This window comes from Girardinichthys multiradiatus, chromosome 7, assembly GCF_021462225.1.
Source record: "Girardinichthys multiradiatus isolate DD_20200921_A chromosome 7, DD_fGirMul_XY1, whole genome shotgun sequence".
NCBI classification, from domain to species: domain Eukaryota; kingdom Metazoa; phylum Chordata; class Actinopteri; order Cyprinodontiformes; family Goodeidae; genus Girardinichthys; species Girardinichthys multiradiatus.
In genome coordinates, this window is record NC_061800.1 from 9,313,040 (window position 1) to 9,385,128 (window position 72,089).

Below are 72,089 nucleotides of genomic sequence, written 5' to 3' on the forward strand. Positions count from 1 at the left end.
TAATCATCTGAATCAACGAGTTAACTCTTAACACCTGCAAAAGATTCCCGGGGCCTTTAAAACTCCCAGCCTGGTTCATCACTCAAAACCCCAATCATGGGTAAGACTGCCGACCTGACTGCTGTCCAGAAGGCCACTATTGACACCCTCAAGCAAGAGGGTAAGACACAGAAAGAAATTTCTGAACGAATAGGCTGTTCCCAGAGTGCTGTATCGAGGCACCTCAGTGGGAAGTCTGTGGGAAGGAAAAAGTGTGGCAGAAAACGCTGCACAACGAGAAGAGGTGACCGGACCCTGAGGAAGATTGTGGAGAAGGGCCGATTCCAGACCTTGGGAGACCTGCGGAAGCAGTGGACTGAGTCTGGAGTAGAAACATCCAGAGCCACCGTGCACAGGCGTGTGCAGGAAATGGGCTACAGATGCCGCATTCCCCAGGTCAAGCCACTTTTGAACCAGAAACAGCGGCAGAAGCGCCTGACCTGGCCTACAGAGAAGCAGCACTGGACTGTTGCTCAGTGGTCCAAAGTACTTTTTTCGGATGAAAGCAAATTCTGCATGTCATTCGGAAATCAAGGTGCCAGAGTCTGGAGGAAGACTGGGGAGGAGGAAATGCCAAAATTCCAGAAGTTCAGTGTCAAGTACCCACAGTCAGTGATGGTCTGGGGTGCCGTGTCAGCTGCTGGTGTTGGTCCACTGTGTTTTATCAAGGGCAGGGTCAATGCAGCTAGCTATCAGGAGATTTTGGAGCACTTCATGCTTCCTCTGCTGAAAAGCTTTATGGAGATGAAGATTTCATTTTTCAGCACGACCTGGCACCTGCTCACAGTGCCAAAACCACTGGTAAATGGTTTACTGACCATGGTATCACTGTGCTCAATTGGCCTGCCAACTCTCCTGACCTGAACCCCATAGAGAATCTGTGGGATATTGTGAAGAGAACGTTGAGAGACTCAAGACCCAACACTCTGGATGAGCTAAAGGCCGCTATCGAAGCATCCTGGGCCTCCATAAGACCTCAGCAGGGCCACAGGCTGATTGCCTCCATGCCGCATTGAAGCAGTCATTTCTGCAAAAGGATTCCCGACCAAGTATTGAGTGCATAACTGTACATGATTATTTGAAGGTTGACGTTTTTTGTATTAAAAACACTTTTCTTTTATTGGTCGGATGAAATATGCTAATTTTGTGAGATAGGAATTTCTGGTTTTCATGAACTGTATGCCAAAATCATCCGTATTAAGACAATAAAAGACCTGAAATATTTCAGTTAGTGTGCAATGAATCTAAAATATATGAATGTTAAATTTTCATCATGACATTATGGAAAATAATGAACTTTATCACAATATGCTAATATTTTGAGAAGGACCTATAGTAGGCCTCCTACTGTGCCAGGACTTTTTGGTTGCTCTGGCAACAAGCTGACTGCGCTACAGCTCTAAGCCAGCAGGGGTTGCTTTCACAAGCTGGCAATTTACATTGAATTTCACCATAAACTACACAAAACGTCCACCGTGCATCCACAAAAGCACCTTAGAAAAACTATTATTACTATTAGGAGTATATTACTACTTCTCTGCAGTAGAATTGAGCCAATATTAGTCAAGATACATCCTCCAGCTTACAACTGCAAAATTTTACAAAATCTCATAACAGAGTTTCCAGGATATCACAAATGTGTTACTTCGTGCAACAGTGGTATCTGTCATTTTGAGGCTCGTCAAGGAACGCCAATAATGTAAAGATTATTATTATTGATTAATTAATATTTATCAAGAATTATAATTTAAAATCATAATTAAAAAATAATAATAAATTATTTTTAACCAAAATCCTTACTTACGAATAGAAATCAGAGATGTCCTCTGGTGTTGTGATTATGTGCTCAAAGCTCTTTAATAATTACAAATTATTAACCAAACCACAAACTGTCACTGTTTATCCAACCGCTTCACCAAAGGTGGGGGAACTTCGACCTTGTTTTGACAGATAAATCACTCTTGCACAAAATAAACACAAATTATATATATATATATATATATATATATATGAAGATTTATTGAAGCCAAATAATCCTGATATACCATTATTCTGGTCCAAAATCCTTCACCTAACTAACAAGCACTATTCTACACAAAGAGGATAAGAATGACTACCTAACAATAATGATAAAAAAAAACATATATGCGCATTTAGTGTCTATGAAGATCAAACCAGTAGTTTTATGGACAAAATGTGTAATTTGGGTTAAATGGAAAGAAGTCCTCCTGTTGTGCTGATGTCTCGATTGCAGTGATGAGCTGATAAAACGGTGGAGCCACGCCCCTTTAGCCACAACAGGCTTGAAAGCCCCAAATCTTGACAAAGAGTAATAAACTCTGAGGCAGGAACTCAGTGGAAAATCTCCAGCAATAAAACTATAACAAAGAGTGGTCGGGGAAGGCCCAGACCGTAGTTGCTTTGAATGAAAAACGTTTAAAAGTCCAATCTCTAACTACTGGCTGATTTGAGATCAGCCAGACAAAACATTAACCACCCACAATTCAGCAGCGCTTGCGCACCAAATAAAAAAGATGACGAACCGTTAGTGGACTGCATACACAAGGAAGAAAACTCATCTCCTTGGACATAGAACCTCTGTGGGTATCCACCTGCGCCGGGTTTCGGCGTGGTCTTTGATCGGCAAATAAATCTCCTGATCTTCTCGTATCAGGCAGATTTCCAGCTTTCAACCTCTTCTGGGAATGGCCTTGTGGAGCAAAAGTTCACCTGCAAACTTCTGTCTCTCCAGATATGTGCCTCTGTTGCGCTGTCTTGTGAGACAGGCGGGAAATGGCAACGAAACTCTGCATCTCAGCCAGTTTAATGGTCCCAGTGACGTCAGAGCTGCGAAGTCCGTTGAGCTGCGCATGTCAAAATGTGCGACCAAAATGGATGGCCCCAACATGTGAGAATATAGTGAAGAGGGTGAAAGTGGTCATTATGTTCTCCAGCAGCCTAAGCCTATTGCAGCATAACTACAGAGATAGCTCAGGAAAACCTAAGCCACTAACTATAAGCTTTATCAAAAAGGAAAGTTTTAAGCCTAGCCTTAAAAGTAGATAGTTTTCTTCATAAAGGCACAGAAGAGAAAAATTACCACTATGGAAGTTGTGGACGATATTTAGCGGACCATTGACATGGAAATGAAATATTCTTCAGACAGCAGCGTTGATTAGGATGATGAAGACAATGGTGAAGATTAACTTCAGAGGTGGGGGGGCTATTTCTTGAGTATGTTAATGTTTCTCCTTATATGAAGCAGATTTGCATTTCATGTTTGCTATTTCAACAATTTTTACTTATTTTACATTTGTAATCAATGTTGTGTAGGACATATGTCTTATAGTAAATCTGTAAACAAAAATCACCCATCCCTCCTTCAGTACAAAGAGGCTACATGGCTGTTTGAGTGAGACTGATTCAAGGCTTACCAACCACAATATGTAGAAACATTTAGAGACTAATCTTCAAAAGGTTTGCATGTACAAAACCAACCACAAACTAGGTTGTGTAAGCAAAGCTGATCTACAAACTAAGTGCAAATCAAATTACGTGTAAAATGAGTCGAACATCAGGTGCAACCTTTTTAGTGTGTATGCCTGTGTGAATATGCAGAACATATGATCATGACCCAAACGTGCAAATTTTAGAAGGAAGATTCACACATTAATTCCATTACCACCCGCAACCCAATTTATCAAACATGAAACGGATTGCAGGTGCTATTTTTGAGTCTATATTTAGCACGTTTGAAATGCACTTACTAACTGGCACACAAAAATGTCTGCTCTCACTTTGGCCGAAGGAGGCATAGATAGAATGACAGGTGATGGAGAGACAGAATGTTCTGTACATGTGTCCACAGATTGGGGCTGGGTCTGATTTGGAGCCAGTCACAAACAAAAGCCATGTTATATCTCTCATGATAAAACGTCTTGCAACAATATTGTTCTTGCATCTGGATCATTGCAGCGCACCATTGCTGTCAGTAAGATCCTCTGCTGCTGAACCGTGCAAAAACCTGATCATGCAGAAGTGCGCACAAAAGTGATCATCCGCCAGAGAAGCACCAGAGAAACTGGATGCTAAAATCACCTTTTAGCAGCGTAAAAAAAAAATCACACTTTTTAAGGAAGCGTATTCCATGTGGTGAGAAAGACAGTGTATGCTTTAACCTTGTCACTAAACAGATCATATTGCATTAGTGACAGTAACATTGTGTCATTGCAGAGTAATTAGAGATGGATCAGTTTAAATACGTTTTTACAATGTGAATATATGCCTGGGGAGGATTTATACAGTAAAATGTATTTTGTCACCAGAAAACAATTTAAACAAACATGTTGTGTATTGTTAAAATATTGGCAAAACAAATAAAATTAATTCAGTAAAATAATTTAAACATTTATTTTTATGCACATGAATGTTAAATTTAAATTTGCAAGACTGTTATGTGACGTTCATTCGTTCGTCGTCTTCCGCTTATCCAGGACCGGGTCGCGGGGGCAGCAGACTCAGCAGAGACGCCCAGACGTCCCTCTCTCCAGACAGTTCCTCCAGGGGGAGCCCAAGGCGTTCCCAGGCCAGCCGAGAGACATAGTCCCTCCAGCGTGTCCTGGGCCGTCCCCTGGGCCTCCTCCCGGTGGGACGTGCCTGGAACACCTCCCGAGGAAGGCGTCCAGGAGACATCCGGTATAGATGCCCGAGCCACCTCAACTGGCTCCTCTCGATGTGGAGGAGCAGCGGCTCTACTCCGAGCCCCTCCCGGATGGCCGAGCTCCTCACCCTATCTCTAAGGGAGTGCCCGGCCACCCTACGGAGGAAGCTCATTTCAGCCGCTTGTATCCGTGATCTCGTTCTTTCGGTCATGACCCAAAGTTCATGGCCATAGGTGAGGGTAGGAACGTAGACCGACCAGTAAATTGAGAGCTTTGCTTTTCGGCTCAGCTCTCTCTTCACCACAATGGACCGGCACAGCGCCCCCATTACTGTGGCAGCCGCACCGATCCGTCTGTCGATCTCCCGCTCCATTCTTCCCTCCCTCGTAAACAAGACCCCGAGATACTTAAACTCCTCTACTTGAGGCAGGAACTCCCCTCCAACCTGAAGAGGACAAGCCACCCTTTTCCGGTCGAGTACCATGGCCTCGGACTTGGAGGAGCTGATCCTCATCCCAGCCCTCGGCTGCGAACCGCCACAGCGCATGCTGTAGGTCTTGGCTAGAGGGGGCCAGCAGGACCACGTCCTCCGCAAAAAGAAGAGACAAAATCCACTGGTCCCCAAGCCACGCAATGTTGAAGAGGCGTGTCAACCATGACAGCCCTACAACATCCAGAGACTTGAGGTACTCAGGGCGGATCTCATCCACCCCCGAAGCCTTGCCACCACGGAGCTTTTTAACCACCTCGGTGACTTCAGCCTGGGTGATGAAAGAGTCCAACCCCGAGTCCCCAGCCTCTGTTTCCACCACGGAATGCGTGATGGCAGGATTGAGGAGATCCTCAAAGTACTCCTTCCACCGCCCGATAATGTCCTCAGTCGAGGTCAGCAGTCTCCCGCCCCCACTATAAACAGTGTTGGCAAAGCACTGCTTCCCCCTCCTGAGGAGCCAGACGGTTTGCCAGAATCGCTTCGAGGCCAACCGGTAGTCCTTCTCCATGGCCTCACCGAACTCTTCCCAGGCCCGAGTTTTTGCCTCTGCCACAGCCCGGGCTGCAGCACGCTTGGCCTCACGGTACCCGTCAGCCGCCTCAGGAGTCCCACAAGCCAACCACAGCCGATAGGACTCCTTCAGCTTAACAGCATCCCTTACTGCCAGTGTCCACCACCGGGTTCTGGGATTGCCGCCACGACAGGCACCGCAGACCTTACGGCCGCAGCTATGGGCAGCAGCATCGACAATAGATGCGGAGAACATGGTCCACTCGGACTCTATGTCTCCAACATCCCCCGGGATCTGGTCGAAGCTCTCCCGGAGGTGAGAGTTGAATACATCCCTGGCCGAGGGCTCCGCCAGGCGTTCCCAGCAGACCCACACTATGCGCTTGGGCCTGCCAAGTCTGTCTGGCTTTCTCCTCCTCCAGCGGATCCAACTCACCACCAGGTGATGATCAGTGGACAGCTCAGCCCCTCTCTTCACCCGAGTGTCCAAAACATGCGGCCGAAGGTCTGATGATACGACAACAAAGTCGATCATCGACCTCCTGCCTAGGGTGTCCTGGTGCCAAGTGCACTGATGGACACCCTTATGTTTGAACATGGTGTTCGTTATGGACAATCCGTGACTAGCACAGAAGTCCAATAACAAAACACAACTCGGATTCAGATCGGGGAGGCCATTCCTCCCGATCACGCCTCTCCAGGTGTCACTGTCGTTCCCCACGTGGGCGTTGAAGTCCCCCAGCAGAATAATGGTGACGTTATGTTTTAAAATTAGCAAAGCTATAACATACATACATATAGCCAACTCCTACAACAAACTTAAAGGCTTCGACATTAAAGGGTTGAATATTGTGGCTGTTTATGATAAACTCAGAACTTGTCAAATACACTCAAAAACAAAAGAGCACGGTGAGTCTCCAAAAATAATTAAATTGTCATATTCTATCAGAACCAGGGGAGTCTACTGCAGGCACAATCACAGTTTGAACACTTGAAAGGCATTTTCTGAGGTCACTTCCATAGGGCTCATTTTAATGCTGGTGTGGTAGCTGTGGTTGTAGCTTCTAGCTAAATTTTGCAGGACATCAATGTACCACTGGGTGTTGTTGGCAGTAAAATATCACCACATCCTTGTTTTTAACGCACGGTTAAACCTCTCAACCACGGAGGCTTTTGCTTCACTTGCTGTGGCAAAATGTTCAATACCGTGTTTCTCCATTAGAAGCTTAAATTTCTTGTTAAAAAATTCTTTACCTGCATCAGTCTGAAGTTTTTTAGGGACCTGATTTTCTTTAAAAACTTATTCAAAACCCTTTAGCACCTCTGCAGCAGTTTTCCTCTTCAAAAAACGTACATACGCCCTCTTTCAAAAGATTGTCATTTTCTTTGGCCAGAGCTTGCATGTCACAGAGATCAGCTTGGAACTGTCTCAATGGTCTGGTGACAAAAACTCTGTTTCTCGGGAACTTTATTCTTGCAGGTTTATGTAAAGTATAGGTAAAAAAATCTTAAACTTTTTCAACCGCTACCTTCTTCTCCATTTTATATTGCAGAATCCTCATTTGGCTCATTAGGAAGAGTAGTCGTCTTGCAATCAGAAGGTTGTGGGTTTGATTCCAGCTTCCTCCTGCCATATGTCGATGTGCCCCTGGGCAAGGCACTTAACCTCAATATTGGTGTATGAATGTGTGAGCGTTAGTGAGTGCGATTGGGTGAATGTGCCAAAAAGTGTAAAGCGCTTTGAAGCACTGCGCTGATCAGCTGTCTCCCATCTTCACAGACATTTTTAACACCTCACTGGAGACATGTCATGTGCCAGCCTGCTTCAAGTCTTCCACCATCGTCCCTGTTCCCAAGAAGACAAGGACCACAGGGCTTAATGACTTCAGACCCGTCGCCCTGACCTCCGTGGTGATGAAGTCATTTGAGCGCCTTGTGCTCTCACATCTAAAAGCCATCACCGACCCCCTCCTGGACCCCCTGCAGTTTGCCTACAGAGCCAACAGGTCTGTAGATGATGCAGTCAACCTAGCCCTTCACTTCATCCTCCGGCACCTGGACTCCACAGGGACCTATGCCAGGATCATGTTTGTGGATTTCAGCTCTGCCTTCAACACCATCATCCCAGCTCTGCTGCAGGAGAAGCTCTCCCAGCTGAGTGTGCCCGACTCCACCTGTAGGTGGATCACTGACTTCCTGTCTGACAGGAAGCAGCGCGTGAGGCTGGGGAAGCACGTCTCTGACTCCCTGACCATCAGCACTGGTTCCCCCCAAGGCTGTGTTCTCTCTCCTCTGCTCTTCTCCCTGTAAACCAACAGCTGCACCTCCAGTCACCAGTCTGTCAAGCTTCTGAAGTTTGCGGACGACACCCCCCTGATCAGACTCATCTCTGATGGTGACGAGTCCGCGTACAGGTGGAAGGTGGACCATCTGTTGGACTGGTGCAGCCAGAACAACCTTGAACTCAACGCTCTAAAGACAGTGGAGATGGTTGTGGACTTCAGGCAGAACCCAGCCCCACCTGCCCCCATCACCCTCTGTGACTCCACAATTGACACTGTGTAATCTTTCCGCTTCCTGGGAACCATCATCTCCCAGGATCTCAAGTGGGAGCCAAACATCAGCTCCCTCATCAAGAAAGCCCAGCAGAGGATGTTCTTCCTGCGGCAGCTGAAGAAATTCAACCTGCCAAAGACTATGATGGTGCACTTCTACACAGCCATTATTGAGTCCATCCTCACCTCCTCCATCACCATCTAGTACGCCGCTGCTACAGCCAAGAATAAGGGCAGGCTGCAGCGTGTCATTCGGTCTGCTGAGAAGGTGACTGGCTGCAGTCTACTGTCGCTCGAGGAACTGTACACCTCCAGGACCCTGAAGCGGGCAGGGAAGATTCTGGCTGATCCCTCCCACCCCGGTCACAGACTCTTTGAAACTCTCCCCTCTGGCAGGAGGCTGCGGTCCATCCGGACCAAAACCTCACGCCACAAGAACAGTTTTTTCCCATCTGCCATCAGCCTTGTTAACAAAGCCCGGAAACCACCCTGACACTCTCCCTTTCCCCCATACCCCCCTTTTTTGCTGACAGGACATCTGTAACCTGCAACTCTATGCGTTACATTAAGGCTCAGCTTGGACTCCTGCTTTACTTGCACTGCCATACTTGCACACTGATCATCTGCACTGTTGTACTGCTCTCGCACCCAATACTGCTCTATATTTACTCTCATTCACTTAAAACTGTGCACATATATTTATATTATATTGTAGATATGTTTATACTGTTTAATTTGTACTATATTGCACCGACTACGTCAAAACAAATTCCTTGAATGTCCAAAAACGTACTTGGCAATAAAGCTTTTCTGATTCTGATTCTGATTTGAGCGGTCTGAATGACTGGAAAAGCACGGTATAAGTTCAGTCCATTTACCATTTCTATACCCCCTAAACTTCCCGGATTTGATGAGTTGTAATATACATTCTTCATCATCCTTCCTTAAGACATCCCAGTCTTATGCTCACTGTGATGACTACTTGTTAAATAATGAAAAAAAAAAAAAAAACACCTGAGGGTATATTTATACTTCTTTTTATTTTTACCCGTGTTTAATAGAGAAACAGAAAAAACACATTCAGATAATAAAGATCAATTCAAACATTGCAATCTTTAAAAAAAAAAACAAAAAAAAACTGTTATATATGTATACCAGTAAAAAGCCGAGAGAGAATACAGAAAAGACAAAACAAGTCATCAAACAACTGAGATCAGATTGTAGCATTCTGAAGCAGAGTTAAGCTGCTTGAGACAGCAATTACCGCTCATCTTATTGTACATATCCGTGATTGCTATGGAAGCCTTGTACCGATTTCAGTTCATATAAAACCGTCTCTGCAATTGTTTTCACTCTGAAGTCATCTGCTTGTATGCGTCGAAGTGTCAGAAGTTTCTGAATAGCAGGAAGGAGCTTGGGGTTTATGAGTCGTTGCACGATGCGTTGAAAGTTGATTTGGTAATACTCCTCCTCTAATATCTCCAGGCACTGATGCTGTCGTTGGCTCGGGTGGTTCGTTATGCACCCGTAACAGGTTTCTTTGAGATAGATCAAACAGGTTATGTTGAATAAATGAAGAATAGCTGTTTTCACCGTATTGATGAGAGTGGTTGAGATCCAGCCGTCAATTTCATCGCCCTGATTACTCTCCTCCTCCTCTGGTGAATGCTGAGTGGCAGGTATCGGGTCTGGAGTGTGTGGGGAGGTTGAGTAGCTGATGGTTGCCTCGTCCTCCACGATCACCCTCTTGTCTTCAGGTTGGATGTCTGTGTGTACAGATTCAGCCACGCATAGCGGTGAATAGAGGTCGGGAGAAGGCGGATGATACGATCTGAGGTTGTATCCTGTAGGTGTGCCTGGACTGAAGAGGGATTAAGAGAGCTGCGACGATGAGGTAGCTGGTGAGTAGAGGTCTGGAGAAGGTGGATGATATGGCCTGGTGTTGAAGCTTTTATCAAGCTCAGGAGAGAGGAGGGTATATTCTTGCAGGTTGTAGAGGTCCCAGTATGGTGTTTTCCCGTATGCTCCATACATTCTCAAGGTCTGCTACCCGCCGTTGTGAAGAAGAGTCTGTGAGCTCGCAGTTAGACCCTGATATATAGCGCAGGAAGGGGGGAGGGTCCTCAAAAAGGGGGGTGAGTCCTCAAAAGCGGGTGGGCTTTAGATCCACAACAGGGAATGTCAGCATTCTTTTCACTGATATAACATCAGTCCAGCAGCGTGAGTTTCGGAAGAGGTTGGAAAGACGCTGTCTAATTTCATTCATCTTCTCAGCCCAAGCATCATACGGTAGAGCCAGCACTGCCTTGAATACACCGCAGTTCGGATGGAATGCCTCCAACACAAACAGATCTGAGGAGATCGTCTGGTTGTTCTTAAGTTTGCTTGCCTGAAAAGGCCAGCGGCCATTTGCTGTGGTTTTTGACCCCCACACTACACTAAAGAGAGGTTCTCTCGCAGCTATTTCAACATCGTACATGAAAATATACCCCCAGCTACTAGTCAGGCCATATGGTTCCAAATACCACTCTTCCTGCAGAATGTCGAACGGAGGCCTTTGTATCTTGTATAGCTAATATGTTGATTTCTTCGGGGCATCCAATTCACAGCGTGTATGCCTGTAGACAGTTACTGGGGTTTCACACAGAAGAGACGTACGTCTTAGCTGACCTGAGGCCTCTTTTTCATCCATTGTTGTTGGTGAAGATGGATCATCATCTGCAGAGTATGTTACGATAGGAATTCCGATAGGTATCTCAGATGAGGAAGTACAGGGGTAGGACAATGAAACTGAAACACCTGGTTTTAGACCACAATACTTTATTAGTATGGTGTAGGACCTCCTTTTGTGGCCAGTACAGAATCAATTTGTCTTGGGAATGACATATACAAGTCCTGCACAGTGGTCAGAGGGATTTTAAGCCATTCTTCTTGCAGGATAGTGGCCAGGTCACTATGTGATACTGGTGGAGGAAAACATTTCCTGACTCGCTCCTCCAAAACACCCCAAAGTGGCTCAATAATATTTAGATCTGGTGACTGCGCAGGCCATGGGAGATGTTCAACTTCACTTTCATGTTCATCAAACCAATCTTTCACCAGTCTTGCTATGTGTATTGGTGCATTATCATCCTGATGCACGGCACCGCCTTCAGGATACAATGTTTGAACCATTGGATGCACATAGTCCTCAAGAATGGTTCGGTAGTCCTTGGCAGTGACGCGCCCATCTAGCACAAGTATTGGGCCAAGGGAATGCCATGATATGGCAGCCCAAACCATCACTGATCCATCCCCATGCTTCACTCTGGGCATGCAACAGTCTGGGTGGTATGCTTCTTTGGGGATTCTCCACACCGTAACTCTCCCGGATGTGGGGAAAACAGTAAAGGTGGACCCATCAGAGAACAATACATGTTTCACATTGTCCACAGCCCAAGATTTGCGCTCCTTGCACCATTGAAACCGACGTTTGGCATTGGCATTAGTGACCAAAGTTTCGGCTATAGCAGCTCGGCCGTGTATATTGACCCTGTGGAGCTCCTGACGGACAGTTCTGGTGAAAACAGGAGAGTTGAGGTGCACATTTAATTCTGCCGTAATTTGGGCAGTCGTGGTTTTATGTTTTTTGGATACAATCCGGGTCAGCACCCGAACATCCATTTCAGACAGCTTCCTTTTGCGTATGCTGACATTACCCTGGATACCGTGGCTCTTGATACATCAGAAAGACTTGCTGTATTGGTCACAGATGCGCCAGCAAGACCTGCACCAACAATTTGTCCTCTTTTGAACTCTGGTATGTCACCCATAATGTTGTGTGCATTTCAATATTTTGAGCAAAACTGTGCTCTTACCCTACTAATTGAACCTTCACACTCTGCTCTTACTGGTGCAATGTGCAATCAATGAAGACTGGCTACCAGGCTGATCCAATTTAGCCATGAAACCTCCCACACTAAAATGACAGGTGTTTCAGTTTCATTGTCCAACCTCTGTACATAGACACATATACATATTTTTGGCACTAATGGAACCCCATATCACCATGCATTTGAGATAAGTGTGAGCTTTTTGATAGGCAGAAATGAAGGTTAAAGTTTTAAACATGACAACCATATATTTTAAGCCTTTATGGTCAAAGGGAGCTGCAGCTCTCCCATTTGCATATCTTTTTTTAATTCCTTTAGAATTGCAACCAAATAAGAGAACAATACTGTTTTTGCAAATGAAACCAGAGACTTAAGTTTAAATATTCTACTCACACTGTGTCCCAGAGCACGGTTTTTATTTTCCAGAGACTTTTGCAGAAATCCAGTAGAAAGTGCAAAAAAGCGCACATTATAGTCCAGACCGCTCTATCGAGATATGTGTGATGACATTGGGGGATGAACTATCACATGATTTTCTTGCACATCAATGCCCACAAGTGGAAGTTGTGTCATTTCCCCTTTTTTTTGTTTTTTTTTTCCTGGAAGTTGTTTTTCCACGGTAAACTTTGCTCGCACTTCTGTTTTTGTTTCGGCTTGTGTTTTAGTATTTATTGCCCTTTTACAAACACACAAACACAAAAAACAAAAAGCAGGAGGCACCAAACTGTACCTCGCTCGAAGCTTTGGAGCTTTTTACAGCTCCGAATGAAGGCAGGATTCCATTCACTCATCTAGTCTGGATTCAGCCGGAAGTGGAGATGAAACTGACTTTGACAGGATTGATCCTTCCGATGACATTTATGTATGTGTTCATGAAAATATACAATTGAAAGAATTTCTGTCGGGGTCTGGGAAATTGCTGCCTGCTGCTTACTCACCAGACGGCGCCGGAGCTCTTTGTGGGGGTGTGCAGCAGGTGTCGCTCATCATCAATCAGGCCCTGAGGTTTAAAAGGAGCTAGTCAGCACTTTGTTGCCTGAGTGTTTGCCTATAGTGATAACTTACTGGCCAAGTTAAGCTTGCTTAAACTCTGTGTTTTTTCTCCCAAGAACCTTTTGTGTGCTCCTTCTCAGGACTTCCTGACCACCTGGCTCCAGTCTCGGTGTTGTTTCTCTGGCAATATTCTAAGTACTTCTGACTTCAAGCTCCCTCGCTTATTAAGCTCCAGCTGGCTGACTCCAAGCTCCAAACCTCTAAGCAACCTGCAAGCGAACCTAGCCCACCCTCCAACCTGAGTCCTGAATCCAACACCAAGTATACTCACCTCACACTTTCATCCTGGAAAGGCAATCCAAACTTGTGTTCATCCAAACCATTCATCTGAGGATTTCAAGTTCTACCTGTACAAACAGACATTCACCAACCTCCCAGGCTCCGCTTTGTCTTCCCCCCTTTGGGCAACTTCCTTCAGCTCCACTCTGTAAGCAAACAAGATCTTCAAAATTCATCACTAACCCCATCATCCACTTACCTTCCTTTTCCATACAGTTGGTGTGTTTCCAGTCCAGGGTATGTTTCCTGAGTTGTTCTGTACAAGGGAAAAAAACTGTTAAATCTTTTTTCTGTCTCCTGAGTGTTATCCTAACGTGAGTCAAAGCAGTTAAAGTTACCATGACAATTTAACCATATTATGCATCATTATTTTAATATAAATGTTATGGATACGTCGAATACACAGTGTAAGTTTTTCTGTTTGCAGTGTTGATGATGAGGAGGAGGAGAGAGAATAGACCTGAGGCATCCAGTGCTCTGAAGAGAGGCAGAGGGAGAGGAAAGAGTCAGTCTTCAGAAAACAGGAGCTGCATCAGTCGTTCCATTGGCAAGGAAGTAACTGTGAACAGGAACTGTCACAAGGCCTATAACAGCTCCACTGGTCAAATTGAAAGCTAATGTTTGGCTGTGATTGCATTATTGTAAATTGTTTTTTGATGCTCATATTGTCTTTTTGCATTCTGATTTTTTTTTTTTTTTTGTATCTTGATAAAAAATATAATTTGAATTTGTGTTCATCTGTGCTAAAGTTTCAACACAGTAACAAACAATTACAGTTTTTGTTTTTGTTTTGCACTTTTATTCTTTAAAGATGGTCTTATGAACATATGTGTGCTCATAGGTATCTGGCACACTTAGAGATTTGTTTCCAATACTGTAATAATTTTTTTTTTATGTGCATATTGTCCTTTCTGAAGTTTTTCACAATGTTTATTGGGCTAATTATGGATTCTTTAAGACAGTGATTTGTGAAACTCTTACTTCTTGAATAAAATATTGGTAAAGCCTTGTTTTATTCTTGTAAACCAAACATCATTTGCCTTTTCATCACATAAGCTGAATATATTATACCTCTAGTAACTAGCATAACATTCGTATAATGTATGTATGCCATAAAGGGAGATGTAGACTATGAGTAACATTTTTTTTCCATTACAGTAGTTCAAAACATTTGCGTTGTTCTTCTTTAACACATTTTTATTTTTTTTTTCCAGTACCACAGAGGTCGGTCAAACAACAGGAATTCCTGTGATTTTGGAATGCTGGGCATCAAGGAAGGCTAGAGAAGACCTATATATAAGATTGTAAGTTATCGTTCAAGCAGACATCTCTTGCCCATCATTCAAAGTACATTCAAAGAGGAAGCTTATGGTCTTCTCCAGGGCGAAGGTTACAATCACATAACTGTGAACCATCAATCATTTTTTGTTAACCCCATTACAGGTCCTCAAAATAGAATCTTAAGAGATTTTGTGGTATCTGCAAGTCAACAATCTGGAGATTAAGAGGGAACCGCACAGAAAAGGAATCATAGAGATGGGCATCTTGGAATGCCTCTAAATAACATAAGAAAATAATATCCCGGGTAAACTGCGTGTGGAAATGTGTTAAAGTATCTGTCGGCAGCAGCCTGAAACCCCTGTACCTAAAATTGTGGTTTTATTTGGCTAAATTGTCTTTTTTTTTCTTCTGTTAGGAGTAGATCCTTACTTCTCTCTCTCCAATGGAACAATGTAGATACTTAAGAAACTTGAAGATGTTTTGTTTTTAAAGATGTGTTTTGTGTAGATTTTGTTTGCTGTAGTAATTATTGTGTAGTCTTAAGCTGTTTACAGTTTCAAAATTTATTTTAAAATTGAAATAAATCAATGAAGGTATACCATTTATTTAAACAAGGATACATTAAATGCCTGCCAAATCAAACTATGGTCTTAATAGTTTTTGAAAAAGGCAAGAAGAGGTTGTGATAAATACTTTATTAATAAAAACATAATGCATTTCAGGGTGTACTGTACTGCTTGCCATGCTCTAGTTAAAATGTAACATTTCAACAGTTCTTTCTTCATACCCTTCCTATGGTATAAATATCTTTTAATGAAAAAAAGTACCAACCAGATATAAATAATAGATATAACTCATAAAGTAACACGTCTGCCCTTACCCCACCTGTTAATGGACCCAGACAGCTCCTTTTTTACTCAAAAAACAAGTTAAGTGCAAAATGACCAAAACTGCAAAAGTAAAAAATCAAGGAGTAAAATGACCATCATCCACCAAATTCCTGCTCTCTGTTTTAGTAGCCATACTGAATATACCTCTGAAGAAAATAGCTTCCTGTCACATAACTACCTACACATGTTGTACTTCCTCTGACTTTATTTGAAACACTTCAGTAATGTTGACAAAAGCTAACTTACTTTTTTATTTAGTGACAAAATCTGCTAGTTTCCAACTAGTAAGTCCGACTTAAAATCTCCCATTACTTGTGGTGCTTTATCCTTATTGCACAGTAACATATTAAGATGTAATTTGTTAAAACTCCTATCGATAGTCAAGATTTCAACATTTAATAAAATGTGGATGAGTGTAAACCTTAATCTGTACAGACCAGAGGAGGAGATATGGGAAGTAAAAAAATATATAAACCAAGCCAACACAGAAAAATCTGCTTAGAGAGCTGCAGATGTCTGATGATGGCAACACAGGAAGAGGCTGAACTCTGTTTTCCAAAACTTAACAGCTCCTGCTGGAAGCCAACACTTCATTGGTCTAAAGCTGTGCTCCTGAACACAGTGCTGTCCTTTATCTGTCTGACCACTGTATTTCTCAACCTGCTCATCATCATTTCAATCTCCCAGTTCAGGCAAATATTAAAACAGCTTAACTTAAATGTTTAGAAATGTGAAGTTATTTTGACATCAATGTGTTTTCACAGAATATTTGCCTTTTTTTCTGTCTTATTCTAGGAAGCTTCACACCACCACTAACATCCTCCTTCTTTCATTGGCTGTGTCAGATTTCCTTGTGGGTCTCCTGTTGATGCCTGGGGAAATCTTAAGAAGCACAACTTGCTGGTTTCTTGGAGATGTCATATGTTCTCTCTATTATTACCTGGTCTGCCAAATTGTTTCTGGTTCTATTGGAAGCATTGTTCTCATATCAGTTGACCGTTATGTGGCTATTTGTCACCCTTTACATTATGCCACTAGGATCACTTTAGGAAGAGTGAAGTGCTGTATTTGTCTATGTTGGCTTGGTGTAGGTTTTTGCAGCATTTTTTATGTGAAGGATGATCTTATTCAACCAGGCAGAGGCAAATCCTGCTTTGGAGAGTGTACGTTTATATTAAGCTATCTGACTGGAACTATTGACCTAATTTTGACTTTTATAATTCCAGTTTCAATTATCATACTTTTGTACATGAGAGTATTTGTGGTGGCTGTGTCTCAGGCTCGTGCCATGCGCTCTCACATTACAGCTGTCACACTTCATTGTTCAGCAAACCCAGCAACAAAAAGATCAGAGTTAAAAGCAGCCAGGACTCTGGGTGTTCTCATTGTTGTATATCTAACATGTTACTGCCCATATTATACTTACTCCCTTGTTGAGACAAACGTGACCAGCACTGCATATGCGTCATTTTTGATATTTCTCTTTTATTTTAACTCCTGTCTAAACCCTGTCATATATGCCCTGTTCTACCCCTGGTTCAGAAAAGCTATTAAGGTCATTGTCACGCTGCAGATACTGCAGCCTGGCTCCTGTGATGCAAATATACTGTAGAGACACTTCAATCACTCTTCTTAGATCTCTTGAAGTAAACTTGATGTACGCAAATGACGCAAAATAGGACATTCATTTCTAAATGAAAATTGTCTTTGATTGATTGTCTTTAATCAAAAGCAATGAAGATTAAAAATAGATTTACAGAATATTTATATTTTTTATAGCTTAATTCATATTTAATATGTGGACATGTTTATACTACATTTTGATATTTGATCACTTATTAGTAACCAAAATGTAAGAGAAACAGGATATTTAGCATGAAAAATATTATGTAAAACAGAAATACTTTAACACTTTCATCATTGCTGCCTCTGGTACCTTAGTCATGTCTCAGTGTTTTCTGATTAAACTCTAAATCTTTAAAATCACTGAAAAGAAGAAAACAAATTTATTCCACTTTATTAATTTGGCACTCTGACTTGCATGTATGGTATTTTGTTGCAAAACGTTTATTGTTTCTAAATTGAACTGCTACATGAGCGTGATGTTAGGAATGGCAAGTCATCTTGATGTGGAGAGAAGTATGAGGCAGTTTTAGTGATGTGTCATTAGCAAAGAAAGTCACAACACAAATGACTTACCACAAAAAACCAATTAGGCACCAACATGGGCCCTGATTTTAGGGAAACAACAAACTAAACAGTGGTGATTCTCCTGTTTTTTCCTGTGTTAAATATTTACTGTACTTTGAATATCACATGGGTTTACATAAATTACTAATTTTAAATAAATGTGTGGTATTTTTTGTTTGTTGAAACTACAGAAGCAAGAAATATCAGGCATTGCCATAGATACAGAAACACAACTGTGTTGTGGTGATCATATAAAGTTACTTTGTTTGTGCAAAACTATCCTTTGGAATTTTTAAACCTAATATGTCCATCCAGTATAAGGCGTCTTGGAAAGTTACCCATTACCATGTAGGTAATTAGTTTTGCTGGTATCACTTTTTTTTTTTTTTTTGTGGTAAAATATAAAATTGCTGAGGTGACTTTTAATATGAAAATGGTTTTTTTTGTCTCAGTAGAAAGAAACTGACAAGTACAGTTCTAGTATGATTCTGGAAAATAAGTTTATTGTCTTTAAGTTCTGACAATCATCTTCTTATTGTTGTTGAGACAGAAATGCCAGCCAAGTCAAACCATAGTCTTAAAAGTTTTTTAAACAAGTCAGTAGGAGGTGGTAATAAAGTTATTTTCCAAGAGTCTTATTTTACACAGTTTCTTGCTGCACATGTATCTTTGTTTTTCTTAACCAGTTTGCTGTCAAATTTTCCACATTAACTAGTTGATCAGGCTGTGATCACAAGTCTTGTTGTTTGTAATTTTTCTCCTCTATCTCTCACAAAGTTATGTCAGACATTTTTAATGGTCTTAAAGACCAAAATCTATGTTTGGTGGACCTGAATCAGTAAAAAATAAGTATTACTGTGTTGAACGGTACACCATCTGCAGAAAAAGATTTATAGATTTTATGAATATGAATGTGTTCACATTTAAAAAGATGGCACTGTAGATAGCAGGCTTGGACCTTTGCTCTCTTGTAATTTGTGTGTTTTTGTTTGCATATTCTGCTCTAACCACAATTCTGTGGTCTCACACTAAAGAGGAACTCTTAAACACCAGACTGTTCTCTCATGACATTTTTTACTCCATTTTTATTTGACCCCAACTTTACTGAGACCTTGGTTGCCAGCACAGTGGCTCTCTATGGATCTACCAGAGACAAAAATAAACGGGCAAGTGCGCTCATGAAACTTCAACAGCGGGCCTTTGCGCTCCATTGCTCTCATTCCACCTGGCTAATGTCGGCAGTCTGGTTAGCAAATGGACAAACTGCTGCTTCTAAACTCTAAAGCCACCATCTGTTTCACCGAAACCTGCACACCCAAGACAAGGCACTTCTGATGCCAGGCTTGGAATGGACTGCAGGGCAGAGCTCCTGGGGAAAAAGAGAGAGGGACGAATTTGCTTTTATATATATATATATTACCGTAAAATAACTAACATCTTTTGTCTTTGGGGTCCATTTGACAACAGCAGTTAAAACTTCCTATAATTATGAAAATTTCAATTGTTCCCCAAATTTATGTGTTAGGTACTTCATGTTTCTTTGTTGGCTACTCAAATGGACCTTTAAACCCATTTTGATATGTAACTTCAACCTGATGGTGGAGTGGAGGCCTGAGGAGATAAGAAAGTCAGAAGGAGCTTGGAAGCCAGATGGTGGAGATGGAGTGGAGGAGGGTTGAAGCTCAGCTGAAGAGCAGGAGATTCTGCTTATGAAGGTATTTTAAAGCGAAGCCTGGAGGGATGATTGGCTGAAGAGTATTGCGGACCAGAAGCTGATTGGTTGGAGCAGAGAATGTGATGGAGTGGATTTGAGTCTTCCAAGTCGAATTTTCATCTAAACTCCATTTTTGGAATCAAAATAAATTTCTTTTATGAATGATAGTAACATGTTTTATATTTGGGATCAATTTGACCCCAGAAAAAACAAACTCAATTGTTGTTATATTGTCACGCCTTATTTATCTGTCATCAAAGTGTCTGACAAACAAGAAAACATGGAATGTATTTAGAAACATGGTTGCTGGAAGTATTGTCCTTCCAGTGTCCTTATGACTTGTACACTCCTGCCAAAATGAGGAACCCATTGAAAGCTTGTAAGCACATTTCACCCAATTCTTTCCAACTATCTCCATACACCCGTCTAACCTCTTAATTTGTCATCTCAAGTAAATCCTTTTTAAATGATGATGTTATGAACAGCTCAAATGCTCATTTTATGTCTTGGACATGGTTGACAGCGTATCTGGTGGAGCCTATAACCATTTTAATGAAGTTAACAGCACAGTGTCTGCCATGTTGCGGAAGTGGGGAGACAGACAACAATAACTTTTCATTTTTGGAAAGTAGAGTGCTTGCTGAAGGTTTTGAGTGTACTGGAGGGTCAATACGAAGTGATTCTCATCAGAGGAGGGTGCCTGATCAGGTTTATTGCCCTTTTGTAGTAATGGTATGTATGATTTCATTGGGTTGTATAAGGGTTAGGGCCCTAAAGCTTTTTTGAAGATTAAAAGATTTCATGTTATTGCTGGTTAGGGTTAAGATTGTTTGTAAAATATTGATACCTCTATGTTTTATACTGACCACAAAGAACACTGATACGTACCAAATGGTTACAGATCATGGAGCTCTGGAGAGTGATGTGAAAGCTAGAAGAACCCTCAACAAAGCCTGGGATCAGGGATATGAGGCAGGACCCACAAAGGAACTCTGAAGACTGTGACCCCGGAAGCAGCTCTGAAGGCTAGGACCCATGAAGGAGGCTGTGGTTAACCCAGCACCTCGGCTGTACGTCTGCAAAATCCCGGTTAGGGATATGCACATTTGCATTGCCTTTCCCTGAGTCTAGTGCTAGTCCGGACAGCACTTACTTCATCAGGCTCGTGAGAGCACTGCACATGCTTCACTTTAGAGAGCCTCCGCTGTAGACTAATGCACCAAGCTAGCCTCTCGCTGCATGACCCCATGATTTCGGCAGTTATGTGCGCCTGAAGCTTTGCTGACATGGCCACTCCAGTCATCATTATACACCAAACGTATCGGCAGGAGCTGTAACAATATTAAGAAAAACAATAGTAACAACAATTATTTTGATACTTTAAGGTCCAAAGAGGCCCAAATCCTGAAAAAATACCATTTAAATATTTGTGTTTCTTCAACTTCAATTTCTGTAAGTGAATTCAAGCAATCACGGCAAGTCAATCTGACCAATCATGATTTTCACAAACTACGCCCACACCCAAGAACCTCCCCCTATTTACTGCTGAGGCCCCTACATGTCAGGTAGCCTGCAGGTGGTCTGGCACATAGACCACGCTAATGCAAACGGTTTTGAATGACATGACAATTGGGTGCCTCTCACCTCCCTTTAATGTGTCTGGACTTGAGTGGCATTCATCATCTGGTCAGGGCACTATTCACAATGAAGCAATCATTAGTGTGGGATATAGCCAAAGGACATCCACTTATGTACCTTTTTGTGAGTCCTCCAGTATCTTTGTATCTCTGTTGTTGTCAACATTCATGTCAAAAACATTCATATTGACAACCCTCAAGACAGAGGTGCGAAGGAACTACATAATGCACTTAAAAAGATTTTCCCGAGCATACGTCTCCCAGTATGAAAAGAGCAATGACCATTTTTCAGCATCTCTACAAGTAGATCAAATGCCACCAGGTTTTATTCTGAAATCCCTCAAGAGGGGTCTTTAATGTTCAAAAAACAATTCCCCAAAAATGTTTTGCACTTTTAGTTTTACAGCACTTTAAACACGTCATGACATTTAAAAGGTCCTTAAGACTGGCTCTGTGAACAAAACGGCACAAAAAACACCTTTCTTTTTGCAGCAACTAATTAGCCTGCTGTCTGGCCAGTTAGCTAGCAGTGCTGTGTTATTTCTGGATAACCAGTCATTCATTCAGTTCAATTCAGTTCAGTTCATTTATATAGCGCCAATTCGCAACACATGTCATCTCAAGGCACTTCACAGAAGTCAGGTACATACATTCCAATTAGTCCTAACCATTGAACAGTGCAGTCAGATTCAGTTATTTATTCAAATTGGACAAAAAGTTTTTCTATCTAAGGAAACGCAGCAGATTGCATCGAGTCAGAGATTTGCAGCATTCCCTCCTCCCGGATGAGCATTTAGAGACAGTGGGCAGTCACTGGCGTTGACTTTGCAGCAATCCCTCATACTGAGCATGCATGTAGCGACAGTGGAGAGGAGAAACTCCCTCCAGCAGAACCAGGCTCAGTGTGAGCGGCCATCTGCCATAACCGACTGGGCGTTTGAGAGAACAGAAACACTGATCCAGGAGTACTTTCTATGGGAAGGAAAAGTAAATGTTAATGGATGTAGCTCCTTAAGTCGTTTCACCTAGAAAGAAAGAACAGATAAACTCTGAGCCAGTTTTCAAGGTTAGAGTCTGAAAGAGAGCACATAGAGTTAGTCACAGTAAAAGCTCAGTCAATTGCCATGTCTAGGAGAGAGGAAGGGTTAAACACTGAAAGACAGGGACATGTGGGTCATCGGTAGAGATTGAGCATTAAGTTGTTGCCGGCAGAAGCTTGGACGATGCCCCTTTCCAGAAAGATGTCACAGGTAGACACAGAGTCAGGCCAGGTGTAGCCTTTAGGAAGAGAAAAGAGGGAGAACATAAAGTTAAAAACTGAAATAACAGGAAATAATGCAGAATTAGAGAGTAGTGTGTGTAAGGATTATGATTATTGATTATTTAATATTTATCAAGAATTATAATTTAAAATCATAATAAATAAATAAAAAAATTTCTTAACCAAAATCATTACTTACAAATAGAAATCAGAGATGTTCTCTGGTGTTGTTATTATGGGCTCAAAGCTCTTTAATAATTACAAATTATTAACCAAACCACAAACTGTCACTGTTTATTCAGCCACTTCACTGAAGGTGGGGGAACTTCGACCTTCTTTTGACAGATAAATCATTCTTGCACAAAATAAACACAAACGCTTCTCTTAATTATATATATATATGAAGCCAAATAATCCTGATATACCATTATTCTGGTCCAAAAACCTTCACCTAACTAACAATCCTACACAAAGGGAATAAAAATGACTACCGTATTTTCCGCACTATAAGGCGCACTTAAAAACCATTAATTTTCTCAAAAAATGACAGTGTGCCTTGTAATCTGGAGCGCCTTATATATGGATCAATTGGTTAATTGGTTGATCCATACTGGTTGTACACGGCGCTCTGTCAAAATGTTTCAGTACGACTGGTAAACTACAAAGCCGCACCGCTTGCAGCATTACGGCTACCATAGTCAGGGGTGTCGCCGAAGTAATAGCGGTAAACACCTGTACTGTGCTTACTCCTAGTCCAACACCACTTGTGTGTATATAACGACCCCAAAATTGCACCTTTCAAGAGACACGCTTACGATGCTGAGTTCAAACTCAAGGCTGTCAGCTATGCAGTCGAACATGGGAATAGAGCAGCAGCGAGAGAATTCAACAGTTAACGTTACTATATTGTGAATGTACTAACGTTTGATTTAGTGCATCAAACTGTTTCTTTTACGTTTTTACTAAATCAGGGAAAAGTTCCCTTTTACGTTTTAACTAACGTTTGATTTCAACTTCAACTTCATAGACTCCAATGCATTCCTAACGTGCCGTTGGCTCTATTCAATAGAATTCTATGTAGAGGAGACCTTACCATGAGAGTGAATGGAGTTATCAGAACGCTGGTTTGTAGTGTATTACTAAAGTTTGACTGACTGACTTATCTGACTGTTTTGTTGACATTCTCTTTAGCACAGCTCCATCTAGTGGATGCATAACGCAACCCCAGTCAAACGTTTGACTGCAGTAGCTTCTATTCTATGCGCCTTATAATCCGGTGCGCCCTATATATGAAAGAAGTTCTAAAATAGGCCATTCATGGAAGGTGCGCCTTTTAATCCGGTGCGCCTTATAGTGCGGAAAATACGGTACTTAACAATAATAATGAAGGGAAAATATATGCGCATTTAGTGTCTATGAAGATCAAACCAGCGGTCTTATGGACAAAATGTGCAATTTGGGTTAAATGGAAAGAAATCCTCCTGTCATGTTGATGTCTCGATCGCAGAGATCAGCTGATGAAACGGTGGGGCCACGCCCCTTTAGCCACAACCAGCTGAACGCCCCAAATCTTGACAAAGAGTCATAAACTCTGAGGCAGGAACTCAGTGGAAAATCTCCATCAATAAAACTGGAACAAAGAGTGGTTGGGCGAGGCCCAGACTGCAATTGCTTTGAATGAAAAACTTTTAAAAGTCCAATTTCTAACTACTGGCTGATTTGAGATCAGCCGGACAAAACATTAACCACGCACAATTCAGCAGCGCTTGCGCACCAAATCAAAAAGATGACGAACCATTAGTGGACTGCATACACAAGGAGGGAAACTCATCTCCTTGGACATACAGGTCCTTCTCAAAATATTAGCATATTGTGATAAAGTTCATTATTTTCCATAATGTCATGATGAAAATTTAACATTCATATATTTTAGATTCATTGCACACTAACTGAAATATTTCAGGTCTTTTATTGTCTTAATATAGATGATTGTGGCATACAGCTCATGAAAACCCAAAATTCCTATCTCACAAAATTAGCATATTTCATCCGACCAATAAAAGAAAAGTGTTTTTAATACAAAAAACGTCAACCTTCAAATAATCATGTACAGTTATGCACTCAATACGTGGTCGGGAATCCTTTTGCAGAAATGACTGCTTCAATGCGGCGTGGCATGGAGGCAATCAGCCTGTGGCACTGCTGAGGTCTTATGGAGGCCCAGGATGCTTCGATAGCGGCCTTTAGCTCATCCAGAGTGTTGGGTCTTGAGTCTCTCAACGTTCTCTTCACAATATCCCACAGATTCTCTATGGGGTTCAGGTCAGGAGAGTTGGCAGGCCAATTGAGCACAGTGATACCATGGTCAGTAAACCATTTACTAGTGGTTTTGGCACTGTGAGCAGGTGCCAGGTCGTGCTGAAAAATTAAATCTTCATCTCCATAAAGCTTTTCAGCAGATGGAAGCATGAAGTGCTCCAAAATCTCCTGATAGCTAGCTGCATTGACCCTGCCCTTGATAAAACACAGTGGACCAACACCAGCAGCTGACACGGCACCCCAGACCATCACTGACTGTGGGTACTTGACACTGGACTTCTGGCATTTTGGCATTTCCTTCTCCCCAGTCTTCCTCCAGACTCTGGCACCTTGATTCCCGAATGACATGCAGAATTTGCTTTCATCCGAAAAAAGTACTTTGGACCACTGAGCAACAGTCCAGTGCTGCTTCTCTGTAGCCCAGGTCAGGCGCTTCTGCCGCTGTTTCTGGTTCAAAAGTGGCTTGACCTGGGGAATGCGGCACCTGTAGCCCATTTCCTGCACACGCCTGTGCACGGTGGCTATGGATGTTTCTACTCCAGACTCAGTCCACTGCTTCCGCAGGTCCCCCAAGGTCTGGAATCGGCCCTTCTCCACAATCTTCCTCAGGGTCCGGTCACCTCTTCCCGTTGTGCAGCGTTTTCTGCCACACTTTTTCCTTCCCACAGACTTCCCACTGAGGTGCCTTGATACAGCACTCTGGGAACAGCCTATTTGTTCAGAAATTTCTTTCTGTGTCTTACCCTCTTGCTTGAGGGTGTCAATAGTGGCCTTCTGGACAGCAGTCAGGTCGGCAGTCTTACCCATGATTGGGGTTTTGAGTGATGAACCAGCCTGGGAGTTTTAAAGGCCTCAGGAATCTTTTGCAGGTGTTTAGAGTTAACTCGTTGATTCAGATGATTAGGTTCATAGCTCGTTTAGAGACCCTTTTAATGATATGCTAATTTTGTGAGATAGGAATTTTGGGTTTTTATGAGCTGTATGCCAAAATCATCCGTATTAAGACAATAAAAGACCTGAAATATTTCAGTTAGTGTGCAATGAATCTAAAATATATGAATGTTAAATTTGCATCATGACATTATGGAAAATAATGAACTTTATCACAATATGCTAATATTTTGAGAAGGACCTGTAGAAGCTCCGTGGGTTTCCACCTGCGCCGGGTGTCGGCGTGGTCTTCGATTGGCAAATAAATCTCCTGATCTTCTCATATCAGACAGATTTCCAGCTTTAAAGCTTTTCCGGGATTGGCCTTGTGGAGCAAAAGTTCACCTGCAAGCTTTTGTCTCTACAGATATAGGCCTCTGTTGCGCTGTCCTGTGAGACAGGTGGGAAATGGCAACAAAACTGCATCTCAGCCGGTTTATGCTCCCTGTGATGTCAGAGCTGCAATGTCTGTTGAGCTGCGCATGTCAAAATGTGCGACCAAAATAGATGGCCCCAACATGTGACAATGTAGCGAAGAGGGTGAAATTGGTCATTATGTTCTCCAGCAGCCTAACTCTATTGCAGCATAACTACAGAGATAGCTCAGGAAAACCTAAGCCACTAACTATAAGCTTTATCAAAAAGGAAAGTTTTAAGCCTAGCCTTAAAAGTAGATAGTTTTCTTCATAAAGGCACAGAAGAGAAAAATTACCACTATGGAAGTTGTGGACGATATTTAGCGGACCAGTGACATGGAAATGAAATATTCTTCAGACAGCTGCGTTGATTAGGATGATAAAGACGATGGTGAAGATTAACTTCAGAGGTGGGGGGGCTTTTTTTTGAGTATGTTAGTGTTTCTCCTTATATGCAGCAGATTTGCATTTCATGTTTGCTGTTTCAACAATTATTACTTATTTTACATTTGTAATCAATGTTGTGTAGGACATATGTCTTATAGTAAATCTGTAAACAAAAATCACCCATCCCTCCTTCAGTACAAAGAGGCTACATGGCTGTTTGAGTGAGACTGATTCAAGGCTTACCAACCACAATATGTAGAAACATTTAGAGACTAATCTTCAAAAGGTTTGCATGTACAAAACCAACCACAAACTAGGTTGCGTAAGCAAAGCTGATCTACAAACTAAGTGCAAATTAAATTACGTGTGTAAAATGAGTTGAACATCAGGCGCAAACCTTTTAGTGTGTTTGCCTTTATGAATATGCAGAACATATGATCATGACCCAAACGTGCAAATTTTTGGAAGGAGGATTTGCACATCAATTCCATTACCACCCACAACCCAATTTATCAAACATGAAATGGATTGCAGGTGCTGTTTTTGAGTCTATATTTAGCACGTTTGAAATGCAGTTACTAACTGGCACACAAAAATGTCTGCTCTCACTGTGTCAGAAGGAGGCATAGATAGAATGACAGGTGATGGAGAGACAGAATCTTCTGTATCTGTGTCCACAGATTGGGGCTGGGTCTGATTTGGAGCCAGTCACAAACAAAAGCCATGTTATATCTCTCATGATAAAACGTCTTGCAACAATATTGTTCTTGCATCTGGATCATTCCAGCGCACCATTGCTGTCAGTAAGATCCTCTGCTGCTGAACCGTGCAAAAACCTGATCATGCAGAAGTGCGCAAAAAAAACTGATCATCTGCCAGAGAAGCACCAAAGCTTTTTAGCAGGGTAAAGAAAAATCTAAATTTTTAAGGCAGCCTATTCCATGTGGTGAAAAAGACAGTGTATGCTTTAACCTTGTCACTAAACAGATCATATTGCATTAGTGACAGTAACATTGTGTCATTGCAGAGTAATTAGAGATGGATCAGTTTAAATATGTTTTTTCAATGTGAACATATACCAGGGGAGGATTTATACAGTAAAATGTATTTTGTCCCCAGAAAACAATTTAAACAAACATGTTGTGTATTGTTAAAATATTGGCAAAACAAATAAAATAAATTCAGTAAAATAATTTAAACGTTTATTTTTATGCACATAAATGTTAAATTTAAATTTGCAGGAATATTATGTGATGTTATGTTTTAAAATTAGCAAAGCTATAACATACATATAGCCAATTCCTACAACAAACTTAAAGGCTTCGATATTAAAGGGTTGAATATTGTGGCTGTTTATGATAAACTCAGAACTTGTCAAATACACTCAAAAACAAAAGAGCACGGTGAGTCTCCAAAAATAATTTAATTGTCATATTCTATCAGAACCAGGGGAGTCTAGTGCAGGCACAATCACAGTTTGAACATAAAGTTTGAACAAGTTTATTGAAAGTACAGGCTGATTTAGGATCCAGCAGCTGTCTGGTCTCAGTGGGTCGGCACACTGGGATGGAGATGACGGTAAGTAATAGAGAGGATCATAGATTGTTGCTGAGATAATAGAACTCTTACTTGGAGGTGAAGAAGAGAGTTCCGAGAGGAGATGAGCAAGCCACAGAGACTGAGGTTGACAGGTCATTGTACTGTGTGAGTGGGCTTCTCCACGTGGTCAATGGTATTGGAGGGTGGACAGGCAGGCAGTGAAAGCAAACAGCAACACTAGTAGTAGATCCAGGAAAGTCACATGACTGAGGTAAATTTATCTAACCATTTACCAACCTGGCAGGAGGCAGAACCACAACGGGTAATCAAGAACTAGACTCATCTGACAGCAACCTTGAAACATAAAAGTAAGGACAATGAGCAGTATATACACACACACAAGGTTGTATGGAAGCAGGGTATGGGGGGGGGGGGTGTCCTTACCGTGTCCTGTCCAGCAGAATAGCGCTCAGAATTGTTGTCTGAGTGCCTAGAAAAAGCCCAACAGATTTACTTTCACAAGTGGAGCATTACAGCTAACGCTTTAAAGCTTTAAAGAAACTTTATTAGAAACTGCTTTTGGATTATTATAATTGTTAAGGACTCAGAAACAGAAATGAAAAGGAAAAAATAAAAACACAAAAGAGAGAGAGAGGTGGGGCAAAAAGGAAAAGGGGAGAGAATGAGAAAAGAATGGAGGAAAGAAAGAACGATGAAGAGAATACAAGATAACCTGCTTGCTTTGCTCTCATTAGCAAAAATAATTTACTACTAAGTACGCAGGGAATCATAATCGCTGAAGTCAAGCGGTTGGAGAATTTCTGTTTTGATGACCAACTTATTTTTTAATGAACATGTGCACATATGTTTTTTATTTTAACAATTGTGTCATGGCATGTAGTAACGTCTTTACTACAACATTGTGTGATGTGTAACTGTCTAAGTGACTCTGCAGTAAGTTTATCTTTGAGTCCAGGTGGTACAAACAGATGAGTGATTAGTGGACAGCAAAAAAAATTGTTTTTGTTTGTGCTTAGATTCGCTGGCTGAGATGAAACACAGCATACAGGAAGTGGAGGAAGTGGTCGGAATTTGGAATCACTTCTATTTCAGCTTCGCACAGCTTCACATACACTACATTGTTGTATTTCCAAAGTCCAGTAGGTTCATTTCAGAAAATAAAGAGCATTTTGTCATAAACAAACCTTTTATGTAAAGATCGAATGTTTTGCTATAGGTAGGCAATTGGGAATAAAGACAACTCTTATTCCAAGTCTTATTCAAAAGCCTGTTTCAGAATCGTTCAAGAATGCAACTCTTAACAGTTTGTGTGTGTTAGGGTTAATGCTAACGATTGTCTGATGAAAACAGAAGTTTGTGCTGCCGCTCTCATTCCTCCACAAAAGGCTGGCACCCCATCTCCAGCCTCAGCTCCCAGTATGAGACTTTCTCCATTTTATCATTCAGCATTGTTTTTTCTTGAATAATGTGCCTTCTTTGTGGTCTTTTTCAGCTTTAATGAATTCAAAAGTGTTTAAATGACTGTTAACTTTTTTCAAATAGCTAAAAGAGGTGTCCCGATGTCTTCAACCAACCGTAAACTGGTGGACTTCAATGACAATGTTTCCACACACTAAGGTTAGTGCAGGTTTGCTATAAAACCTGTCATACTCATTGTCTTACTGTTCATTTATTTTCTTTAGTGTCTTTGCATCACACAAGGATAACACCCTTATGATCAACTGTCTCTCTTTGATGTTTATTGTCACTTGGCTTTCCTTCATTCGGGCCAACTACTATTCCAGCCGGAGTGGCACAGAGAGGTGGAGGATCTAGGTGGATAACGACAACACCAGGAGAAGCTTCTAAATTAAAGATATCTTGATAGTATAGGTTTAAATTTTGCAAGTGTTTTTAAATTCTCCAAGTCTTTAATTTTGCAGAGGTTGAAATTTTAACTTAAAAAAAAAAAAGTGGTCAAAGAGATTTTATATATTGCAATATGGGTCTTTTATTTTTTGTTTTTTAAATTATGTCAGAGACTAAATGTACATCCTTCAATCAAACGAGGTGTGAACATTTTGACAGGTGGAGGGGACTTCCGGTGGCGGGACATCCTAGGGTGGGACTTCCGGTGGTGTAACTGGATATCGTCATTAACCGGATGTTGTCATCACAAGGAAGCGAATCTTTCTAATTGTATGTTTTTTTACATAAAAAAAAAAAAAAGACGTAGTTATTCCACTTTAAAGGTCACTCAGGTTAATGCAGGCACGTCACACAAAATTCTGATAAAAAGAGAGAACCTGACAGAATTGTAAATTCATTTTGTTTTAACGCCGGGGTTATTTAGATGGATGTTTTTACATAAAAAAAAACAAGAAAGACAAAAAGTAAAGATAGAACCTTTCTTCCTCTGCTCAAATGTTTGAGTAATCTAATCTGCACCAGCAACTTGTAGAGATGATCTAAAACAGAGAAACAAATAAACTGAAAAAAATAGTTAAAAAGTAAGCCAAACATGGAATTATCTAAAATTTTATGAGTGCTCAGTATGCTGTTTCCAAATTAGAAATGGATTCTACAGCTAAAAGACTTTGTTTGGAATCATGAGAGACTCTATTTGATAAAAATGGATGATAATTTTAATTACTTTAAACTTTTCTTTTTTCATCTTAGAGTGATAGTTATTGAGGATTTAGAGAAAACAGTTTTCTCCTCATCCCACGTGGGAGCCAGAGGTTGTATCCTGGAGGTGTGGTCTATGTTAAACGTCACAAGAAACTGAAATAATAAAAGTAATAAAGTCCTCAGACACAGCTGTTTCTTGTGTATTGTCTCAGACAAAGTCTTCACACTGACTGTAGTCAAAGTAATTAAGAGGACTGTGGTCCTTTCTGGCCCAAAGTCTCGAGCATTGTCTCCGACAATTCACATCCCCTGTTTATTGAATTAAAGCGTCTGCGGCTTTGCTGAGGTGTCTCGGGGGGGTGTGGCCAAGGGGCGTAACTATGCACATTGATCGGATTTCGTCATTGGAAAAAGAGAAGGTTGCGTAGTCAGTCATCCTGGTTCTATCGACAGATACAACGCAATCTTTACGGGGAGATCGGCTTCAAATCTGGTAGTTAAAAGTTTACTTTTAACCAGTTACACTGAAATATTTTTAGAACACTTGTAAAGGGAAACAAAAAATGTCGGAACATATTTCAGGAAACGAAGAAGGTGGTGAACATTCTGCTTCTATCGAGAAATACAACGCAATCTTCAGTAGTAAGTATTCATCTGTAAGAATTCCTTAAGTGCTTGTGAATGCTCCTTGATAATAATAATGTTTAACTTATATTCTTTAGAACCCACAAGTGACGAGCTGGATGGTATCGTTTTAACACAGTCCGACTACGGTAATTATTAACTGCAACAACATCTGATTTAGTCAACTGGTGAATGCAGCTTTGTGATTTAAAAAATAAATGAAATAAATTCTACTTACAGATTTAACGAGAGGCGTAATCCTGAACATTGGAGAGGTCATCGTTTGTAACTGTCTGCCTCCAAAAAAAAAAAAGTTGAGACAGAAACCTGTCTTTAAAAAAGACAATCTGATCCCTGCTAAACATATCCATGAAGGAGAGGGTGAAGCCATTCATGTGCCACAGTCTACCATCCTTGCATAAGGCTAAATATTCCATATCAAAATGATTAAAGTCAAACAGATTGAAATCGCGTGTTCCTGTAAAAGCGTTATGATCCAATAAAGCAATCACCACATACTTGGGAAAGATCCCTAAGAAAAGATTATCTTGGTTGCACACCCTTGAATTTTCAGGGATGGAATTTGTTTTACATTCACACGTGAAAGTGGATAGAGAGCTTTTGCTTGGATTAAAGCTGTAGTGTGACCTAGTCGTACAGCTGGAGAGATGGTAACTTTTTTGATGAAAAGAGATGCTCCTGATATCCTGAGACAAAACAATCTTTGGCTCTTGTAAGTTTAATTTTGAGGTCAACAGAGTTTAAAAGAAGTCTCTCGCAGAAAAATATGTCTGCATGCAAAGGTCCTAGAAGATGTACCTCCCTGAAATTTGCCGTAAAGCCTGCTCTGCTGTTAAGACCGTGGTTAGGGCCGTTAGTTGTAACAATAGAGTTCAGAGCCCCTGCAGTGTCTTTGAAAAAAAGACCAGAGCTAAACTGGCTTTTTAAAGAATCCTCAGAAAAGTTTAACAATGTCTCAATCATGGCTCTATATGGATGCGTGGTGCTGGATTGTGAAATCAATTGATCTCCGAGAGTGACGTCACACTGACTGATGATGGTATTTAACGGGTAGTTGATGAGCCCTACAGGTGCATCATTCGGCAGGTTTGTTCCATCCTCGTTAGTAATTTTCACTCTGAGATGCAACAGCATATCGTTGAGATCTAGATACTTTTCTCCATCTCCCGGAATGAAAAACTCGATTGGGCCTCCATCGGTGATTGCTGATCTCGGCTGGATCTCGGTATAAATTTTATCTTCAATCGATAACTGCGTTATTGGGCAGAAAATAAGTCCAACTCTGCCAGCGTGCACTCTGATGATTTGTTATGTAAAAGAGCCATTATTTAAATATATCAAAACTTGCAGAAGACTTCCGTCCTCTTAGTTTGTCAGCTCCGACTGATCTCCTTTTTCGTGCTTGTCATTGTTTTTTAACCGTCCTTAAACGATTACCAGGGGGTCTTGCTCTGGGTTTTTGGATAAAACCATAATTCATGAACCTTCCTGACCATCGGTGTGTGTAGAACCATTCATTTTACTCACGGCTCTACCTATGATGTCCAAAGCGATATTTGATGCAGTCGTTTTAAGATGGGGTTTTGCAATAGCAAATCCTTTTTTAACCAGAGGGGATACAAAGCGGAATAATTTTGAAAATAATGATCCAATTCTGCGTCCGTACATGACCGGGGCCCCATAAAAACCTGGCAGATTACCACCTGATTGACTTACATAGTAATTTACAAAGCGATTTGGATCACGTCTCAGACTTAGATGTGGCATGTTCTCTCTTGCCTTCTTGGTGCACAGTGTTGAAGGATCAGGGGGAATATGAATGATAACCAATTGGTCTTACATGTTATATATATCTCTGGAATAGTTTATAGAAATAAAATTTAACTCATGCTATTTTGTGATATCACCGGCCTGAAGTGTAGTCTTATGATGGTCTTTCCGTAGGCGAAATTTACAGGAACGTTTTGGTCCAATTTAATTTCTATATGGATATTTTCAATATGTCTTCTGGAAACTGGAAGTTAGTGGGCGGGGTTAAATGTCAGAGTAACCATATCACTGAATTTGTCTTGTATTTTGAGGGTCCGCAGTAAAGGTGCAAAAGCGTTCACTACTATTTGCGGGCTGACCACGTCGCTGTAGCAGTATAGGTGATAGAAACCAGCCTTTATATCTGCCGGAAATGGAGCCAGTGTTGGTTCACCTACATGAATCCATTCCCCTGGTTTCACACCCAGCATATAAGCAAGAGTGTTGAAGAAGCGTATTTCATACCAATCGCTTGCTTGAAACGCAAATCTCTTTTGAACTCTGCTGAATTTCATGTGGATATCCGAGTTTATTTTTTTGAAAAACATTTCCATCTCTGTCTCGAGTTGAATAACGCTGTTATAGTAGCCTCTTCTAATCTTCTGCGTATGGATCTCCACATCACCAAAATTCCTCCATTCAAAGTAGGCTACATAATCTAGTAAATTATGCCATGAATGGGGATGTGAAATCTCTACTAATGCAACCAGCCATTGGCCTTCTAAATCAATATGTTGAGCTAAATTTACACGGGAACTTGAGCAGGTATTATTTTTAAACACTTCCATGCTAGCATTAGAGGGAAGGGTAATGGAAAAACCGCCATCCTCTGCCTTGCTGTCCATGATGCTGTATGAATCGTAAGGTCTTAGCACATACCTATTTTATACATTTCGTAGCTCATCAAACTTGATCCAACTGTTGAATTTCTCAGGCCAATTTTTCCAGTGTACAAAAGCCTGTTTGACACCCTTGACGGTGCGTCAATTTAATATTTTCTTCACTTGATACATCTTGTCTTTAAATATTTTTACTTTTTGAAGATCCTCAGCATAAAAAGAACCCTCGATACGTTCTCCAACAAAATCTTTGAGTTTCTATACAGGAGGAGATCGGGGTATCAGCTCATAAACTGTAAACACCTCATCCGTAAAACTCTGTATTTTTTGTCAAACACTCCACGTACCTTGGATATTCTGACAAGATCCCCCTGTTTAAACATTGTCACTGAGGCCCTGCAATATCTGTTGGAAGTAACACCATACAGATTCTGAAACACTTGAAAGGCATTTTCTGAGGTCACTTCCATAGGGCTCATTTTAATGCTGGTGTGGTAGCTGTGGTTGTAGCTTCTAGCTAAATTTTGCAGGACATCAATGTACCGCCGAGTGTTGTTAGCAGTAAAATATCTCCACATCCTTGTTTTTAACGTACAGCTAAACCTCTCAACCACGGAGGCTTTGGCTTCACTTGCTGTGGCAAAATGTTCAATACCGTGTTTCTCCATTAGAAGCTTAAATTTCTTGTTAAAAAATTCTTTACCTGCATCAGTCTGAAGTTTTTTAGGGACCTGACTCTCTTTAAAAACTTATTCAAAAGCCTTTAGCACCTCTGCAGCAGTTTTCCTCTTCAAAACACGTACATACGCCCTCTTTCAAAAGATTGTAACCGACATTTTCCTTGGCCAGAGCTTGCATGTCACAGAGATCAGCTTGGAACTGTCTCAATGGTCTGGTGACAAAAACTCTGTTTCTCGGGAACTTTATTCTTGCAGGTTTATGTAACATATAGGTAAGAAATCTTTATCTTTTTCCACCGCTACCTTCTTCTCCGTTTCATCTTGCAAAACCCTCCTGTGGCTCAGTAGGAAGAGTAGTTGTCTTGCAATCAGAAGGTTGTGGGGTTGATTCCAGCTTCCTCCTGCCTTATGTCGATGTGCCCCTGGGCAAGGCACTTGACCTCAATATCGGTGTGTGAGCGTTAGTGAGTGTGATTGGGTTAATGTGCCTCTAGTGTAAAGCACTTTGAGCGGTCTGTATGACTGGAAAAGCACTATATACAAGTTCAGTCCATTTACCATTTCTATACCCCCTAAACTTCCCGGATTTGATGGGTTGTAATATACATTCTTCATCATCCTTCTTTCAGACATCCCAGTCTTATGCTCACTCTGATGACTACTTGTTAATGAAAACAATAAAACAACACCTGAGGGTATATTTATACTTCTTTTTTATTTTTACCCGTATTTAATAGAGAAACAGAAAAAACACATTCAGATAATAAAGATCAATTCAAACATTGCAATCTTTTTAAAAAAACAAAACAAAACACTGGTATATATGTATACCAGTAGAAAGCCGAGAGAGAATACAGAAAAGAAAAAACAAGTCATCAAACAACTGAGATCAGATTGTAGCATTCTGAAGCAGAGTTAAGCTGCTTGAGACAGCAATTACCGCTCATCTTATTGTACATATCCGTGATTGCTATGGAAGCCTTTTACCGATTTCAGTTCATATAAAACCGTCTCTGCAATTGTTTTCACTCTGAAGTCATCTGCTTGTATGCGTCGAAAAGACCAGCGGCCATTTGCTGTGGTTTTTGACCCCCACACAGCACTAAAGAGATGTTCTCTCACAGCTATTTCAACATCTCATCCTTTTCGCTGGTTGAGGAGAGCTTTCATCCATCATGCACCAGGGTGAGTTACAACAACGACAAACCCTGGTTCACAGCCAAACTCAGAAGGTTAAGACTGGATAAGGAAGAGGCCTTCAGGAGTGGGGACAAAGACATATACAGAGAGGCCAAGTACAAGTTTGGCAAAGCAGTGAAAGAGGCCAAACGACTGTACTCTGAGAAGCTCCAAAACCAGTTCTCAGCCAACAACTCTGCGTCTGTCTGGAAAGGGCTCAGGCAGATCACCAACGACAAGCCGAAAGCCCCCCACTCCATAAACGACCGACGCCTCGCCAACGGCCTGAACGAGTTCTACTGCCGCTTTGAAAGACAAAGGACAGTCCTGCAACCATCACCCATGACACCCCCCAACACCTGCAGCCACAATCCACCACCCCCACCACCCCAACCTCAAGAGGGGCCTTGACACCTCCAACCCCCACCCTGAAGTTCCCCCCCACCAGCCCCCTACCCTCGCCGGGGTTGGCTCTTTCGATCCAGGAGAGGGACGTCAACAAACTCTTCAGGAGACAGAACCCCCGGAAAGCTGCTGCACCGGATTCTGTCTCACCAGCCAGCCTGAAGCACTGCGCTGATCAGCTGTCTCCAGTCTTCACAGACATTTTTAACACCTCACTGGAGACATGTCATGTGCCAGCCTGCTTCAAGTCCTCCACCATCGTCCCTGTTCCCAAGAAGCCAAGGACCACAGGGCTTAATGACTTCAGACCCGTTGCCCTGACCTCCATGGTGATTAAGTCATTTGAGCGCCTTGTGCTCTCACATCTAAAAGACATCACCAACCCCCTCCTGGACACCCTGCAGTTTGCCTACAGAGCCAACAGGTCTGTAGACGATGCAGTCAACATAGCCCTTCACTTCATCCTCCGGCACCTGGACTCCACAGGAACCTACGCCAGGATGCTGTTTGTGGATTTCAGCTCTGCCTTCAACACCATCGTCCCAGCTCTGCTCCAGGAGAAGCTCTCCCAGCTGAGTGTGCCCGACTCCACCTGTAGGTGGATCACTGACTTCCTGTCTGACAGGAAGCAGCGCGAGATGCTGGGGAAGCACGTCTCTGACTCCCTGACCATCAGCACCGGTTCCCCCCAAGGCTGTGTTCTCTCTCCTCTGCTCTTCTACCTGTACACCAACAGCTGCACCTCCAGTCACCAGTCTGTCAAGCTTCTGAAGTTTGCGGAAGACACCACTCTGAACGGACTCATCTCTGATGGTGACGAGTCCGCGTACAGGTGGGAGGTGGACCATCTGTTGGACTGGTGCAGCCAGAACAACCTTGAGCTCAACGCTCTAAAGACAGTGGAGATGGTTGTGGACTTCAGGCAGAACCCAGCCCCACCTGCCCCCATCACCCTCTGTGACTCCACAATTGACACTGTGGAATCTTTACGCTTCCTGGGAACCATCATCTCCCAGGATCTCAAGTGGGAGCCAAACATCAGCTCCCTCATCAAGAAAGCTCAGCAGAGGATGTTCTTCCTGTGGCAGCTGAAGAAATTCAACCTGCCAAAGACTATGATGGTGCACTTCTGCACAGCCATCATTGAGTCCATCCTCACCTCCTCCATCACCATCTGGTACGCCGCTGCTACAGCCAAGGATAAGGGCAGGCTGCAGCGTGTCATTCGCTGCTGAGAAGGTGATTGGCTGTAGTCTACTGTCGCTCCAGGAACTGTACACCTCCAGGACCCTGAAGCGGGCAGGGAAGATTCTGGCTGATTCCTCCCACCCCGGTCACACACTCTTTGAAACTCTCCTCTCTGGCAGGAGGCTGCGGTCCATCAGGACCAAAACCTCACGCCGCAAGAACAGTTTTTTCCCATCTGCCACCAGCCTTGTTAACAAAGCCTGGAAACCACCCTGACACTCTCCCTTTCCCCCACACCCCCCCCCCCCTTTTTTTTACTGACAAGACACTTGTAACTTGCAACTCTATGCGTTACATTAACGCTCAGCTTGGACTCCTGCTTTACTTGCACTGACATACTTGCACAATGATCACCTGCACTGTTGTACCGCTCTGGCATCCTATACTGCTCTACATTTACTCTCACTCACTTAAAACTGTGCACATATATTTATATTATATTGTAGATATGTTTATACTGAGGCTGCACGGTGGCACAGTTGGTAGCACTGTTGCCTTGCAGCAAGAAGGTCCTGGGTTTGATTCCCGACCGGGGGTCTTTCTGCATGGAGTTTGCATGTTCTCCCCATGCATGCGTGGGTTCTCACCGGGTACTCCGGCTTCCTCCCACAGTCCAAAGACATGCCTGTTAGGTTAATTGGTCACTCTAAATTGACCATGACCAAAATAGGTGTATGAATGAGTGTGTGCATGGTTGTTTGTGTGTTGCCCTGCGATGGACTGGCGACCTGTCTAGGGTGTACCCTGCCTCTCGCCCATAGACTGCTGGAGATAGGCACCAGCTCCCCCGCGACCCACTATGGAATAAGCGGTAGAAAATGACTGACTGACTGACTGTTTATACTGTTTAATTTGTATTGTATTGCACCGACTACGCCAAAACAAATTCCTTGTATGTCCAAAAACGTACTTGGCAGTAAAGCTTTTCTGATTATGATTCTGATTGATCCAATTGATACAGGCAGAGCTCTCCTATTTCGTACATGAAAATATATCCCCAGCTACCACTCAGGCCATATGGTTCCAAATACCACTCTTCCTGCAGAATGTCGAACGGAGGCCTTTGTATCTTGCATAGGTAATATGTTGATTTCTTCGGGGCATCCAATTCACGGCGTGTATGCCTGTAGACAGTTAATGGCGTTTCACACAGAAGAGACGTACGTCTTAGCTGACCTGAAGCCTCTTTTTCATCCATTGTTGTTGGTGAAGATGGATCATCATCTGCAGGGTATGTTACGATAGGAATTCCGATAGGTATCTCAGATGAGGAAGTACAGGGGTAGGACAATGAAACTGAAACACCTGGTTGTAGAACACAATAATTTATTAGTATGGTGTAGGGCCTCCTTTTGTGGCCAGTACAGCATCAATTCGTCTTGGGAATGACATATACAAGTCCTGCACAGTGGTCAGAAGGATTTTAAGCCATTCTTCTTGCAGGATAGTGGCCAGGTCACTACTTGATACTGGTAGAGGAAAACGTTTCCTGACTCGCTCCTCCAAAACACCCCAAATTGGCTCAATAATATTTAGATCTGGTGACTGTGCAGGCCATGGGAGATGTTCAACTTCACTTTCATGTTCATCAAACCAATCTTTCACCAGTCTTGCTGTGTGTATTGGTGCATTGTTATCCTGATACACGGCACCGCCTTCAGGATACAATGTTTGAACCATTGGATGCACATGGTCCTCAAGAATGGTTCGGTAGTCCTTGGCAGTGACGTCTATCTAGCACAAATATTGGGCCAAGGGAATGCCATGATATGGCACCCCAAACAATCACTGATCCACCCCCATGCTTCACTCTGGGCATGCAACAGTCTGGGTGGTACGCTTCTTTGGGGCTTTTCCACACCGTAACTCTCCTGGATGTGGGGAAAACAGTAAAGTTGGACTCATCAAAGAACGATACATGTTTCACATTGTACACAGCCCAAGATTTGTGCTCCTTGCACCATTGAAACCAACGTTTGGCATTGGCATTGGTGACCAAAGGTTTGGCTATAGCAGCCTGGCCGTGGATATTGACCCTGTGGAGCTCCCGACGGACAGTTCTGGTGAAAACCGGAGAGTTGAGGTGCACATTTAATTCTGCTGTGATTTGGGCAGCCGTGGTTTTATGTTTTTTGGATACAATCCGGGTTAGCACCCAAACATCCCTTTCAGACAGCTTCCTCTTGCATGCACAGTTAATCCTGTTGGATGTGGTTCGTCCTTCTTGGTGGTATGCTGACATTACCCTGGACACCGTGGCTCTTGATACATCAAAAAAACTTGCTGTCTTGGTCACAGATGTGCCAGCAAGATGTGCACCAATAATTTGTCCTCTTTTGAACTCTGGTGTGTCACCCATAATGTTGTGTGCATTTCAATATTTTGAGCAAAACTGTGCTCTTACCCTGCTAATTGAACCTTCACACTCTGCTCTTACTGGTGCAATGTGCAATCAATGAAGACTGGCTACCAGGCTCGTCCAATTTAGCCATGAAACCTCCCACACTAAAATGACAGGTGTTTCAGTTTCATTGTCCAACCCTGGTACATAGACACATATACATATTTTTGGCACTAATGGAACCCCATATCACCTTGCATTTGAGATAAGTGTAAGCTATTTTGATAGGCAGAAATGAAGGTTAAAGTTTTAAACATGACAACCAAAGTGCAAAAAAGCGCACATTATAGTCCAGACCGCTCTATCGAGATATGTGTGATGACATTGGGGGATGAACTATCACATGATTTTCTTGCACACCAATGCCCACAAGTGGAAGTCGTGTCATTTCCCCTTTTTTTTGTTTTTTTTTCCTGGAAGTTTTTTTCCACGGTAAATTTCGCTCACATTCTGTTTTTGTTGCGGCTTGTGTTTTAGTATTTATTGCCCTTTTACAAACACAAAAAGCAAAAAGCAGAAGGCACCAAACTGTACCTCGCTCGAAGCTTTGGAGCTTTTTACAGCTCCGAATCACATAAGCTGGATATATTATACCTCTTGTAACTAGCATAACATTCTTATAATGTATGTATGCCATAAAGGGAGATGTAGACTGTGAGTAACATTTCTTTTCCCTTACAGTAGTTCAAAACATTTCCATTGTTCTTCTTTAACAAATGTTTTTTTTTTTTTTCTAGTACCACAGAGGTCGGTCAAACAACAGGAATTCGTTTGATTTTGGAATGCTGGGCATCAAGGAAGGCTAGAGAAGACCCATATATAAGATTGTACGTTATCGTTCAAGCAGACATCTCATGCCCATCATTCAAAGTACATTCAAAGAGGAAGCTTATGGTCTTCTCCAGGGCGAAGGTTACAATCACATAACTGTGAACCATCAATAATTTTTTGTTAACCCCATTACAGGTCCTCAAAATAGAATCTTAAGAGATTTTGTGGTATCTGCAAGTCAACAATCTGGAGATTAAGAGGGAACCGCACAGAAAAGGTATCATAGAGATGGGCTACTTGGAATGCTTCTAAATAACATAAGAAAATAATATCCCGGGTAAACTGTGTGTGGAAATGTGTTAAAGTATCTGTCGGCAGCAGCCTGAAACCCCTGTACCTAAAATTGTGGTTTTATTTGGCTAAATTGTCTTTTTTCTTCTTCTGTTAGGAGTAGATCCTTACTTCTCTCTCTCCAATGGAACAATGTAGATACTTAAGAAACTTGAAGATGTTTTGTTTTTAAAGATGTGTTTTGTGTAGATTTTGTTTGCTGTAGTAATTATTGTGTAGTCTTAAGCTGTTTACAGTTTCAAAATTTATTTTAAAATTTAAATAAATCAATGAAGGTATACCATTTATTTAAACAAGGATACATTAAATGTCTGCCAAATCAAACTATGGTCTTAATAGTTTTTGAAAAAGGCAAGACGAGGTTGTGATAAATACTTTATTAATTAAAAACATAATGCATTTCAGGGTGTACTGTACTGCTTGCCATGCTCTAGTTAAAATGTAAAATTTCAACAGTTCTTTCTTCATACCCTTCCTATGGTATAAATATATTTTAATGAAAAAACCAGAGAAAATACCAAAATGACCAGATGTAAATAAAATATATAAATCATAGAGTAACACATCTGCCCTTACCCAACCTGTTAATGGACCCAGACAGCTCCTTTTTTACTTAAAAAACAAATTAAGTGCAGAATGACCAAAACTGCAAAAGTAAAAAAACAAAAACAAATCAAGGAGTAAAATGACCATCATCCACCAAATTCCTGCTCTCTATTTTAGTAGCCATACTGAATATAACTCTGCAGAACATAGCTTCCTGTCACATACCTACACATGTTGTACTTACTCCGACTTTATTTGAAACACTTCAGTAATGTTGACAAAAGCTAACTTACTTTTTTATTTAGTGACAAAATCTGCTAGTTTCCAACTAGTAAGTAACACCTTAAAATCTCCCATTACTTGTGGTGCTTTATCCTTATTGCACAGTAACATATTAAGATGTAATTTGTTAAAACTCCTATCGATAGTCAAGAAAAATCCTCAGTTCAAAATGTTATATACTGTGGATGAGTGTAAACATTAATTTGTAGAAACCAGAGGAGGAGATATTGTCAGGGTGTGGACATTTTGGACTTTGTGTTGGTTTTGTGTTTTTTCCTTCAATTATTTTGGTGATAGTTTGTTTTTGTCTACCGCCTCCTAGTGTTTGTTGGTTTCCTCTCGCCCTTGTTCCTTTAGTGTTCCTTTACTTAGAATAGTTTCATGATTATTGCTATTTTCATACTTCTGTATCTTCCTTGGATTCTCTGTGTTTATTTATGTTAGGTCAGCTTTAGGTTTTGTTTACATCTTTGTTTGTCCTCACGTTCCCTGCTTTGTTCTAGTTTATTTAGTCAGTGTGGTTTTAGGCTTGTTCACTTTTGTATCTGGTTTCTCCGATCACATTTTCTGATTATGTTCAGTGTTTGCTACGATCCCGCAGTAAGTTTTCGATTGTACTCATGCCTTGCACCTGCGGTGAGTTCTGCTTTGTTTTGTTTGCTCATGACTTGTGAATAAAGCTGAAGATCATGATGAAAATGCTGCAACCCCGCTCTTGCCTGCGCTTCGGTCCACCCCAAAACCCCACTGTGACAGATATGGGAAGTAAAAAAATATATAAACCAAGACAACACAGGAAAATCTGCTTAGAGAGCTGCAGATGTCTGATGATGGCAACACAGGAAGAGGCTGAACTCTGTTTTCCAAAACTTAACAGCTCCTGCAGGAAGCCAACACTTCATTGGTCTAAAGCTGTGCTCCTGAACACAGTGCTGTCCTTTATCTGTCTGGCCACTGTATTTCTCAACCTGCTCATCATCATTTCAATCTCCCAGTTCAGGCAAATATTAAAACAGCTTAACTTTAACTGTTTAGAAATGTGAAGTTATTTTGACATCAATGTGTTTTCACAGAATATTTGCCTTTTTTTCTGTCTTATTCCAGGAAGCTTCACACCACCACTAACATCCTCCTCCTGTCGTTGGCTGTGTCAGATTTCCTTGTGGGTCTCCTGTTGATGCCTGGGGAAATCTTAAGAAGCACAACATGCTGGTTTCTTGGAGATGTCATATGTTCTCTCTATTTTTTATTCGGCTGTCAAATTGTCTGTGGTTCTATTGGAAACATTGTTCTCATATCAGTTGACCGTTATGTGGCTATTTGTCACCCTTTACATTATGCCACTAGGATCACTTTAGGAAGAGTGAAGTGCTGTATTTGTCTATGTTGGCTTGGTGCAGGTTTTTACAGCATTTATTATTTGAAGGATGAGCTTATTCAACCAGGCAGAGGCAAATCCTGCTTTGGAGAATGTATGCTTTTAATGAGCTATCTGACTGGAACTATTGACCTAATTTTGACTTTTATAATTCCAGTTTCAATTATCATCCTTTTGTACATGAGAGTATTTGTGGTGGCTGTGTCTCAGGCTCGTGCCATGCGCTCTCACATTACAGCTGTCACACTTCATTGTTCAGCAAACCCAGCAACAAAAAGATCAGAGTTAAAAGCAGCCAGGACTCTGGGTGTTCTCATTGTTGTATATCTAACATGTTACTGCCCATATTATACCTACTCCCTTGTTGAGACAAATGTGACAAGCACCACATATGCATCATTTTTTATATTTCTCTTTTATTTTAACTCCTGTCTAAACCCTGTCATATATGCCCTGTTCTACCCCTGGTTCAGAAAAGCTATTAAGGTCATTGTCACGCTGCAAATACTGCAGCCTGGCTCCTGTGATGCAAATATACTGTAGAGACACTTCAATCACTCTTAGATCTCTTGAAATAAACTTGATGTACGCAAATGACGCAAATGGACATTCATTTCTAAATTAAAATGTTATTTGATTGTCTTTGATCAAAAGCAATGAAGATTCAAAATAGATTTACATAATATTTCTAATTTTTATAGCTTAATTAATAATTAATATGTGGACCTGTTTATACTTCATTTTGATATTTGATCACTTATTAGTAACCAAAATGTAAGAGAAACAGGAGCAAAAAAATGCAACATATATTAGCATGAAAAATATGTAAAACAGAAATACTTTAACAATGTCATCATTGCTGCTTCTGGTACCTCACAGTCATGTCTCAGTTTTTTCTGATTAAACTCTAAATCTTTAAAATCACTGAAAAGAAGAAAACAAATTTATTCCACTTTATTAATTTGGCACTCTGACTTGCATGTATGGTATTTTGTTGCAAAACGTTTATTGTTTCTAAATTGAACTGCTACATGAGCGTGATGTTAGGAATGGCAAGTCATCCTGATGTGAAGAGAAGTATGAGGCAGTTTTAGTTATGTGTCATTAGCAAAGAAAGTCACAACACAAATGACTTACCACAAAAAACCAATTAGGCACCAACATGGGCCCTGATTTTAGGGAAACAACCAACTAAACAGTGGTTGTTCTCCTGTTTTTTCCTGTGTTAAATATTTACTGTGCTTTGAACATCACATGGGTTTACATAAATTACTAATTTTAAATAAATGTGTGGTATTTTTTGTTTGTTGAAACTACTGAAGCAAGAAATATCAGGCATTGCCATAGATACAGAAACACAACTGTGTTGTGGTGATCATATAAAGTTACTTTGTTTGTGCAAAACTATCCTTTGGAATTTTTAAACCTAATATGTCCATCCAGTATAAGGCGTCTTGGAAAGTTACCCATTACCGTGCAGGTAATTAGTTTTGCTTGTATAACTTTTTTTTTTTTTTTGTGGTAAAATATAAAATTGCTGACTTGACTTTTAATATGAAAATGTTTTTTTTGTTTCAGTGGAAAGAAACTGACAAGTACAGCTCTAGTATGATTCTGGAAAATAAGTTTATTGTCTTTAAGTTCTGACAATCATCTTCTTATTGTTGTTGAGACAGAAATGCCGGCCAAGTCAAACCATAGTCTTAAACGTTTTTTAAACAAGTCAGTAGGAGGTGGTAATAAAGTCATTTTCCAATAGTCTTTTTTTACACAGTTTTTTGCTGCACATACAGGTCCTTCTCAAAATATTAGCATATTGTGATAAAGTTCATTATTTTCCATAATGTCATGATGAAAATTTAACATTCATATATTTTAGATTCATTGCACACTAACAGAAATATTTCAGGTCTTTTATTGTCTTAATACGGATGATTTTGGCATACAGCTCATGAAAACCCAAAATTCCTATCTCACAAAATTAGCATATCATTAAAAGGGTCTCTAAACGAGCTATGAACCTAATCATCTGAATCAACGAGTTAACGCTAAACACCTGCAAAAGATTCCTGGGGCCTTTAAAACTCCCAGCCTGGTTCATCACTCAAAACCCAATCATGGGTAAGACTGCCGACCTGACTGCTGTCCAGAAGGCCACTATTGACACCCTCAAGCAAGAGGGTAAGACACAGAAAGAAATTTCTGAACAAATAGGCTGTTCCCAGAGTGCTGTATCAAGGCACCTCAGTGGGAAGTCTGTGGGAAGGAAAAAGTGTGGCAGAAAACGCTGCTCAACGAGAAGAGGTGACCGGACCCTGAGGAAGATTGTGGAGAAGGGCCGATTCCAGACCTTGGGGGACCTGCGGAAGCAGTGGACTGAGTCTGGAGTAGAAACATCCAGAGCCACCGTGCACAGGCGTGTGCAGGAAATGGGCTACAGATGCCGCATTCCCCAGGTCAAGCCACTTTTGAACCAGAAACAGCGGCAGAAGCGCCTGACCTGGGCTACAGAGAAGCAGCACTGGACTGTTGCTCAGTGGTCCAAAGTACTTTTATTGGATGAAAGCAAATTCTGCTTGTCATTCGGAAATCAAGGTGCCAGAGTCTGGAGGAAGACTGGGGAGAAGGAAATGCCAAAATGCCAGAAGTTCAGTGTCAAGTACCCACAGTCAGTGATGGTCTGGGGTGCCGTGTCAGCTGCTGGTGTTGGTCCACTGTGTTTTATCAAGGGCAGGGTCAATGCAGCTAGCTATCAGGAGATTTTGGAGCACTTCATGCTTCCTCTGCTGAAAAGCTTTATGGAGATGAAGATTTCATTTTTCAGCACGACCTGTCACCTGCTCACAGTGCCAAAACCACTGGTAAATGGTTTACTGACCATGGTATCACTGTGCTCAATTGGCCTGCCAACTCTCCTGACCTGAACCCCATAGAGAATCTGTGGGATATTGTGAAGAGAACGTTGAGAGACTCAAGACCCAACACTCTGGATGTGCTAAAGGCCGCTATCGAAGCATCCTGGGCCTCCATAAGACCTCAGCAGTGCCACAGGCTGATTGCCTCCATGCCGCATTGAAGCAGTCATTTCTGCAAAAAGATTCCCGACCAAGTATTGAGTGCATAACTGTACATGATTATTTGAAGGTTGACGTTTTTTGTATTAAAAACACTTTTCTTTTATTGGTCGGATGAAATATGCTAATTTTGTGAGATAGGAATTTTGGGTTTTCATGAGCTGTATGCCAAAATCATCCGTATTAAAACAATAAAAGACCTGAAATATTTCAGTTAGTGTGCAATGAATCTAAAATATATGAATGTTAAATTTTCATCATGACATTATGGAAAATAATGAACTTTATCACAATATGCTAATATTTTGAGAAGGACCTATAGTAGGCCTCCTACTGTGCCAGGACTTTTTGGTTGCTCTGTCAACAAGCTGACTGCGCTACAGCTCTAAGCCAGCAGGGGTTGCTTTCACAAGCTGGCAATTTACGTTGAATTTCACCATAAACTACACAAAACGTCCACCGTGCATCCACAAAAGTACCTTAGAAAAACTATTATTACTATTAGGAGTATATTAATACTTCTCTGCAGTAGAATTGAGCCAATATTAGTCAAGATACATCCTCCAGCTTACAACTGCAAAATTTTACAAAATCTCATAACAGAGTTTCCAGGATATCACAAATGTGTTACTTCGTGCAACAGTGGTATCTGTCATTTTAAGGCCCGTCAAGGAACGCCAATAATGTAAAGATTATTATTATTGGTTAATTAATATTTATCAAGAATTATAATTTAAAATCATAATTAAAAAATAATAATAAAACATTTTTAACCAAAATCATTTCTTATGAATAGAAATCAGAGATGTCCTCTGGTGTTGTGATTATGTGCTCAAAGCTCTTTAATAATTACAAATTATTAACCAAACCACAAACTGTCACTGTTTATCCAACCGCTTCACTGAAGGTGGGGGAAGTTCGACCTTGTTTTGACAGATAAATCACTCTTGCACAAAATGAACACAAACGCTTCTCTTAATTATATATATATATATATGAAGATTTATTGAAGACAAATAATCCTGATATACCATTATTCTGGTCCAAAATCCTTCACCTAACTAACAAGCACTATTCTACACAAAGGGGATAAGAATGACTACCTAACAATAATGATAAAAAAAACATATATGCGCATTTAGTGTCTATGAAGATCAAACCAGTAGTTTTATGGACAAAATGTGTAATTTGGGTTAAATGGAAAGAAGTCCTCCTGTTGTGCTGATGTCTCGATTGCAGTGATGAGCTGATAAAACGGTGGAGCCACGCCCCTTTAGCCACAACCAGCTTGAACGCCCCAAATCTTGACAAAGAGTAATAAACTCTGAGGCGGGAACTCAGTGGAAAATCTCCAGCAATAAAACTATAACAAAGAGTGGTCGGGGAAGGCCCAGACCGCAGTTGCTTTGAATAAAAAATTTTTAAAAGTCCAATCTCTAACTCCTGGCTGATTTGAGATCAGCCAGAAAAAACAAGCTTTCAACCTCTTCCGAGAATGGCCTTGTGGAGCAAAAGTTCACCTGCAAGCTTTTGTCTCTCCAGATATGTGCCTCTGTTGCGCTGTCCTGTGAGAAAGGCGGGAAATGGCAACGAAACTTTGCATCTCAGCCAGTTTAATGGTCCCAGTGACGTCAGAGCTGCGAAGTCTGTTGAGCTGCGCATGTCAAAATGTGCGACCAAAATGGATGGCCCCAACATGTGAGAATATAGTGAAGAGGGTGAAAGTGGTCATTATGTCCTCCAGCAGCCTAAGCCTATTGCAGCATAACTACAGAGATAGCTCAGGAAAACCTAAGCCACTAACTATAAGCTTTATCAAAAAGGAAAGTTTTAAGCCTAGCCTTAAAAGTAGATAGTTTTCTTCATAAAGGCACAGAAGAGAAAAATTACCACTATGGAAGTTGTGGACGATATTTAGCGGACCAGTGACATGGAAATGAAATATTCTTCAGACAGCTGCGTTGATTAGGATGATAAAGACGATGGTGAAGATTAACTTCAGAGGGGGGGGGGCTATTTTTTGAGTATGTTAGTGTTTCTCCTTATATGCAGCAGATTTGCATTTCATGTTTGCTGTTTCAACAATTATTACTTATTTTACATTTGTAATCAATGTTGTGTAGGACATATGTCTTATAGTAAATCTGTAAACAAAAATCACCCATCCCTCCTTCAGTACAAAGAGGCTACATGGCTGTTTGAGTGAGACTGATTCAAGGCTTACCAACCACAATATGTAGAAACATTTAGAGACTAATCTTCAAAAGGTTTGCATGTACAAAACCAACCACAAACTAGGTTGCGTAAGCAAAGCTGATCTACAAACTAAGTGCAAATCAAATTACGTGTAAAATGAGTCTAACATCAGGTGCAACCTTTTTTGTGTGTATGCCTGTGTGAATATGCAGAACATATGATCATGACCCAAACGTGCACATTTTTGGAAGGAGGATTTGCACATCAATTCCATTACCACCCACAACCCATTTTATCAAACATGAAACGGATTGCAGGTGCTGTTTTTGAGTCTATATTTAGCACGTTTGAAATGCAGTTACTAACTGGCACACAAAAATGTCTGCTCTCACTGTGTCAGAAGGAGGCATAGATAGAATGACAGGTGATGGAGAGACAGAATCTTCTGTACATGTGTCCACAGATTGGGGCTGGGTCTGATTTGGAGCCAGTCACAAACAAAAGCCATGTTATATCTCTCATGATAAAACGTCTTGCAACAATATTGTTCTTGCATCTGGATCATTCCAGCGCACCAGCAAGATAATCTGCTGCTGAACCGTGCAAAAACCTGATCATGCAGAAGTGCACACAAAAGTGATCATCCGCCAGAGAAGCACCAGAGAAACTGGATGCTAAAATCACTTTTTAGCAGGGTATATTCCATGTGGTGAAAATGACAGTGTATGCTTTAACCTTGTCACTAAACAGATCATATTGCATTAGTGACAGTAACATTGTGTCATTGCAGAGTAATTAGAGATGGATCAGTTTAAATGTTTTTTCAATGTGAACATATACCAGGGGAGGATTTATACAGTAAAATGTATTTTGTCACCAGAAAACAATTTAAACAAACATGTTGTGTATTGTTAAAATATTGGCAAAACAAATAAAATAAATTCAGTAAAATAATTTAAACATTTATTTTTATGCACATAAATGTTAAATTTAAATTTGCAGGAATATTATGTGATGTTATGTTTTAAAATTAGCAAAGCTATAACATACATATAGCCAATTCCTACAACAAACTTAAAGGCTTCGATATTAAAGGGTTGAATATTGTGGCTGTTTATGATAAACTCAGAACTTGTCAAATACACTCAAAAACAAAAGAGCACGGTGAGTCTCCAAAAATAATTTAATTGTCATATTCTATCAGAACCAGGGGAGTCTAGTGCAGGCACAATCACAGTTTGAACATAAAGTTTGAACAAGTTTATTGAAAGTACAGGCTGATTTAGGATCCAGCAGCTGTCTGGTCTCAGTGGGTCGGCACACTGGGATGGAGATGACGGTAAGTAATAGAGAGGATCTTAGATTGTTGCTGAGATAATAGAACTCTTACTTGGAGGTGAAGAAGAGAGTTCCGAGAGGAGATGAGCAAGCCACAGAGACTGAGGTTGACAGGTCATTGTACTGTGTGAGCGGGCTTCTCCACATGGTCAATGGTATTGGAGGGTGGACAGGCAGGCAGTGAAAGCAAACAGCAACACTAGTAGTAGATCCAGGAAAGTCACATGGCTGAAGTAAATTTATCTAAGCATTTGCCAACCATGCAGGAGGCAGAACCACAACGGGTAATCAAGAACTAGACTCCTCTGACACCAACCTTGAAACAGGGAGACACAGTTAGGTTAGAACAGACAGCCTAGAGCACAGGCAGGTACAGAGCAGAGTGTTGGTTCTGATTGCCAGCACTCCTAGTTTGGAATCTTTAAAGATTAGCCCTTCAGAGGGATAAAAGTAAGGACAATGAGCAGTATATACACACACACAAGGTTGTATGGAAGCGGGGTATGGGGGGGTGCCCTTACCGTGTCCTGTCCGGCAGAATAGCGCTCAGAATTGTTGTCTGAGTGCCAAGAAAAAGCCCAACAGATTTACTTTCACAAGTGGAGCATTACAGCTAACGCTTTAAAGCTCTGCTTGATATTTATAAAAGAAACTTTATTAGAAACTGCTTTTGGATTATTATAATTGTTAAGGACTCAGAGACAAAAATGAAAAGGAAAAAATAAAAACACAAAAGAGAGAGAGGTGGGGCAAAAAGGAAAAGGGGAGAGAAGGAGAAAAGAATGGAGGAAAGAAAGAACGATGAAGAGAATACAAGATAACCTGCTTGCTTTGCTCTCATTAGCAAAAATAATTTACTACTAAGTACGCAGGGAATCATAATCGCTGAAGTCAAGCGGTTGGAGAATTTCTGTTTTGATGACCAACTTATGTTTTAATGAACATGTGCACATATGTTTTTTATTTTAACAATTGTGTCATGGAATGTAGTAAAGTCTTTACTACAACATTGTGTGATGTGTAACTGTCTAAGTGACTGCAGTAAGTATATCTTTGAGTCCAGGTGGTACAAACAGATGAGTGATTTGTGGACAGCAATAAAAATTGTTTTCGTTTGTGTTTAGATTCGCTGGCTGAGATGAAACACAGCATACAGGAAGTGGAGGAAGTGGTCGGAATTTGGAATCACTTCTATTTCAGCTTCGCACAGCTTCACATACACTACATTGTTGTATTTCCAAAGTCCAGTAGGTTCATTTCAGAAAATAAAGAGCATGTTGTCATAAACAATTGTCCACCTTTTATGTAAAGATCAAATGTTTTGCTATAGGTAGGCAATTGGGAATAAAGACAACTCTTATTCCAAGTCTTATTCAAAAGCCTGTTTCAGAATCGTTCAAGAATGCAATTCTTAACAGTTTGTGTGTGTTAGGGTTAATGCTAACGATTGTCTGATGAAAACAGGATTTTGTGCTGCCGCTCTCATTCCTCCACAAAAGGCTGGAACCCCATCTCCAGCCTCAACTCCCAGTATGAGACTTTCTCCATGTTATCATTCAGCGTTGTTTTTTCTTGAATAATGTGCCTTCTTTGTGGTCTTTTGCAGCTTTAATTAATTTAAAAGTGTTTAAGTGACTGTTAACTCTTTTCAAATAGCTAAAAGAGGTGTCCAGATCTCTTCAAGCAACCGTAACCTGATGGACTTCAATGACAATGTTTCCACACACTAAGGTTAGCGCAGGTTTGCTATAAAAGCTGTCATACTCATTGTCTTACTGTTAATTTATGTTCTTTAGTGTCTTTGCATCACACAAGGATAACACCCTTATGATCAACTGTCTCTCTTTGATGTTTATTGTCACTTACTTTCCTTCATTCGGGCCAACTACTATTCCAGCCGGAGTGGCACAGAGGGGTGGAGGATCTAGGTGGATAACGACAACACCAGGAGAAGCTTCTAAATTAAAGATATCTTGATAGTATAGGTTTAAATTTTGCAAGTGTTTTTAAATTCTCCAAGTCTTTACTTTTGCAGAGGTTGAAATTTTAACTGGAAAAAAAAGTGTTCCAAGAGATTTAATATTTTGCTATATGGGTCTTTTATTTTTGGTTTTTTAAATTATGTCAGAGATTAAATGTACATCCTTCAATCAAACGAGGTGTGAACATTTTGACAGGTGGAGGGGACTTCCGGTAGCGGGACAACCTAAGGTGGGACTTCTGGTGGCGTAATTGGATATCGTCTGAGCTTGGTAGCCGCATCATAGTTACTTCCTTATTTATTCATAAAAGTCCAAAAGGAAACAAAACACACTGCAGGGATGAAACAAGGACTAGATCAAAACTTGCGCAAACCTGCAGGTACTCATAGCAAGGCATAGCATAGTCCAAACGAAGCATTGGTATCCAAAGCGTAGCATAAACGAAGCATGAACAAAGCATAGACATAGAAACGTAGCATAGAAACGTAGCATAAACGAAGCATAGACATCACCGACATAGAAACAAGGAACCAGCGAGAAACTAAACAAACAGAACAACTAATATACACAGAGCACAGAGAGGGGAACAAAAGGCAGGTAATCAAAGAAACAGGGAACAGGTGTGACAAGGAACAGGTGAAACAAATACAAAGGCTGAGGATGGGTGAAAGGACTAAAACAGAAAACACAAACTAAGCAAGAGAATAAATCAAAGGAGGAAATAAAGAACTAGAATAACTATGAACTAAAGTAAACAGAGAAACTAGAGGGGAACATAGAAACAATAACTTAAGAAATAAACAAAGAGCCATAAGGAGAATCAAAATTACAAAATAAACCAACAAGTCCAAAATGTCACTCCATGACAGTTTTTACATCTAAAAAACAAGGAGCAAAAAAAGTTAATACAGAACCTTTCTTCCTCTGCTCAAATGTTTGAGTAATCTAATCTGCACCAGCAACTTGTAGAGATGATCTAAAAACAGAGAAACAAATGAACTGGAAAAAATAGTTAAAAAGTAAGCCAAACATGGAATTATCTAAAATTTTATGAGTGCTCAGTATGCTATTTCCAAATTAGAAATGGATTCTACAGCTAAAAGACTTTGTTTGGAATCATGAGAGACTCGATTTGATAAAAATGGATGATAATTTTAATTACCTTAAGCTTTTCTTTTTTCATCTTAGATCGATAGTTATTGAGGATTTAGAGAAAACAGTTTTCTCCTCATCCCATGTGGGAGCCAGAGGTTGTATCCTGGAGGTGTGGTCTATGTTAAACGTCACAAGAAACTGAAAAAATAAAAGTAATAAAGTCCTCAGACACAGCTGTTTCCTGTGTATTGTCTCAGACAAAGTCTTCACACTGACTGTAGTCAAAGTAATTAAGACGACCGTGCTCCGTCCTGACCCAAAGTGTCGACCATTGTCTCAGTCGATACACATCCACTGTTTATTGAATAGGTGATCAGACCTCAGACATGTCACTTTTTATTGTGGATTGTCTCAGACAAAGTCTTCACACTGACTGTAGTCAAAGTAATTAAGAGGACTGCGGTCCTTTCTGGCCCAAAGTCTCGAGCATTGTCTCCGACAATTCACATCCCCTGTTTATTGAATTAACGCGTCTGCTGCTTTGCTGAGGTGTCTTGGGGGGGTGTGGCCAAGGGGCGTAACTATGCACGCTGATCGGATTTCGTCATTGGAAACAGAGAAGGTGGCGTAGTCAGTCATCCTGGTTCTATCAAGAGATGCAACGCAATCTTTATGGGGAGATCGGCTTCAAATCTGGTAGCTAAAAGTTTATTTTTAACCAGTTACACTGAAATATTGTTAGAACACTTGTAAAGAGAAACAAAAAATGTCGGAACATATTTCAGGAAACGAAGAAGGTGATGAACATTCTGCTTCTATCGAGAAATACAACGCAATCTTCAGTAGTAAGTATTCATCTGTAAGAATTCCTTAAGTGCTTGTGAATGCTCCTTGATAATAATAATGTTTAACTTATATTCTTTAGAACCCACAAGTGACGAGCTGGATGGTATCGTTTTAACACAGTCCAACTACGGTAATTATTAACTGCAACAACATCTGATTTAGTCGACTGGTGAATGCTGTTTTGTGATTTAAAAAATAAATGAAATAAATTCTACTTACAGATTTAACGAGAGGCATATTCCTGAACGTTGGAGAGGTCAGCGTTTGTAACCGTCTGCCTCCGAAAAAAACAAAGTTAAGACAGAAACTTGTCTTTAAAAAAGACAATCCGATCCCTGCTAAACATATCCATGAAGGAGAGGGTGAAGCCATTCATGTGCCACAGTCCCCTGACCGTGCGACGGAAAAATTAACAGCACCGGAAGAGGAGAGTAAGTAAAAAAATATTTTTTTTTCTATACGTATGTTTTCATGGGTGTCTGCGATATTGCAGACTTGTTTTAACCCCTGAATAAATATTTAACAGATATATCGCATGATTTAATGCAGAACCCAAGCCTGGATAACATTCAGCAGAACTGTACCAGTTCAGTGCAGGAAGAGTTGGAACCGCCCAGAACCGTTCAAATACCCCATGTACGGAGTAAGTTATAATATTTCAAATTCTGTTCTATCCAAATCTTCACAGAAACCAGATTTTTTTTTTCAAAAGACCTGCAGACCTGCAGACCTGTAAGGTAACTTTATTTTGTTTCACAGAATATCTTAAATTGAGGAAAAGACGGCGACTCTGTTCTCTGTATACCAGGACGACGCTTGTTAGAGGTTTAATGAATGGTACGTTTTATTCTTCTTATACTCATTTACAAGCATCAAGCTTAATGCTTTTGGCTGCATGTCAGACACTGTTACTGAAACAATGCGCTGATAACAAGGTAATTTAAACCGATTACTGGGTTTTATTCTTCTTATACTGATTTACCTACTGAATTAGTTTGTATATTTCATTAATTTATTATTTTATTCTTTATCTTTCCAGAGGCAACGTTGATGGTGGAGCAGATTTCATCAAGACCTGGACAGCAACAGTGCAGACAGAGAGTTTCCCTATCCTTACGTGACCGTTGTAATAAAGCATCAAACTTAACGCTTCTGGCTGCATGCCAGACTCTGTTACTGAAACATTGTGCTGATATCAAGGTAATTTAAACCGATCCCTGTGTTTTATTCTTCTTCTTCTTATACTCATGTTAATATGGATAGCCATATGCGCTGAATGAGATAAGGAATGTTGACGCTCAGCTCAGTGAAATTCCCGTTAACGCAGAAGTAGCAGATAACATCAGGTTAAATGCCTCTCCTGCTAACAACAGTGAAAATGTAATAAATCAAAATCTGCACGGTGACTTTTTACGCTCATTAGAACAGGCTGTTGAAGATTTAAATAGATCACCGTCTCCACCCAGCATTCATCAAAATGAATCAGCTGACTTACAAATTCCTTCAATGTCACACGCCGCTGATCATACTGGGCAGCAGTGTAGAGTTTTGTAAAGCATTGCAGTGTGGTTATCGCCTTGCTAAAATCATTGAACTTTGGCATTTTGAGAAGAGCAGTGACACAATCTTTAAAGGTTACATTCATTGCTTTTTAAAGGGTAAGCAGGAGGTTTCAGGCTACCCTTCCGAAGCGGTAGACGAGGAGAGCAGATAAAAGTGTGTAGCAGACTACAAACTCCACCAGGGTATCCAATTAGACGCAGGCAAAATCGAGGTGAACCCTGCCAAAAGACAGGTAGCAAAACTGTGTTTAAACAGTTTTTGTCGAACGTTTGTGCAGCGAAGTGATCTGTCTCAGACCACAGTCGTCACTAACCCTGATGAGTTTTTCAGCTTCATGTTCTCGAGTAAATACAGGGTTAACTACTTTCATTTCTTCAACCCTGAAATGTGTGTAGTGCAGTGGAACTACAGCAAACATGTCATCCCTCCCCCAAGCAAGGTAAACAATGTGTTTATTGCTGCATTCACCACTGCTTGTGCACGTTTAAAACTTCTCAGCAGAATGGAGCAATTGCAGGACAGATTGTTTTATATTGACACGGACAGTTTGATTTCTGTGACAAAAAGTGGTGAAACTCCTTTGGAACTGGGAAATTATCTGGGTGATCTTACTGACGAGTTAGGGGGAGACAACCTCTTGGAGTTTGCATCGACAGGACCCAAGAGTTATGCATACCAAACCAAAAACCAGAAAATCTAGTGATACGTGCTAAAGGCATCACTCAGACGCATGAATGCAGCGAGAGGGTCAATTTGGACAGCATCAAAGGGCTGGTAAAGGGTTACTTAGCAGGATCCAGTGAGGGTTTTATTGAAATTCCACAGCACACGATCAGGAGGGATAAAAAGAGATTCCGCTTAAGAAATGCTGCATTTGTTAAAAGGTTTCAGTTGGTGTATGACAAGAGATACTTTTTTTCTGACGGAACAAGTCTGCCTTTTGGTTATTAGAGCATAAGAAGAAGAAGAAAGATCAAATAAAAACATAAAAATGTTGCATTCTGCCGATTTACAGGAGATTGATTTTGATCCTACATTTAGAGCGCCTTTCTCATGTATGATTATATGACCCAGCAGTTGCGGGAAAACCTTTTTTGTACAAAGTGTTTTGCAAAATTGTAACCATGTCATGGATGTTGTTCCAGAAAATATTGTGTGGATTTACACATCTTTTCAGCCGATGTATGCTGAATTGCAGAAGATGAATAAAAATATAAAATTTGTGGAAGGATTGCCTCATTCTTTTGAAGATGAAAACCTGTTTCCTCCTGATCAGAATCATCTGATTATTCTAGACGATGTTATTGCTCAAGCCTCAGATGATGAAAACGTGATGAAGGTCTTTACCCAGTTTGGTCACCATTGTAATATGAGCGTCATGCTGTTGACTCAGAATGTTTTTCATCAGGGCAAGTTCAGTCGCACTATTAGTTTGAACTGTAATTATATGGTGTTGTTTAAGAACCCGCGAGATAAACTGCAGTTGAATATACTGGCCTGCCAAATGTTTCCATCGAAAAAGGGTGTCTTCCTGGAGAGTTTTGAAGATGCGACGAGAGAAGCTCATGGTTATTTAATCATCCATTTCACGCCTACCTGCCCAGAAAATTTCCGACTGAGAACTGGCATACTTTCTCACCAGTGGCCTGCTGTGTACGTACCCAGAACAAAGTAAGTCATCATGTCTGCGCGTATAAAAAGGAATGTCCCATTATTCAGAGCTCTGTACCAAGCCACTCCACAGAAACGTAAAGATATTCTCGCACACTGCTCACCCAACTTTCGTCAGGCTCTGTGTGAGATTGCTCTGAATATTTTAAAAGGTAACATTAAACCTCTCAACACTGGAAATTGAAGAAGCAAATAAAAATCATCAGGTTGTTGGCTGATAAAAGAACTGGTATCAAACCTAAACAGCTGGCTCTCAAAAACCAGGGAGGTGGTTTTATTCTGCCCATCTTAACGGCTCTTGCCCCCTTGATTGGTGATCTAGTGGGTGGAATCATCAGGAGATAATGTCTCTCAGAACATTGCAGAAGATGTTTCTCATTTCCCCTCATCAGTTCAGGAGTCTGACCCGGTCAGAAACGTCCATCAGACAGACGGCGGAGGAGAATTTGGATGCTGAAATGAGAGCAATATCGAATGTCCCTGGTTTGACTTCTTATGAAAAAATAAAAAAATATGATGCACTTTTGCAGAGGTATCTCACTCTACTCAAGCAGGGTGTGAAAGAAGAACCACGGGTGAGTTTGATGCTTCAGCATGACACATCTAGCGAGACTCCAGAGCACGAGCAGCATGAAGAAAAACATGGCCCGGGGCATGACCAGGTTTGCTTCAGATCAGATTGTTACGGATGTACTGAAAAGACTCCCAAAGCATAAGCATAAAAATGCTGAGTACATTTTGAAGAAATTATCCAAAAGAAGTGGGGGTTGGACTTTGCGAGGAGAATTTGTATTTAAAGGAAATGTTGTAAAGGGGTCCCATATGATTGAATTGCGGAAAAATCCGTTTAAAAAATCTGGAGCACTGCTACCCCAAGGATGGTCAAACTTCCTGCATACTTTGTCAGAGGTAAATATCCATATATCTTCAGTCAATAACCCTTATGCTCATGATGAATATGGATGGCTCAAAACAGAGGAAGAGGGATCATTTATTGAAAGTGCTGAAGCATTCGCTCGCATTAAGCAGAGAAGAAAAAAGCAGATAACTCTTTCTTCCCATTGGTCGAGATCCGAGCAGGAAGACCCTAAAAATACTAGCATGAAGCCAAAAAAGTCTCTTCATAAAACAATACTACCTCCCTGATGGATCACATTTATCTCATAAACCATTATAAGAAATTGAGACATGTAACCTATTTCTTTCATTCAGTAAAATCTTTATTGATTATATTTTCATGTCTAGCATCATGCTCTACTTCACACACACACACACACACACACACACACACCCATATACATTTAATTAGAATCAGAAAAAAAAAAGACAATTTAAATTCCATAACAATCCTGAAACATCTCCAAGGAGCATGCACTGTGAGTGAATAATGCAGAACTCTGATTAATAACACTTTTCTGGTATTGTTTTACAAAGTTGGATACCATTAAATCATTCTTAAACACATCTCCGGTGTATTTAGAAAATACTTGCGGCAGAGTAAGACCACATGCTCTATGACAGAGATAATAGATACAATGGTGACTGTAAAGCTGGCTTTACTATTCTCTTCCAGAGTCAGAGCCAACCAGTGTTCTCCTGGCATGTGTGAAGGATGTGTGTTCACAATAAAGTAGGCTGGCCCTGGGAATGTGTCAGCAAGCAGCGGCAGCTGGTCGCACGCCCATACACCGTAAAACAAATCTCCCAGCAGATGCAGCAGGTTCTCAATTTCATGATTATTCATGTCTGATTAGATTAATAATAATCCACCAGCACACGCCTCTTTGGATCAATCTCTAAAATAGTCATAACAAGCGTAGATGATCAGCGTGGTTGTATCAAGCAATAGTTGCCTAAATTGCATTTCCAATCTTAAATTCCCGCTGGAAAGTGGAGATAGAGCATCTGTGCCCTCACCCGGGTTAAGATTAAATGCGAATAGAGAGTATCCTTGATTAAATTCCCGACATGTTATACTCACCAGAAGATCTTTTAGATGTCGTCCTTTAGCCGTAAACAAGTTGTAATACACTCTCACTGAATTGCCTTGGTTAAAATTGGGGTGGAAGGCCTTAGCAGGAATTGTCTACCATCCTTGCATAAGGCTAAATATTCCATATCAAAATGATTAAAGTCAAACAGATTGAGATCGTGTGTTCCTCTAAAAGCATTATGATCCAGTAAAGCAATCACCACATACTTGGGAAAGATCCCTAAGAAAAGATTCTCTTGGTTGCACATCCTTGAATTTTCAGGGATGGAATTGTTTTTACATTTACACATGAAAGTGGATAGAGAGCCGTTAGGGCCCTTAGTTGTAACAATAGAATTCAGAGCCCCTGCAGTGTCTTTGAAAAAAAGACCAGAGCTAAACTGGCTTTTTAAAGAATCCTCAGAAAAGTTTAACAATGTCTCAATCATGGCTCTATATGGATGCGTGGCGCTGGATTGTGAAATCAATTGATCTCCGAGAGTGACATCACACTGACTGAAGATGGTGTTTAACGGGTAGTTGATGAGCCCTACAGGTGCATCATTCAGCAGGTTTGTTCCATCCTCGTTAGTAATTTTCACTCTGAGATGCAACAGCATTTCGTTGAGATCTGGATACTTTTCTCCATCTCCCGGAATGGAAAACTTGATCGGGCCTCCATCGGTGATTGCTGATAAAGGCTGGATCTCGGTATAAATTTTATCTTCAATCGATAGCTGCGTTAATCGGGGCAGAAAATAAGTCCAACTCTGCCTGCGTGCACTCTGATGATTCGTTATGTAAAAGAGCCATTATTTAAATATATCAAAACTTGCGGAAGACTTCCGTCCTCATCGTTTTTCAGCTCCGACTGATCTCTTTTTTCATGCTTGTCATTGTTTTTTAACCGTCCTGAAACGACTACCAAGGGGTCTTGTTCTGGGTCTTTTGGATAAAACCATAATTCCTGAACCTTCCTGACCGTCGGTGTGTGTAGAACCATTCATTTTACTCACGGCTCTAACTATGACGTCCAAAGCGATATTTGATGCAGTCGTTTTAAGATGGGATTTTGCAATAGCAAATCATTTTTTAACCAGAGGGGATACAAAGCGGAATAATTTTGAAAATAATGATCCAATTCTGCGTCCGTACATGACCGGGGCCCCATAAAAACCTGGCAGATTACCACCTGATTGACTTACATAGTAATTTACAAAGCGATGTGGATCACGTCTCAGACTTAGCTGTGCCATGTTCTCTCTTGCCTGCTTGGTGCACAGTGTTGAAGGATCAGGGGGAATATGAATGATAACCAATTGTTCTTACATGTTATATATATCTCTGGAATAGTTTATAAAAATAAAATTTATCTCAAGCTATTTCGTGATATCACCGGTCTGAAGTGTAATCTTATGACGGTTTTTCCGTAGACAAAATTTACAGGAACGTTTTGGTCCGATATAATTTCTATATGAATATTTTCAATATGTCTTCTGGAAACTGGAAATTAGTGGTCGGGGTTAAATGTCAGAGTAACCATATCACTGAAGTCGCCTTGTACTTTGAGGGTCCTCAGTAAAGGTGCAAAAGCGTTGACTACTATTTGCAGGCTGACCACATCGCTGTAGCAGTATAGGTGATAGAAACCAGCCTTTATATCTGCTGGAAAAGGTGCCAGTGTTGGTTCAGCTACATTAATCCATTCCCCTGGTTTCACACCCAGCATATAAGCTAGAGTACTGAAGAAGCGTATTTCATTCTGACCGCTTGCTTGAAATGCAAATCTCTTTTGAACTCTGCTGAATTTCATGCGGATATCCGAGTTTATTTTTTGAAAGACATTTCCATCTCTATCTCGAGTTGAATAATGCTGTTATAGTAGCCACCTCTGATCCTTTGCGTATGGATCTCCACATCACCAACCTTCCACCATTCAAAGTAGGCTACATTATTCAGTAAATTATACCATGTATGGGGATATGAAATCTCTGCTAATGCAACCAACCATTGGCCTTCTAAATCAATATGTTGAGCTACATTTACACAGAAACTTGAACTGGTATTATTTTTAAACACTTCCTTGCTAGTATTAGAGGGAAGGGTAACGCAAAAACCACCGTCCTCTGCCTTGCTGTCTATGATGCTGTATGAATTGTAAGGTATAGCACACACCTATTTTATACGTTTCGTAGTTCATCAAACCTGATCCAACTGTTGAATTTCTCAGGCCAATTTTTCCAGCGTACAAAAACCTGTTTGACACCCTTGATGGTGCGTTGATTTAATATTTTCTCCACTTGATACATCTTGTCCTTAAATATTTTTACTTTTTGAAGTTCCTCAGCATAAAAAGAACCCTCGATAGGTTTTCCATCCAAATCTTTGAGTTGGTATACAGGAGGAGATCGGGGTATCAGCTCATACACTGTAAACACCTCATCCGTAAAACTCTGTATTTTTTGTCAAACTCTCCACGTACCTTGGATATTCTGACAAGATCCCCCTGTTTAAACATTGTCACCGAGGCCCTGCAATATCTGTTGGAAGTAACACCATACAGATTCTGAAACACTTGAAAGGCATTTTCTGAGGTCACTTCCATAGGGCTCATTTTAATGCTGGTGTGGTAGCTGTGGTTGTAGCTTCTAGCTAACTTTTGCAGGACATATTGCAGGACTGTATTGCAGTAAAATATCTCCACATCCTTGTTTTTAACGCACGGTTAAACCTCTCAACCACGGAGGCTTTTGCTTCACTTGCTGTGGCAAAATGTTTAATACCGTGTTTCTCCATTAGAAGCTTAAATTTCTTGTTAAAAAATTCTTTACCTGCATCAATCTGAAGTTTTTTAGGGACCTGATTTTCATTAAAAACATATTCAAAAGCCTTTAGCACCTCTGCAGCAGTTTTCCTCTTCAAAACATGTACATACGCCCTCTTTCAAAAGATTGTCATTTTCTTTGGCCAGAGCTTGCATGTCACAGAGATCAGCTTGGAACTGTCTCAATGGTCTGGTGACAAAAACTCTGTTTCTCGGGAACTTTATTCTTGCAGGTTTATGTAAAGTATAGGTAAAAAAATCTTTAACTTTTTCAATCGCTACTTTCTTCTCCGTTTTATATTACAGAACCCTCCTGTGGCTCATTAGGAAGAGTAGTCGTCTTGCAATCAGGAGGTTGTGGGTTTGATTCCAGCTTCCTCCTGCCATATGTCGATGTGCCCCTGGGCAAGGCACTTAACCTCAATATTGGTGTATGAATGTGTGAGCGTTAGTGAGTGTGAATGTGCCAAAAAGTGTAAAGCGCTTTGAAGCACTGCGCTGATCAGCTGTCTCCCGTCTTCACAGACATTTTTAACACCTCACTGGAGACATGTCATGTGCCAGCCTGCTTCAAGTCTTCCACCATCGTCCCTGTTCCCAAGAAGCCAAGGACCACAGGGCTTAATGACTTCGGACCCGTCGCCCTGACCTTCATAGTGATGAAGTCATTTGAGCGCCTTGTGCTCTCACATCTAAAAGACATCAGCGACCCCCTCCTGGACCCCCTGCAGTTTGCCTACAGAGCCAACAGGTCTGTAGATGATGCAGTCAACCTAGCCCTTCACTTCATCCTCCGGCACCTGGACTCCACAGGAACCTACGCCAGGATCCTGTTTGTGGATTTCAGCTCTGCCTTCAACACCATCATCCCAGCTCTGCTCCAGGAGAAGCTCTCCCAGCTGAGTGTGCCCGACTCCACCTGTAGGTGGATCACTGACTTCCTGTCTGACAGGAAGCAGCGCGTGAGGCTGGGGAAGCACGTCTCTGACTCCCTGACCATCAGCACTGGTTCCCCCCAAGGCTGTGTTCTCTCTCCTCTGCTCTTCTCGCTGTACACCAACAGCTGCACCTCCAGTCACCAGTCTGTCAAGCTTCTGAAGTTTGCGGACGACACCACCCTGATCAGACTCATCTCTGATGGTGACGAGTCCGCGTACAGGTGGGAGGTGGACCATCTGTTGGACTGGTGCAGCCAGAACAACCTTGAGCTCAACGCTCTAAAGACAGTGGAGATGGTTGTGGACTTCAGGCAGAACTCAGCCCCACCTGCCCCCATCACCCTCTGTGACTCCACAATTGATATTGTGGAATCTTTCCGCTTCCTGGGAACCATCATCTCCCAGGATCTCAAGTGGGAGCCAAACATCAGCTCCCTCATCAAGAAAGCCCAGCAGAGGATGTTCTTCCTGCGGCAGCTGAAGAAATTCAACCTGCCAAAGACTATGATGGCGCACTTCTACACAGCCATCATTGAGTCCATCCTCACCTCCTCCATCACCATCTGGTACGCCGCTGCTACAGCCAAGAATAAGGGCAGGCTGCAGCATGTCATTCGGTGTGCTGAGAAGGTGACTGGCTGCAGTCTACTGTCGCTCCAGGAACTGTACACCTCCATGACCCTGAAGCGGGCAGGGAAGATTCTGGCTGATCCCTCCCACCCCGATCACAGACACTTTGAAACTCTCCCCTCTGGCAGGAGGCTGCGGTCCATCCGGACCAAAACCTCACGCCACAAGAACAGTTTTTTTTCCATCTGCCATCAGCCTTGTTAACAAAGCCCGGAAACCACCCTGACACTCTCCCTTTCCCCCACACCCCCCCTTTTTTGCTGACAGGACATTTTTAACCTGCAACTCTATGCGTTACATTGACGCTCAGCTTGGACTCCTGCTTTACTTGCACTGCCATACTTGCACACTGATCATCTGCACTGTTGTACTGCTCTCGCACCCAATACTGCTCTATATTTACTCTCATTCACTTAAAACTGTGCACATATATTTATATTATATTGTAGATATGTTTATACTGTTTAATTTGTACTGTGTTGCACCGACTACGTCAAAACAAATTCCTTGTATGTCCAAAAACGTACTTGGCAATAAAGCTTTTCTGATTCTGATTCTGATTCTGATTTGAGCGGTCTGAATGACTGGAAAAGCACTGTATAAGTTCAGTCCATTTACCATTTCTATACCCCCTAAACTTCCCGGATTTGATGGGTTGTAATATACATTGTTCATCATCCTTCTTTCAGACATCCCAGTCGTATGCTCACTCTGATGACTACCTGTTAAATAATAATAAAAAAAAACACCTGAGGGTATATTTATACTTCTTTTTTATTTTTACCCGTATTTAATAGAGAAACAGAAAAAACACATTCAGATAATAAAGATCAATTCTAACATTGCAATCTTTTTTAAAAAACACAACACTGGTACATACGTATACCAGTAAAAAGCCGAGAGAGAATACAGAAAAGACAAAACAAGTCATCAAACATCTGAGATCGGATTGTAGCACTCTGAAACAGAGTTAAGCTGCTTGAGACAGTAATTACCGCTCATCTTATTGTACATATCCATGATTGCTATGGAAGCCTTGTACCAATTTCAGTTCATATAAAACCGTCTCTGCAATTGTTTTCACTCTGAAGTCATCTGCTTGTATGCGTCGAAGTGTCAGAAGTTTCTGAATAGCAGGAAGGATCTTGGGGTTTATGAGTCGTTGCACTATGCATTGAAAGTTGATTTGGTAATACTCCTCCTCTAATATCTCCAGGCACTGATGCTGTCATTGGCTCGGGTGGTTCGTTATGCACCCGTAACAGGTTTCTTCGAGATAGATCGAACAGGTTATGTTGAATAAATGAAGTATCGCTGTTTTCACCGTATTGATGAGAGTGGTTGAGATCCAGCCGTCAATTTCATCACCCTGATTACTCTCCTCCTCCTCTGGTGAAGGCTGAGGGGCAGGTATCGGGTCTGGAGTGTATGGGGAGGTTGAGTAGCTGATGGTTGCCTCGTCCTCCACGATCACCCTCTTGTCTTCAGGTTGGATGCCTGTGTGTACAGATTCAGCCACGCATAGCGGTGAATAGAGGTCGGGAGAAGGCGGATGATACAATCTGAGGTTGTATCCTGTAGGTGTGCCTGGACTGAAGAGGGATTAAGAGAGCTGTGACGATAAAGTGGCTGGTGAGTAGAGGTCTGGAGAAGGTGGATGATATGGCCTGGTGTTGAAACTTTTATCATGCTCAGGAGAGAGGAGGGTCTCTTCTTGCAGGTTGTAGAGGTCCCAGTATGGTGTTTTCCCGTATGCTCCATACATTCTCCAGGTCTGCTACCCGCCATTGTGAAGAAGAGTCTGTGAGCTCGCAGTTAGACCCTGATATATAGCGCAGGAAGGGGGGAGGGTCCTCAAAAAGGGGGGTGGGTCCTCAAAAGCGGGTGGGCTTTAGATCCACAACAGGGAACGTCAGCATTCTTTTCACTGATATAACATCAGCCCAGAAGCGTGAGATTCGGAAGAGGTTGGAAAGACGCCGTCTAATTTCATTCATCTTCTCAGCCCAAGCATCATACGGTAGAGCCAGCACTGCCTTGAATACACCGCAGTTCGGATTGAATGCCTCCAACACAAACAGATCTGAGGAGATCGTCTGGTTGTTCTTACGTTTGCTTGCCTGAAAAGGCCAGCAGCCATTTGCTGTGGTTTTTGACCCCCACACTACACTAAAGAGAGGTTCTCTCGCAGCTATTTCAACATTTTACATGAAAATATACCCCCAGCTACCACTCAGGCCATATGGTTCCAAATACCACTCTTCCTGCAGAATGTCGAACGGAGGCCTTTGTATCTTGTATAGCTAATATGTTGATTTCTTCGGGGCCTCCAATTCACAGCGTGTATGCCTGTAGACAGTTACTGGGGTTTCACACAGAAGAGACGTACGTCTTAGCTGACCTGAGGCCTCTTTTTCATCCATTGTTGTTGGTGAAGATGGATCATGATCTGCAGAGTATGTTACGATAGGAATTCCGATAGGTATCTCAGATGAGGAAGTACAGGGGTAGGACAATGAAACTGAAACAGCTGGTTTTAGACCACAATAATTTATTAGTATGGTGTAGGGCCTCCTTTTGTGGCCAGTACAGCATCAATTCGTCTTGTGAATGACATATACAAGTCCTGCACAGTGGTCAGAAGGATTTTAAGCCATTCTTCTTGCAGGATAGTGGCCAGGTCACTATGTGATACTGGTGGAGGAAAACATTTCCTGACTCGCTCCTCCAAAACACCCCAAAGTGGCTCAATAATATTTAGATCTGGTGACTGCGCAGGCCATGGGAGATGTTCAACTTCACTTTCATGTTCATCAAACCAATCTTTCACCAGTCTTGCTGTGTGTATTGGTGCATTATCATCCTGATACACGGCACCGCCTTCAGGATACAATGTTTGAACCATTGGATGCACATAGTCCTCAAGAATGGTTCGGTAGTCCTTGGCAGTGACGCGCCCATCTAGCACAACTATTGGGCCAAGGGAATGCCATGATATGGCAGCCCAAACCATCACTGATCCAACCCCATGCTTCACTCTGGGCATGCAACAGTCTGGGTGGTATGCTTCTTTGGGGATTATCCACACCGTAACTCTCCCGGATGTGGGGAAAACAGTAAAGGTGGACTCATCAGAGAACAATACATGTTTCACATTGTCCACAGCCCAAGATTTGCGCTCCTTGCACTATTGAAACTGACGTTTGGCATTGGCATTAGTGACCAAAGGTTTGGCTATAGCAGCTCGGCCGTGTATATTGACCCTGTGGAGCTCCCGACGGACAGTTCTGGTGAAAACAGGAGAGTTGAGGTGCACATTTAATTCTGCCGTGATTTGGGCAGTCGTGGTTTTATGTTTTTTGGATACAATCCGGGTCAGCACCCGAACATCCGTTTCAGACAGCTTCCTTTTGCGTCTACAGTTAATCCTGTTGAATGTGGTTCGTCCTTCTTGGTGGTATGCTGACATTACCCTGGATACCGTGGCTCTTGATACATCACAAAGACTTGCTGTCTTGGTCACAGATGTGCCAGCAAGACCTGCACCAACAATTTGTCCTCTTTTGAACTCTGGTATGTCACATATAATGTTGTGTGCATTTCAATATTTTGAGCAAAACTGTGCTCTTACCCTACTAATTGAACCTTCACACTCTGCTCTTACTGGTGCAATGTGCAATCAATGAAGACTGGCTACCAGGCTGATCCAATTTAGCCATGAAACCTTCCACACTAAAATGACAGGTGTTTCAGTTTCATTGTCCAACCTCTGTACATAGACACATATACATATTTTTGGCACTAATGGAACCCCATATCACCATGCATTTGAGATAAGTGTGAGCTTTTTGATAGGCAGAAATGAAGGTTAAAGTTTTAAACATGACAACCATATATTTTAAGCCTTTATGGTCGAAGGGAGCTGCGGCTCTCCCATTTGCATATCTTTTTTTAATTCCTTTAGAATTGCAACCAAATAAGAGAACAATACTGTTTTTGCAAATGAAACCAGAGACTTAAGTTTAAATATTCTACTCACACTGTGTCCCAGAGCACGGTTTTTATTTTCCAGAAATTTTTGCAGAAATCCAGTAGAAAGTGCAAAAAAACGCACATTATAATCCAGACCGCTCTGAGCATCCTATATCGAGATATGTGTGGTGGCTTTGGGGGTTGAACTATCACATGATTTTCTTGCACACCAATGCCCACAAGTGGAAGTCGTGTCATTTCCCGTTTTTTTGTTTTTTTCCTGGAAGTTTTTTTCCGCGGTAAACTTCGCTCGCACTTCTGTTTTTGTTTCGGCTTGTGTTTTAGTGTTTATTGCCCTTTTACAAACACACAAAAAGCAAAAAGCAGGAGGCACCAAACTGTACCTCGCTCGAAGCTTTGGAGCTTTTTACAGCTCCGAATGAAGGCAGGATTCCATTCACTCATCTAGTCTGGATTCAGCCGGATGTGGAGATGAAACTGACTTTGACGGGATTGATCCTTCCGATGAAATCTATGTATGTGTTTATGAAAAATGACTTGTTTCTGAGTTAGAGAAAACTATGGAAAATATACAATTGAAAGAATTTCTGTCTGGGTCTGGGAAATTGCTGCCTGCTGCTTACTCACCAGACGGCGCCAGAGCTCTTTGTGGGGGTGTGCAGCAGGTGTCGCTTATCATCAATCAGGCCCTGAGGTTTAAAAGGAGCTAGTCAGCACTTTGTTGCCTGAGTGTTTGCCTATAGTGATAACTTACTGGCCAAGTTAAGCTTGCTTAAACTCTGAGTTTTTTCTCCCAAGAACCTTTTGTGTACTCCTTCTCAGGACTTCCTGATCCCCTGGCTCCAGTCTCGGTGTTGTTTTTCTGGCAAGACTCTTGAGTACTTTTGACTTAAAGCTCCCTCGCTTATTAAGCTCCAGCTGGCTGACTCTAAGCTCCAAACCTCCAAGCAACCTGCAAGCGAACCTAGCCCACCCTCCAATCTGAGTCCTGAATCCAACACCAAGTATACTCACCTCACACTTTCATCCTGGAAAGGCAATCCAAACTTGTGTTCATCCAAACCATTCATCTGAGGATTTCAAGTTCTACCTGTACAAACAGACATCCACCAACCTCCCAGGCTCCGCTTTGTCTTCCCCCCCTTGGGCGACTTCCTTCAGCTCCACTCTGTAAGCAAACAAGATCTTCAAAATTAATCACTAACCCCCTCATCCACTTACCTTCCTTTTCCATACAGTTGGTGTGTTTCCAGTCCAGGGTATGTTTCCTGAGTTGTTCTGTACAAGGGAAAAAAACTGTTAAATCTTTTTCTGTCTCCTGAGTGTTATCCTAATGTGAGTCAAAGCAGTTAAAGTTACCATGACAATTTAACCATATTATGCATCATTATTTTAATATAAATGTTATGGATACGTCGAATACACAGTGTAAGTTTTTCTGTTTGCAGTGTTGATGATGAGGAGGAGGAGAGAGAATAGACATGAGGCATCCAGTGCTCTGAAGAGAGGCAGAGGGAGAGGAAAGAGTCAGTCTTCAGAAAACAGGAGCTGCATCAGTCGTTCCATTGGCAAGGAAGTAACTGTGAACAGGAACTGTCACAAGGCCTATAACAGCTCCACTGGTCAAATTGAAAGCTAATGTTTGGCTGTGATTGCACTATATGAAATAATTTGTTGATGCTCATTTTTTTGTGTGTCTTGATAAAAAATATATTTTGAATTTGTGTTAATCTGTGCTAAAGTTTCAACACAGTAAAAAACTATTACATTTTTTGGTTTTTTTGCACTTTTATTCTTTAAAGATGGTCTTATGAACATATGTGCGCTCATAGGTATCTGGGAAACTTAAAGATTTGATTCCAATAGTGAAAATAGTTTTTTCCTTTTTTTTTTTTTTGTGCATATTATCCTTTCTGAAGTTGTTCACAATGTTTATTGGGCTAATTATGGATTCTTTAAGACAGTGATTTGTGAAACTCTTACGTCCTGAATAAAATATTGGTAAAGCCTTGTTTTATTCTTGTAAACCCAACATCATTTGCCTTTTCATCACATAAGCTGGATATATTATACCTCTAGTAACTAGCATAACATTGGTACAATGTATGTATGCCATAAAGGGAGATGTAGACTATGAGTACCATTTTTTTTTTCCTTACAGTAGTTCAAAACATTTCCATTCTTATTCTTTAACAAATGTTTTGTTTTTTTCCAGTACCACAGAGCTTGTCATCAAGGAAGACTAGAGAAGACCCATATATAAGATTGTACGTTATTGTTCAAGCAGACATCTCTTGCCCATCATTCAAAGTACATTCAAAGAGGAAGCTTATGGTCTTCTCCAGGGCGAAGGTTACAATCACATAACTGTGAACCATCAATAATTTTTTGTTAACCCCATTACAGGTCCTCAAAATAGAATCTTAAGAGATTTTGTGGTATCTGCAAGTCAACAATCTGGAGATTAAGAGGGAACCGCACAGAAAAGGTATCATAGAGATGGGCAACTTGGAATGCCTCTAAATAACATGAGAAAATAATATCCCGGGTAAACTGTGTGTGGAAATGTGTTAAAGTATCTGTCGGCAGCAGCCTGAAACCCCTGTACCTAAATTTGTGGTTTTATTTGGCTAAATTGTCTTTTTTTTTCTTCTGTTAGGAGTAGATCCTTACTTCTCTCTCTCCAATGGAACAATGTAGATACTTAAGAAACTTGAAGATGTTTTGTTTTTAAAGATGTGTTTTGTGTAGATTTTGTTTGCTGTAGTAATTATTGTGTAGTCTTAAGCTGTTTACAGTTTCAAAATTTATTTTAAAATTGAAATAAATCAATGAAGGTATACCATTTATTTAAACAAGGATACATTAAATGTCTGCCAAATCAAACTATGGTCTTAATAGTTTTTGAAAAAGGCAAGAAGAGGTTGTGATAAATATTTTATTAATTAAAAACCTAATGCATTTCAGGGTGTACTGTACTGCATGCCATGCTCTAGTTAAAATGTAACATTTCAACTGTTCTTTCTTCATACCCTTCCTATGGTATAAATATCGTTTAATGAAAAAAACTAAGTTAAAAAATCTTAAAAACAAATTAAGTACAAAATGACCAAAACTGCAAAAGTAAAAAATCAAGGAGTAAAATGACCATCATCCACCAAATTCCTGCTCTGTGTTTTAGTAGCCATACTGAATATACCTCTGTAGAAAATAGCTTCCTGTCACATAATTACCTACACATGTTGTACTTCCTCTGACTTTATTTGAAACACTTCAGTAATGTTGACAAAAGCTAACTTACTTTTTTATTTAGTGACAAAATCTGCTAGTTTCCAACTAGTAAGTACAACTTAAAATCTCCCATTACTTGTGGTGCTTTATCCTTATTGCACAGTAACATATTAAGATGTAATTTGTTAAAACTCCTATCGATAGTCAAGAAAAATCCTGAGTTCAAAATTTAATATACTGTGGATGAGTGTAAACATTAATCTGCACAGACCAGAGGAGGAGATATTGTCAGGGTGTGGACATTTTGGACTTTGTGTTGGTTTTGTGTTTGTTTTTTCCTTCAATTATTTTGGTGATAGTTTGTTTTCCTCTACCGCCTCCTAGTGTTTGTTGGTTTCCTCTCGCCCTTGTTCCTTTAGTGTTGCTTTAGTTAGAATAGTTTCATGATTATTGCGATTTTCATAGTTCTGTATCATCCTTGGATTCTCTGTGTTTATTTATGTTAGGTCAGCTTTAGTTTTTGTTTACATCTTTGTTTGTCCTCACATTCCCTGCTTGGTTCTAGTTTATTTAGTCAGTGTGGTTTTAGGCTTGTTCACTTTTGTATCTGGATTCCTCCAGTTTTTCTCTTTCCTTTAGTTCTTGGTTATTCTAGATTTCTTATGCTTCATTGATTATTTCATCTTGGTCTTTAGTTTGGCTTAGGTCTGTGTTTCTGTTTATTTGTTACCTTGCCCACATTCAGTCTTTGTATTTGTTTTCACCTGGTCCTTTTGCCTCCTTGTCACACCTGTTCTCAGTTCCCTTGATTACCTACCTTTGTCTCCCCCTGTATATTAGTTGGTTTTGTTCCATTGTGCTTGGCTGGTTTCTCCGATCACATTATCTGATTATGTTCAGTGTTTGCTACGGTCCTGCAGTAAGTTTTCGATTGTACTCATGCCTTGCACCTGCGGTGATTTCTGCTTTGTTTTGTTTGCTCATGACTTGTGAATAAAGCTGAAGATCATGATGAAAATGCTGCAACCCGGCTCTTGCCTGCGCTTCGGTCCACCCCCAAAGCCCCACTGTGACAGATATGGGAAGTAAAAAAATATATAAACCAAGCCAACACATAAAAATCTGCTTAGAGAGCTGCAGATGTCTGATGATGGCAACACAGGAAGAGGCTGAACTTTGTTTTCCACAACTTAACAGCTCCTGCAGGAAGCCAACACTTCATTGGTCTAAAGCTGTGCTATTGAACACTGTGCTGTCCTTTATCTGTCTGACCACTGTATTTCTCAACCTGCTCATCATCATTTCAATCTCCCAGTTCAGGCAAATATTAAAACAGCTTAACTTTAAATGTTTAGAAATGTGAAGTTATTTTGACATCAATGTGTTTTCACAGAATATTTGCCTTTTTTTCTGTCTTATTCCAGGAAGCTTCACACCACCACTAACAACCTCCTCTTTTCATTGGCTGTGTCAGATTTTCTTGTGGGTCTCCTGTTGATGCCTGGGGAAATCTTAAGAAGCACAACTTGCTGGTTTCTTGGAGAT

The 72,089-nt window shown here is 41.1% G+C and overlaps 3 protein-coding genes and 1 long non-coding RNA gene across 4 annotated transcripts in view; all 4 read left to right on the top strand.

Moving 5' to 3' along the window:
• The first annotated feature begins 12,943 nt into the window (after window positions 1-12,943).
• LOC124871932 lies at window positions 12,944-14,472 on the top strand. Its single transcript, XR_007039164.1, has 3 exons — window positions 12,944-13,610; window positions 13,679-13,776; window positions 13,890-14,472. It is a non-coding gene; the product is annotated as an uncharacterized LOC124871932 (long non-coding RNA).
• A 1,683-nt stretch (window positions 14,473-16,155) lies between these two features.
• Window positions 16,156-17,245, top strand: LOC124871993 (trace amine-associated receptor 13c-like). The gene is made up of 2 exons (XM_047371646.1): window positions 16,156-16,325; window positions 16,429-17,245. The coding sequence occupies exons 1-2, from the start codon at window positions 16,156-16,158 to the stop codon at window positions 17,243-17,245; spliced, it is 987 nt and encodes a 328-aa protein (XP_047227602.1).
• Window positions 17,246-42,643: 25,398 nt separating this feature from the next.
• On the top strand, window positions 42,644-43,734 carry LOC124871967 (trace amine-associated receptor 13c-like). The gene is made up of 2 exons (XM_047371615.1): window positions 42,644-42,813; window positions 42,918-43,734. Exons 1-2 carry the CDS (start codon window positions 42,644-42,646, stop codon window positions 43,732-43,734), a joined length of 987 nt encoding a protein of 328 aa, XP_047227571.1.
• Window positions 43,735-71,694: 27,960 nt separating this feature from the next.
• Window positions 71,695-72,089, top strand: part of LOC124871994 (trace amine-associated receptor 13c-like) — a 1,091-nt gene continuing 696 nt past the window's right edge. Inside the window, exons 1-2 of the mRNA XM_047371647.1 lie at window positions 71,695-71,864; window positions 71,969-72,089. The exon at window positions 71,969-72,089 is cut by the window's right edge and continues 696 nt beyond it. Of these exons, the coding sequence (XP_047227603.1) occupies window positions 71,695-71,864; window positions 71,969-72,089 (291 nt within the window). The remainder of the gene's footprint in view (window positions 71,865-71,968) is intronic.

What these genes read in the sequence shown, in the direction of transcription:
- LOC124871993 (XM_047371646.1), top strand. Translation starts at nt 16,156, where the DNA reads ATGGCAACACAGGAAGAGGCTGAACTCTGTTTTCCAAAACTTAACAGC. An exon ending in ATTTCAATCTCCCAGTTCAG is followed by an intron (nt 16,326 to 16,428) that starts GCAAATATTAAA and finishes GTCTTATTCTAG; the next exon opens with GAAGCTTCACACCACCACTA.
- LOC124871967 (XM_047371615.1), top strand. Translation starts at nt 42,644, where the DNA reads ATGGCAACACAGGAAGAGGCTGAACTCTGTTTTCCAAAACTTAACAGC. An exon ending in ATTTCAATCTCCCAGTTCAG is followed by an intron (nt 42,814 to 42,917) that starts GCAAATATTAAA and finishes GTCTTATTCCAG; the next exon opens with GAAGCTTCACACCACCACTA.